The 58211-nt window shown below is 42.2% G+C and overlaps 2 protein-coding genes and 3 non-coding genes across 5 annotated transcripts; 1 reads left to right on the top strand and 4 right to left on the bottom strand.

Annotated features, from left to right (window-relative positions):
* Positions 1–9686: 9686 nt before the first annotated feature.
* On the bottom strand, positions 9687–24728 carry LOC132766725 (L-amino-acid oxidase-like). Its single transcript, XM_060761033.2, has 7 exons — positions 24715–24728; positions 22878–23101; positions 20209–20315; positions 18615–18816; positions 14404–14457; positions 11664–11800; positions 9687–10464 (listed from the first exon to the last, which is right to left on the bottom strand). Exons 1-7 carry the CDS (start codon positions 24725–24727, stop codon positions 9687–9689), a joined length of 1515 nt encoding a protein of 504 aa, XP_060617016.2. The 5' UTR covers position 24728.
* A 4192-nt stretch (positions 24729–28920) lies between these two features.
* LOC132765121 (L-amino-acid oxidase-like) lies at positions 28921–40982 on the bottom strand. Its single transcript, XM_060759309.2, has 7 exons — positions 40897–40982; positions 37517–37740; positions 35466–35572; positions 33075–33276; positions 32705–32758; positions 32417–32553; positions 28921–29952 (listed from the first exon to the last, which is right to left on the bottom strand). Exons 1-7 carry the CDS (start codon positions 40898–40900, stop codon positions 29172–29174), a joined length of 1509 nt encoding a protein of 502 aa, XP_060615292.2. The 5' UTR covers positions 40901–40982; the 3' UTR covers positions 28921–29171.
* An 11736-nt stretch (positions 40983–52718) lies between these two features.
* Positions 52719–52800, top strand: TRNAL-AAG (transfer RNA leucine (anticodon AAG)). Its single transcript has one exon. It is a non-coding gene; the product is annotated as a tRNA-Leu (tRNA).
* Positions 52801–57043: 4243 nt separating this feature from the next.
* Positions 57044–57116, bottom strand: TRNAV-AAC (transfer RNA valine (anticodon AAC)). The gene has a single exon. It is a non-coding gene; the product is annotated as a tRNA-Val (tRNA).
* Positions 57117–57598: 482 nt separating this feature from the next.
* On the bottom strand, positions 57599–57670 carry TRNAP-UGG (transfer RNA proline (anticodon UGG)). The gene has a single exon. It is a non-coding gene; the product is annotated as a tRNA-Pro (tRNA).
* Between the last annotated feature and the right edge of the window lie 541 nt (positions 57671–58211).

The raw sequence follows: 58211 nt of genomic DNA, 5'->3' as shown, positions 1-58211 counted from the left end.
TCACACCTACCCAGAAAAGGTCACAGGAAGCACAATGCCGCACAGTTGCACAAAGCAGGACAGGTTACAAAATACAATAGAAAAGGTAGTGTAATGGAAGCCATATATAATTTAAGCCTATATATTTTAGCACATATGTCGATTTGATTTGATTTGTGGGACTTGGGTGGTTTTGGTTATTTTGTTCTTCGTTGAGCACAGTGTTTCTCAACCTTCCTAATGCCACGACCCCTTTAATACAGTTCCTCGTGTTGTGGTGATCCCCAACCATAAAATTTTTTTTGTTGTTACTTCATAACTGTAATTTTGTTCCTGTTATGAATCGTCATGCAAATATCTGATAGACAGGATGTATTTTCCTTCACTGGACCATATTTGGCACAAATACCCTATACGCCCAAATTTGAATACTGGTGGGGTTGGGAGGGGGGGTTGGTTTTGTCATTTGGGAGTTATAGTTGCTGGGATTTATAGTTAACCTACAATCATAGAGCATTCTGGACTCCACCAACAATGGAATTGAACCAAACTTGGCACACAGAACTACTATGACCAACAGTAAATACTGTAAGGGTTTGTTGGGCACTGACCTTGAGTTTTGGAGTTATAGTTCACCTACATCCAGAGAGTGCTGTAGACTCAAACAACGATGGATCTGGACCAAACCTGGCATGAATACTCAACATCCCAAAATGTGAACAGTGGTGGTGTTGGGAGAAAATAGAACTTGACATTTGGGAGTTGAAATTGCTGGGATTTATAGTTCACCTACAATCAAAGAGCACGCTGAACCCAGCCAACAATGGATCTGTACCAAACTTGGCACAATATTATTATTATTATTATTATTATTATTATTATTATTATTATTAACTTTATTTGTACCCCGCTAGCATCTCCCGGAGGACTCGATGCGGCTTACACAGGCCGAAGCCTCAAACACAATACAATAGAGAATATAACATCACAACAACAAGGCAAATCAAACAATAAGCAAAATAACATAACACCGCAATACTAAGCAAATCAAACAATAAGCAAAATAACAACAATGGCAGTACATCAGGACATTATTAAAAATAACTACATGGCCAGCACTGAATACTGGTGGGGTTGGGGGGAGGGTAGCCTGCTTTTGAATTCTGGGAGTTGTAGTTCACCAACACCAAAAAGAAAGAGAAGGACAGGCAGAGAGCTCTTCAGTCTTCTCTGCCAAAAGGGTTCCTGAGACCATCAGAAATATGTGTATTCTGATGATATTTGGTGACCCCTCTGAAACCCCCCTCACAACCCCCACAGTAGTCCTGACCCTCAGGTTGAGAAACACTGCTCTTAAGTATTCCCAAAACTCAGGAGTAATCTACTTTTTATTAGGAAGCAGCACAGTTGATTACATACCATCATCATACATTCCCTGGGATCAAGAAGGAATCTGCCTTTTCCAGTGGGCATGGAAATGGCAGTATTTATCACTAGGCACCTGGAGTGATGATATCCAGAGCACAGAGGCAATTGGAGAAAGGTGGGAAACGAATGAGCTATTTTTCTTCTCCCCCTTCCCCTTCTCCTGTTGCTTTATTGCTCTGGATATCATGTTCTAGGCACTGAGCAGCAAACTTTGCTATTTTGTGCCTGCTGGGCACTGCAAATGGAAAGTCAATAGGGGCAAGGCAAGGGTTGTGAGTGAGAGGCACCAAACCAGTTCTACCTTAGTTGATTCACAACCAGAGGGTGCTTGTGAGATAAGTTAATGAGGTAAGTTTCAGGAAATGAAAATTGATTTCACCTCCTTCCTCTACCCCTTCAGGCAAGGCATCTTTGTACAGTTTAAGAGAAGTATTGTTGCAAAGCACTCATTGCCAGTCACTAAGCCTTGTGAAAGGCATCTCAGTCTTTCAGAATGGTGGAAAAAACCCTCGAAACCTGGGAAATTGCCACATGAAGGTGCAATGGGGAAGGAGTTATGGTCAAATTCAGCCTCAGGGATTGATGTTTCTCATCTTTGCTCCATGAGTTGAGCAACACTATTAATGCTGACATCACTTTGCATCAGGTGCATAGGTACAGTTGCAAATTCTCAGAAGACCAATTAGTCCCATTGCATCAGGCCACTCAATGGCTAAAGGCTTGGCTCAGAAGGAAAAAGGTGAACATTGCATTCTCTTGTTCCCCAACCATTTCCTGAATTGCTCAAAGTTTCTATGATTATCAGATTTTTGTGTGTTTCCTGAGCAACTGACTGAAATTCGCAGGGTCAAAATGAGTCCACATATGTATGCTTTAGTGTTATTGTCTCGGTAAAAAGGCAGTATATCTAGCGAATCAAAATGAATCCAAGTCTCCAGAATCATAGAATCAAAGAGTTGGAAGAGACTTCATGGGCCATCCAGTCCAACCCCATTCAGCCAAGAAGCAGGAATATTGCATTCAAAGCACCCCTGACAGATGGCCATCCAGCCTCTGTTTAAAAGCCTCCAAAGAAGGACCCTCCACCACACTCCGGGGCAGAGAGTTCCACTGCTGAACAGCTCTCACAGTCAGGAAGTTCTTCCTCATGTTCAGATGGAATCTCCTTTCTTGTAGTTTGAAGCCATTGTTCCGTGTCCTAGTCTCCAGGGAAGCAGAAAACAAGCTTGCTCCCTCATCCCTGTGACTTCCTCTCACATATTTATACATGGCTATCATGTCTCCTCTCAACCCTCTCTTCTTCAGGCTAAGCATGCCCAGCTCTTTAAGCCGCTACTCATAGGGCTTGTTCTCCAGACCCTTGATCATTTTAGTCGCCCTCCTCTGGACACATTCCAGTCCTTCTGAGAGATGGTGGTGGCGTACAAATAAAGTTATTATTGGGTTGTTGTAGGTTTTTTCAGGCTATATGGCATGTTCTAGAGGCATTCTCTCCTGACGTTTTGCCTGCATCTATGGCGAGCATCCTCAGAGGTAGTGAGGTCTGTTGGAACTAGGTGTGTATATCTGTGGAATGACCAGGGTGGGGCAAAGAACTTTTGTCTGTTGGAGCTAGGTGTGAATGTTTCAACTGGCAACCTTGATTAGCATTTAATGGCCTGGCAGTTTTTTGGTGTGGCATGTTAGTGCCTGGGGGAATCTTTTGTTGAGAGGTGATTAGCTGTCCCTGATTGTTTCCTCTCTGTTGTTACGCTGAGGTAATTTTAGAGTTTTTTAAATAGTGGTAGCCAGATTTTGTTCATTTTCGTGGTTTCCTCCTTTCTGTTGAAATTGTCCACATGCTTGTGGATTTCAATGGCTTCTCTGTGGAGTCTGACATGGTGGTTGTGAGAGTGGTCCAGCATTTCTGTGTTCTTAAACAATATGCTGTGTCCAGGTTGGTTCATCAGGTGCTCTGCTATGGTTGACTTCTCTGGTTGAAGTTGTCTGCAGTGCCTTTCATGTTCCTTGAATTGTGTTTGGGCCATGCTGCGTTTGGTGGTCCCTATGTAGACTTGTCCACAGCTGCATGCTATACCATAGACTCCTGCAGAGGTGAGAGGATCCCTCTTGTCCTTTGCTGAACGTAGCATTTGTTGGATTTTTTTGGTGGGTTTGTAGATTGTTTGTATGTTATGTTTCTTTTCAAGAGGTGAGAGGATCCCTCTTGTCCTTTGCTGAATGCAAAATTTGTTGGATTTCCTTGGCGGGTCTGTAGATAGTTTGTATGTTATGTTTCCTCATCAGGGTAGTATAAAGTGATGGTACTCACCTTTAAGGCCTTGCATGGTCTGGGGCCGATGTATCTGAGGGACCGCCTCACCCCCTACCAACCCCAGAGATCCCTCCGTTCTGAGGACCAAGATCTATTGGAAATTCCCAGTGTCAAGATCTTGCGTCTAACAGCAACCAGACGCAGAGCCTTTACAGCAGTGGCACCATCACCCTGGAATACTCTGCCACCTGAAGTCTGTGCCTTTCTGGACTTACCAGCTTTCCGCAGGGCATGTAAGACATACCTGTTTTGACAGGCTTTTAATGTTTGATATTGCCGTTTTTAAATTGTTTTAAATTGCTTTTAAATTTTTTTAGATTTTAGCCATTCTTGTAAGCTGCTCCGAGCCCCAGGGGAGTGGCAGCATATAAGTCCAAATAATAAATAAATAAATTAAATAACATAATACAAAAGAGGGTCGATTTTTTGATAACACTGGTTTTGTTGTAGTTTGGTGAGGCCCCAGAATTTTTCACCAGAGAACAATAAAAACTTTGTAAAATTGAAGTCCCGTGATCCCATAGCACTGAGTCAAAGCAGTTAAAGTGGCATCAAAGTCTAGTCAATGGAATAAAAAGATTGAAAATTAAACTCCAATATATCTGGAATAAAAAAAGACAACTACACCATACACAAAACACTGTGTTTGTGTTTTATGACAATAATGAAAAATCTAGTGATGTAAACATATACTGTATCTGTAGGCAAATCTTTTAAAATATAAAGCTGACATTTGGTATCTGCTGGGTTTTATTCCAGCTCCTCCTGTGGATACAAAAGTCCCATTCTTTATCATGGTGTAGTTAGTAAAATGGAGACTGTTATATAAAATGACAAAAAAAAAATCAAGGTTTGCCTATCAGGAGGCTCCTGCTGCCTTGATGCTCCAGCGAATCAAAAGGGAGGGAGGCAGGATGAAGGGAGACAATGCATTCTGGATTGGATTATGGCAAGATTGTCCCTGAGGTTTAGCGAGATCTGGGTGGGGGGTCTGCCAGCCAAGCCATTCTACTGTGTTCATGAGTGAAGGCAATAAACATATGTTAAAGAAATCCAGGTTTTCCTGTCACCATCAGATATGACACAAAGGGGAAGACTTGAGTGGAAGTTCTTTGTGCAGAAGTTTGAAAGAAAAACGGCTTGGAGGAAAAGAGGACTTTCCTAAGATCATATTCCCCCCATTGTTATATGATGAAAAAGTCTGCCAATCAGAAATCCTGATGGTGGCCCAACTCCCAAGACAAAAGGATTTCCTTTACTATTGTCCATGCAAAGAATGTCCAAAGATAAGGGTCTTTTCATGATCGCTGATTGCTTTTCCAGAGGCAGGGCAGTTTCCTTGTAGATTTCCCCCAAGGAGTGGGGAAGGGGGCAAAGGGTTCAGGGCAAGGTCAGAAAACATTAGGGGGAATATAGAAATACAGGAGAAAATATGAAAATATAGAAATCATAATACAGAGAGTAAACCCAACTACCTTACCCCAGTGTCCAGAATATCCTCATCAAAAGCTGGAATGTTAAATAGCCTCTGTGTGTCTGTCTATATATGTTGTGTGTCTATGGCATTGAATGTTTGCCATGTATACGTACATTGTAATCCATCCTGAGTCCCCTGCAGGGTGAGAAGGGTGGGAGATAAATACTGTAAGCAAATAAATAAATAAATAAATAAATAAATAAATAAAGTTACAGCATTGCCAGGAATGTTAAATATGTTTTCCTCTCTGTTCTTTTTTAGTTAAAAGGGCAAGCAGAAATCTTGAGTATAATCATTCCTGTATAAACATCTCTTTCCCATAATCTTTCTCAAAGCTTAGATAATAGCTCTCCAGATCCTGATTTTTTTCTCTGTTGCCATCCTTTGTTCCTTTCTGCTCCAATCTCTGGCTTTCAGTTTTCCTCCGTTTTTCCCCTTTTTCCTATAAGAAAACCCAGAGCGCTCTAGCGGGCAAAAGATAATGAAATACTTAAATGTGGGCATCCATTCTTCCCTTCTTCAATTGCACGCACCACACATAAGCTTAAAGAGCTACCGCAATAGACTTAGTGTTTCATCTCTATCATGCAATAGATCAGAGCTTTCTAAACATTTCATGTGACACACCTTTTTTAAGCACAGCATTTTCCTTTCCCCTCTCAAGCGCATCTGTAGTTGATTACAATCCTGAGATATAGGACCAGGTAAACATACAACCTCATTTTATGTTGGTGACACATTTTTTTTAGACATGCATCATATTATGGCACAATAGTTCAAGTTACTAGCAAACCAGAAGCTAAACCAGGCATGGGCAAACTTGGGCCCTCCAGGTGTTTTGGACTCCAACTCCCACAATTCCTAACAGCCTCAGGCCCCTTCTTTTCCCCCTTCAGCCGCTTAAGCAATTCCTATCAGCCTCAGGCCCTTTCCTTTTCCCCCTTAGCCTCTTAAGCGGCTGAGGGGGGAAAGGAAGGGGCCCGAGGCTGTTAGGAATTGTGGGAGTTGGAGTCCAAAACACCTGGAGGGCCAAAGTTGGCCCATGCCTAGGCTAAATCAAACCCTTATAAGCGATACAACACTATTCACTTTTCCACATAATCACTAGATAACTGGATACATTTCTGGCAATGATGAAGCTGTCACAGAAGAAGTTGACACTCTGTTTCCGCAACCTATCGTGCACATATCTTCGGATAGCCAAGCAATGCAATAATGTGACCCACACATTTTTGTGTAATGCCGATTATGCTTGAAATTTCTCTCTAAGCGATACGACGATCATCCTGAATCAATCTGTCAACCTTTTGCTTGTGAAACTCGGTGGTTGCTGTCACAGGATGTCCAACTCTTTGTTTCTCATGCAAGCCAGAAGTTCCCACCTCAACATCTTTAAACTTACTTGCCAAACGAAGCACAGCACTCACATCAACACAATCACCATAAACAGCTTGCATTCTCTGATGAATCTCCTTTGGGGCGACACTTTCTGCTGTCAAGAATTCAATGACTGCCCATTGCTTAAGTCGCATTGACAGACTGTCTGCATAGGGTTCCATATTTCGCACTTTAACAACACAACCATTAAATGCAAAGGTTTCCTTCCAAAATGGAACTGTAGAGGAGAGTCTAGTGAACAAGCCAGTAACTGCTGCATACCAGTATTTATTTATTATTATTTGCTTCATTTGTTAACCGCCGCTCTCAGCCCTAGGGCGACTCGTGGCGGTGTACAACACACAACAAACATATTATACAATAAACTACCATGACACTATCAACAACATTGATCCAGTACTGCCATCTGTTGAGGAGTTACGAAGGTGGAGGCATTACATTTCATTCAGCCCTCCTAAAACATCATAATAAAATGTACGGGGACACAAAATAGCTCATGAAAGTGTTTCATTTATATTTTAAATATATATATGTATATAATTTATTGCTTAATTCACATGGACTCAGAAGTTTCTCATTAGGTTCACAAGTCGCTCCCACAAACTGTAGCCAATATACTAACGAGTTGTGACACACAGTTTGGAAGACTATGTAATAGGTGCATAGGTTTCAATTTAGATAAAAGTGAGATATTAGTAGTAATAATAATAACAATGATAACAATAGGTGGAAGTATTGAAAGAGACCACAAAGGCTATCCAATCCAATCTCCTGCCAGCAGGAAAACAATCAAAGCATTGTAGAAAAGTTAAAGCTTGGGTACTCTGTGTGTGTGTGTGTATAACAGTAGACTCTTAGTTAACCAACACTCATGGGGAAGGGTAGATGGCAAATAATGTAGTTTCGGATTGCTTGATAGTTACTATTATAAACAGGCTGAATTAATACTATAACCTGAAACTATATAGCAGGCATGGGCAAACTTTGGCCCTCCAGGTGTTTTGGACTTCAACTCCCACAATTCCTGATCTCAGGCCCTTTCATCAGTAACAGCTGCAACAATGGTTCTCAACCTGCTGCCTTTGTGGTCTTCAATATGTGGCTTTTTCTTTCTTGTCATGAACTCAAAAATGTTCAGTAGCTTTGATGGGCGTTTAGGCATCTTCTGTGGTCATGGGGATGAAATGAAACACTAACAATGCTTTAAGTCTCAGAAGAGCAACTCAAGCTAGTAGACAATTGCACAGCAAGACTGTTGCAACTCACCTTGCTCCCAGACACCACCACACCAAAGCTGTAGGTTTTGTAGTTTATTGAGAAAAAAGCAAAATCAAAACAAAGTATAAGAAATGCAAAAGTTCCATAGGCAGAACAAAGGCTTAAATGTAAAGACAAAGTTCCCAAGATCCAAAGGCAAAAACATGAAGCATAATCCTTTAACAATGGTCAAACAAGAGTCCATGGAAAACAGTTGAAAACAAGACCCAAATCTCAGACTCAGGAAGCCAGAAGCGTGCTGCTAAAAGCCAAAGTTAATCCACAGAAGTTTGCATGGGAAGAGCTACATTGAACTGACAACCCCTGTTTGTCATCTAGAAGGCTAAATACCCTTTGCAGACATGAACGCATTGTGTTGAACTTTGGCACCCTTGGCTTCTCACTTGCTAGCCAAGCGAGTGCTTCTCCAGAGCCTTAATTGCAGACGATCTTGTCTGCTTATTAATTCATTATCTTCAAGGCTATGCAACCCCTTTTCTTGGTCCAACTGGACTGGATCACTGTGGGAAGGCAAAGACGTCTCCACCTGGCCGTGTGGGATTTCACTCTCGTTATCAGTCTCACTAACATTCCTTTCCCCTGGGAACTGACTTGCTGTTTCTCCTTCAGCAGCCCCACCATCAGCCCTGTCTGAAGAATGTACAGAAATCTGTAACCCATCCTCCTCCTCATCATCCTGTAGGAATTCTGTCTCAGGAGGCCCAAGGAACTCAGCTTCAGATTCAGAGTCAAGCTGAGTCACAACAAAGACAGCTGTGTTTGGAATTACCCGTATCTGCTTTCATGTCTTCCTTTTATACCTTAGTGGGAGGAGCAAGAAGGCAGACATAAGAGAAAGCTCTGAAGGGGGAAAGTGCGGTGATGTGACTACTTTCAGGTGCTTCTAAAATAATATTTCAAAAACTATTAAGGATAATTACATTGGGTACAAACAAAGAAAACTATATAATAAAAATGTAGAATTGTGTTCAAATTTCATGAAAAAATGTTGATTAGAAAGGAGCTGGAGGAGTTGAAGTACAAAACACCCTGAGCGCTGAAGTTTGCCCATGTCTGCTATATACCATAAATTCTGTAGACAAACCTTTTGTAATGCAACATGGTTTTTACTGTATTATGAAAACTGAGTTTATGGTATTATAAAAATTGATGTTATTTTAATTTGTATTTAAAGTATTATTTCTTTCATTTTTTGCCAGTTGCTTGAGAGTTCCAATGGTTAGTTCCAGTTAACTGGGAATCTATACACAGATATATATTCTATTAAATAATCAAACTAAAATAGCAGAACATTGCTAAAATGAACTGAAGGAATAATGGTCATGTGCACTTTTTTCATAATATTTATTTATTTATTTAATGAGTTTTTATACTGCTTTTTTCACCCTGGGAGGAATCAAAGTGGTTTACAACGTGCTAATGGCAAAATTCGATGCCAAACATACATGTAAAAAGTCATAATATCTAAACAATAACATATAAGTCAAAATCATTAAAACAATTAAACATAAGGCATAAGCAACATTTAAAAATTAAGACAGCATTAAAACATCCTAGCATAAACATCAAAACCACATGATCCAAAATGGTAAACCGTAGCCATTCCATTTGTTAATTGCGCATATTCCTTAATTAATGGGGAATATGTGCAATTGACAATATCTATCTTTTTGTGCTGAATACATAGGGAATATACCCATACTCTTTCATAACAACTTCCACAAATACCCAGTATTTTAAAAATGTGGGAAGTCTATCTATTCTGTCATTTATTTTATGGATCATTGTGACACAGGTTCATTTTTCCAGCTTCTACAAGGCAGGCTTAGCAGCCCTGAGATTAATGGCACTTGCTGCTCTTATTGCGGATTTCATGCCACTCTCGATCCAAGCATGCGGAAGAGCTAAATGTTCTCCTGCAAAGTAAACCCTCCCTTCATTCTGGACCAATGCCTTGAAAAACTGACTGGACTGGTAGGGAGCAGGAACAGTAATAGCCCCCATGGAGAATTGATCCAGGGTCCATTTATAAACCACATGTTTGCTGCAAACAGATCTGAGATAGTCTTTGGAGATATTGTGCAATTGTGATAGGTCATCCAGCACCACATCAACGCACTTTTCCTCACTGAGGGCAAGAAAGAAATTCGAATCCTCCCAGGTGGTATAAGCCAAGAGGACCCCAAGGCCGTTGGTGAAATTGTGGTTTGGATAGTAGATAGCTCGGGATGGCCGATCGGTCATTGACCTTCCACCTCGAATCCCGTCTCTCTCCCAAAATCTGTCTGTACAAGCCAAGGCAATTTTAGTGGCACTTGCATAATGGAAGGAACGAAGGCCATGAGCCTTTGCATTTGAAAGGGGAGGCTGGAATTCAATGAGTCGGGTGGCTTTGGGTGTAGCTGTGACAAGGACGTAGTCAGCGGTCAGCCAAGACAAGGCGCTTTTGCCCTTCTTGCGGAAAAACACAGTGGCTTTCCGTCCCGAGTGGACAATCTTCTCTACTTTGTTGTTGAGGCAAATTATTCCAGGCAGTGTTTGGAGGAAGGCGTTGGGGAACTTGTCAAACCCACCTGTGATTTCATCAAAACTGAAGGAGTCCAGAGGATATGAAGAAAGAAAAGATGAAAATAATGAATGGGCCAATTTATCAAGCGGTTATTTTTAAAAAACAAAATACAAACACATTGTTTATCTCTCTTTCTGAGCTATGCTAGGATGTTTGCAGATCAGTATAGTGGTCTCATTTCAGTTTTTAACTGTTAAGATCAAGATCAAGACAGGAACAGGAAAGAAATAAGGAAAACAGTGACTAGATTAGTTTACTGAGCAAAACTCAGCAAGCAACAAAAACAAAACACATTCTTTGGCACATTTCATAAACTATGTCAAGGATTAATGCAGATTGACACTACTTTAACTGCCATGCCTCACTGATATGGAATCATGGATCTTGTTTTCCAAGGTTTGTAGCCTTCTCTGCCAAAGAGTGCTGGCGTCTTCTTAAACTACAACTGCCATGGTTTCATAGCATTGAGCTATGGCACCTAAAGTGGAGTCAAACCACATTCATTATAGAATAGAACAGAACAGCTTTATTGTCATTGCACTATTGCCCTTGCTCCTTTGCTGCTAAGTATGCATGCCCAGTGTGGAATACATCACACCACGTTAAAACAGTGGATGTGGCTGTTAATGAGACATGCCACATTATCACAGGGTGTCTATGCCCCACAACACCAGAGAAATTATACTGTTTAGCTGGTATTGTACCACTTGATAGGCCAGAGAGCACTGTGGACCCAAACAATGATGGATCTGGACCAAACTTGGCACGAATACTCAGTATGCCAAAATGTGAACACTGGTGGAGTTTGGGGAAAATAGACCTTGACATTTGGGAGTTGTAGTTGCTGGGATTTATAGTTCACCTACAATCAAAGAGCATTCTGAATCCCACCAATGAGAGAATTGGGCCAAGCTTCCCTCACAGAACCCCCATGACCAACAGAAAATACTGTGTTTTCTGATGGTCTTTAGCGACCCCTCTGACATCCCCTCATGACCCCCCCAGGGGTCCCGACCTCCAGGTTGAGAAACGCTGCTTAAGACCATACTATGCTAATTTTCTTGGCACTATTACTGACATCCTTGCCTTACCTTCAGAGCTGTCTGTAGTTTTTCACATTTGGAGCTACTCAGTGTGAGACAGTAATAAAATGATGCTTTTAGTCCTAAGAAAAATATTTGTTCTTATCAGTCAAAAGAACACAAACTCTTTCCATTTACCTGTTATTGTCTGAAAAAATCACATGGCTGAATACAGAGATAAAAAATGAAAGATGGAATGCAGCCTCTTCATTCCCGAGCGCACCGATCATATCCACGGCTCCTCTGCTCAGATTTCCTTCTTTGATTAAGTATTCCTGATGGGAGAGGAATGTAAAATGGTGGAGAATGGCTGTTAAAGCACAAAATTATTACAGTAGGACTTCCTTTTCCAATTGAACTCAAAACAGGGTTGAATTCTGAAAAGATATGAGCCACATCACAAAAAAAGATATTTTGGATCAGGCTGTGATCAACCTTTGGAATGTGGCCTTTCGTATTAAATGTAAATCTACTGTCTTGATTTCATATGGTTTCATTTTGCCACCCATTTACACATCTTAATAATGTTCATCTTTTACATTGCTTAATTGTATTTTCCAACATGGCAGAGGTTGGACCCGATGGTGTAAGCTCACAGCAGCCGCTCCCAATAACGACACAAGACACCAATCCGTAATCAACCAGGAACTTTTACTGCTGGACATTCATACACGAAGAAAGCCAGGATTGACCGGCAGCCGCGGTTCAACCCTTATATACCCTCCCTCAAAATTGAATTCTCCTTTCCCGCCAACTGAGAGTCCCGCGCAATATTCCCCGCTAAATGCCAACTGCTTCCCCCCAAGGTCACCAGCTGCACATTCTTATCAGCATCACATGTCAGGATCCTGGTTTTTTGCACCAAGACTCAAGGCCTGGAAACCGGTTCCTGACACGATGGTCCTTGTGGTCTCTTACAACTCTATGTTTCTATTATTCGGTTTCATGTTGTGTTCCATACTGCAAGTCTGCATGCCAGCATGCCAACGTCTTAAATCAATAACTAGCTTCCTAAGATCTACAGAGATACTCACAGGAACAACTTAGCAAGCAAGAGTCCAAAAGTGGCAGACGAAAAACCTGGACCTCAATCAGTGGCTGATACCCGATGAGAAATTCCTCCCTGGGCACACAGGAGACTGGGCGACTTGGAAGGTACTGAGAAGATTGCGTTCTGGCACCATGAGATACAGAGCTATCCTTGAGAAATGGGGCTACAAAGTGGATACTGACATGCGAGTGTGGGGAAGAGCAAACTACAGACCACCAACTGCAATGCAGTCTGAGCCCTGCCACATGCACAATGGAGGACCTTCTTACAGCGACACCAGGGGCACTCCAAGTGGGTAGCCTCTGGTCAAAGGAAATTTAGTATAATGCCAAGTTTTTAATCTTTTTTGTGTTTTTTTATTTGACATTATAATTGCATTCTCAATTTGCTTCTGACAAGATAAATAAAGAAATAAAACTCTGTTTCATGTGAAAGATTCCTTCTTCTTTGCAGAAATGAGTATCTTGGTGATGCTCCATCAGTCCTTACTATCTTTGAGTAAAAGCAGTGAGAAGTCCATAAAGAAAGTGACTTTCATGCAAAGCATACTTGGAATAGGATAGGAGAGTAAACCCAATATCATCCCTAAACAAGGCCCTTTTGAAAGAAATGTTTTAGCCAGAACAACAACCATTGCAATCATTGACACTAGTATCTTATTTAAATGACTTTTACATGTTTTGAATTTAAGTAGCCAGAATACTACTCTATGATTAACATTATATTCACTTAGCCTTTGCCTGCTCTGCCTTTCTCATAACGTGCTGTCCTTATACTGAAAAAGCCTTTAGAAGTGTGCAAGAGAATAATGAAATGTATTTTCTATTGCTTAGTTTTGCTGTTGATTTTTTTTTTATTGTGTCAGAAGCAAATTGGAGTCGATTCTGGTGTGAGAGAATTGACCATCTGCAAGGACGTTGCCCAGGGGACACTCGGATGTGTTACCATCCAATGGGAGACTTCTCTCATGTCCCCGCATGGGAAGCTGGAGCTAACAGAAAGGAGCTCACCCCATCTCACAGATTCGAGCCGCTGACCTTCAAGTCTTCAGATCAGCACTTCAGCTGGCACAAGGTTTTAACCCATTGTGCCCCGTGGCTCCTTTGCTGTTGATGATTGCATATTATTTCAGTTAAACAAAGTTTGACCTACAATCCTTGCATAGAATCACAGAATCATAGAATCCTAGAGTTGGAAGAAACCTCATGGGCCATCCAGTCCAACCCCCTGCCAAGAAGCAGGGAAATTGCATCCAAAGCACCCCTGACAAATGGCCATCCAGCCTCTGTTTGAAAGCTTCCAAAGAAGAAGCCTCCACCACACTCCGGGGCAGAGAGTTCCACTGCTGAACGGCTCTCACAGTCAGGAAGTTCTTCCTAATGTTCAGATGGAATCTCCTTTCTTGTAGTTTGAAGCCATTGTTTCGCATCCTAGTCTCCAGGGAAGCAGAAAACAAGCTTGCTCCCTCCTCCCTTACAATTTGCTTTGTAATATAGAGCAAACATCTGAAAAATGCTGAAGTTTACTGATTTATTAAAATGTTTAGAATGGCAGCCTGAAAATAAATATCAAATTGGTGTAATGCCATTTCATAAATCTATATTCTAAAGCAACGTAGTTTTGATAAATATCTCAAAAACTTAATGGAGTGAATCCAAAATGTACTTGTAGTCTTTGCTTTGCTCCTATCAGATCACACAGCAAATAAGGTGACCCTTTGATGAAGTTTTGTCTATTTGTATAGCATAACAAATGGTGAATGAACACAATAACTGCAGCATAGATTAGAATATATTGTAAAGACAAGCACATAGCCATGTCTCTTACCTTGGTGGAGTAAGAATCATACTTTGCCTTCAAAAGCGTGCAGTTTTTTGTTACCTGGAGAGAACCATAAAAGTAACTGATAAGAAAAAGAAAATTCAGGATGTATTTTAAATCGTAAAGAAACTTATGGAAACCCTATAGATGCAACCTTCTTTATGTATTTATTCAGTTTCCAGGTTAAAAGAAACAGCAACAATCATAGATATCAGCGAGAATCTAATCATTCATAAGATTCTAGTATTAATGAAATCTATCTATTTGTTTATTTACTTTGCTTTATACCCCACCCTCTCTCCCTCATTCCGGAACTCAGAGTGGCTGATTGTTGAACTCACCATTCAACAATTTATGCAATGAGTGTAGTCTTTTTCTTGTGGCACGAGCGACTTGAGAAACTGCAAGACGCATCTGGTGTGAGAGAATTGGCCATCTGTAAGGATGTTGCCCAGGGGATGCCCAGATGTTTTACCATCCCATGGAAGACTTCTCTCACATCCCCACATGAGAAGCTGGAGCTGACAGATGGGAGCTCACTCCATCTCACAGATTCGAACCTCCAACCTTTCCATCAGCAATGGGTTAAACAAGGGGGCTCCTAGTGTAGTTTACTTGGGACTAACCAGTACGTTCATTTGTTATCCATGTCAGAACATATGGATAACTCAACAAATGTTTGCTCCAGGTACAGTCAGGCCATTGTATGCTAATCAAGGTGGTCAGTTGAAACATCTAGCTCCACCTAATTCCAGTAGAAAAGAGTCCTTTGTCTCACCCTGGTCATTCCACAGATATATAAACCCTTTTCCCTAGTTCTAACAGACCTCACTACCTCTGAGGATGCTTGCCATAGATGCAGGCGAAATGTCAGGAGAGAATGCCTCTAGACCATGGCCATACAGCCCAAAAAAACCTACAACAACCCAGTGATTCTGGCCATGAAAGCATTCGACAATATATATTAGCAATTATTGGCTTCACAACGGATCTTCATGGCAGATAAAAAAGAAGTATTTCTACATAGAGGACATAGTTTTAAATCATGGGATTTACTGCCAAAGGCCACCACCTTGGACAACTTTGAAAGGGATTAAACTAATTATTAATATGTAACAGGTTTTAAAGCACACAAAATTGAATAGATGAAGGTCAGATTTGGCCATAGATTAGTAATCAGAGTTTAGATGAAGGCAAACACTGCATGACACAAAAATGAGGAACGGTGTAGAAAATAAAAGAGAAACTGAGTCATGCGCCACAAATGAGGTGAAAAGTCCCAAATGAAAGAGGTTGTGTTTGACTCTACAAGTCAAAGGCAGGGCTTTGGTCAGTCCCAGATCAAACACAGGTACATGCGAATGAAAGCACAAACAAGGAAGAGAAATCGGTCCATTGCATTTTGTTGTTTCTTACCTTCCCAATCTAAAAGAACTAAGAGGCTGTCAGGATTTGGAAATTACCTGTCATTTTCTAATTGATTACAGAGTTAATACCTCTGGCCTTACCACCTGTAAAAGAGTTGGTTAGGGTGTGGTGGATATAATGCAATGGGAGTAGGGCAGTGGAATATAACACCCGCGATAAGTGAGGGAACACTGCATATAGGTTGTAGTTACACTGCGTAAGTTTGATGAGGGATGGATGGTGGTTTGGAGAGTTGCTGCTATGAGTAGTGAGGAAGAAGAAGCTGTAAAGTTTGTATATACTTTGTATCCTGCTGCAACAAAGGAGAAAGCAAAGCCTTCCTGTTTATTTGGGAAAGAACAAAAGTACCTGCATGTTTTATTGTTTGACTAGGAGACCACTACAGATGTGTAGTGCATCTTATTTTACAGTTACTCTATAGAATCATAGAGTTGGAAAAGACCTCGTGGGTCATCCAGTCCAACCCCTTGCTAAGAAGCAGGAAAATTGCTTTCAAATCACCCCTGACATCCAGCCTCTGTTTAAAAGCTTCCAAAGAAGGAGCCTCCACCACACTCTGGAGCAGAGAGTTCCACTGCTGAATGGCTCTCACAGTCAGGAAGTTCTTCCTAATGTTTAGATGGAAACTCCTTTCTTGTAGTTTGTAGTCCTAGTCTCCAAGGCAGCAGAAAACAAGCTTGCTGCCCCCTCCCTATGACTTCCTCTCACATATTTATACATGGCCCTCATCATGTCTCCTCTCAACCTTTTCTTTTTCAGGCTAAACATGCCCAGCTCTTTAAGCCGCTTATCATAGGGCTTGTTCTCCAGACCCTTGATCATTTTAGTCACCCTCCTCTGGACACATTCCAGCTTGTCAATATCTCTCTTCAATTGTGGTGCTCAGAATTTGACAGAATATTCCAGGTGTGGTCTAACCAAGGCAGAATAGAGGGGTAGCATGACTTCCCTGGATGTAGACACTATGCTCCTATTGATGCAGCCCAAAATCCCATTGGCGCCTTTTGCTGCCATATCACAGAACTAATTGTCACTTCCACAAGAAAAGGAGTTCTATTTAAAAGCTTTGGAAGCTTTTAAACAGAGGCTGGATGGCCATCTGTCAGGGGTGATTTGAATGCAATATTCCTGCTTCTTGGCAGGAGGTTGGACTGGATGGCCCATGAGGTCTCTTCCAACTCTTTGATTCTATGATTCTACTGCATAGAACCCCTGACAGAGGGCCGGGGAAAATAACCACAGGTGGGAGAGACCACTTTTCTTAGACAGACAAAACAAGCAAACCAATTATTGTGAGACTTTAGTCTGATTAAACTTCAAAGTCAGTCATGCTACCTCATCAGATGTGCTGATTTGCTCATCGTACACAGCTTTCCCTCCATTTTTGGCACGGAGCGTTTTACACGAGGTATAGGCACTTCTGGTCAGGTTCCATGTCCAAAAAAGGAGAGGAAGCAACGCCTGACGATGACAATGTGGTAACACAAGAGCCTTTCTGTGTTGCCTGCCCAGAAATGGGGGAACCTGGGCAGAAATGGGGGAAGCCATGCTTCACCCCATGGGTTGAGGGGCAAGGTAAGGCGGGTGATGCAAGGCATACAGCGGTAGCTTCTCCACATGCCCCACCAGGAGCCCATGGATTCGCCCTGATAATCAGGGAATCCATGGGTCTTTTTGATAAGGTTCCTAGTCTTTTGCCAAGTGAGAAATTTTGGAGAATGCAAGGAGTGTGTGTGTGTGTCAACTTGGCCACGGTGGTACACGCTTTGGTCACATCACGCCTCGACTACTGCAACGCTCTCTACGTGGGGCTGCCCTTGAAAACGGCCCGGAAGCTCCAGCTAGTCCAGCGCGCGGCAGCCATGTTGTTAACAGGAGCAGGGCGTAGGGAGCACACAACGCCCCTGCTGTCCCAGCTCCACTGGCTGCCGATTTGCTACCGGGCCCAATTTAAGGTGCTGGTACTATCCTACAAAGCCCTAAACGGTTCCGGCCCAAAATACCTTGCAGACCGCATCTTGGCCTACGAGCCCACGAGGACCTTGAGATCATCCGGGGAGGCCCTTCTCTCGATCCCGTCTGCCTCACAGGCACGCCTGGCGGGGACGAGAGAGCGGGCCTTCTCGGTGGTGGCCCCCCGGCTGTGGAACGCCCTCCCTGCTGAAGTTAGACAGGCGCCCTCCCTTATGGCCTTTCGTAAGAGCCTGAAAACATGGCTCTTCGAGTTGGCCTTTAACTGAGTGCTATATCTTGGCAATGATGACCGGAATGGACCACGACTATGAGACTGACTATGACCCATGATATGACGAAGCGGATTTTTAGTATAAGTATATGTCAAGTAGTAGTAGCATGTTATGTATTGTTCTGATTACTGTAAATTGTCTTTTCTATGTTGTTGTTCACCGCCACGAGTCGCCCCCTGGGCTGAGAGTGGCGGTAAATAAGTGCAAGTAATAAATAAATAAATAAATAAGATGCATGAAGCTGATTGGTCAGGCAATGCATGGGGTGATGGCTGAGCCTAGGACTTTTGGATACCATTGCATTTTTGTTCAGGCTTGAGCTATGCTGAAATGAAAAGAGAGAAGGAGAGAAAGATGGACTGATTTGCTTCTTGGCTGCTGAAGGAAGTTTCTCCACAAGGACAAAGAAAGACCATTTTAAATTTCACTAAAAGGACATTAAATTTCACTAAAAGGCACTTTTCTCGTTTCTTTCCTTTATTATCCTACTATAAAAAGCCTGGTGTAAAAAAAACCTTCCAGAGTTGTTCAGAAAGGACATACCTTATCCAATGTTCCCAAATAAAGTTGATCGGGTGACTTTCCTCTTTCTTTGGGATCCAGTTGATATCCGAAGAGGTTACTATTTGCTTTTATAGCTGCCACCTTTTCCCTTCTGTTTTTAAATAAATACCAGGCGTTGTCATTATTAGGAGCAAATGGGTTTAACGTGAGGTTGAATTTCTTCAGATATTCATAAACAATTCTGGAAAACAGAAAAAGAGGGAAACACTTCTGAAAACACAAGTGTAGATTATATTTTATATCCTCAAATGCTGGGATGCTGTAGGTCAATCAACAAGCCTGGAAAAATCAAATGGGCACATGATTTGGACAGGAATAAGGTCTACATGTTTCACTATTTATAATTCTATCTCAAAAACATATTTTCTCATTTTTCCTCACCTAATCAGCTGCTCATCCTCAATTCATACGCTTCTTGATGCATTGGAAATATTACTACTGTAGTTATTATTTGTTGGGTTTCATCACTGACTGCACAAGTCTCCAGCTCTCAATGAGTAGTTAGCCTAGATAGACCGAGGGATTCCCCCCCCCCCCAATTTCCTCTAGCTAGTTTGTTTTAAGAAGGGGTTAAGAAGGGGGTTGCTTTCTTCATCTTTGCATGCCACTGTCTCCTCCCCTTTGAATACCTAGGAATGTGATCTCTTCAGGGAAATGTAACTTCCTCTTTTAAAAGGTATGTTTATTGCCCTGGGCTGGACATGTTGCCCGTCTCCATTTTCTGGCCTCTTCTCCTTTGTCTTCTCCAGAGTGAGGAAGCATCTTGCCATTGTCTAAGGCAAGATGTAGTAGATATAGTTAGTTTTATTATTTTTTCCTTTTTTTCTTTTTCTTAGAAGATAGCTCAGTGAAGCTAGTCGGCTCCAAGAACATTTCCTATCTAGAATGGATTTCTTTTATCTTTAATAAACCATTATTTTTGATCCCATGGTGTTGTGGATCTGCAATCCTGTTCAATCCTGTTGAATGGAAACCAATCCTTGCTCACTACATGCAAGTTTCTGCTGCTTATGAACTGTACATTCTGCACTCTGCTATATTTTGGTGGAATCGCCCCCAGAGAGGGTTATTTTTGAGCCTTACAGCTCCTGATTCCCATCATCATCATCATCATTATCATTATTATTATTATTATTATTATTATTATTGTATTGTCGAAGGCTTTCATGGCTGGAATCACTGCGTTGTTGTAGGCTTTTTCGGGCTATATGGCCGTGGTCTAGAGGCATTCTCTCCTGATGTTTTACCTGCATCTATGGCAAGCATCCTCAGAGGTAGTGAGGTTCCTATCTCATTCGTGAGGTCACTATAAGCCAAAGTTGACTTGACAACAATTAACAACAGCAAACCATGATTCTGGACCTCTTTGTGGGTAGGGTTCAGCACCTTGGACAGCTCCTTTGAAGTTCAGGTTAGTTTGGAGTGGATTCATGTGGACTGCTACCAACTGTAATGGATTGCTGATGTTTCTGAAACATCAGAAACATCAGTGTCTACTTCCACTCTCACTTTGTAGCATCAAGTAGAAAAGTAGCCTTGTAGTATGGCTGGTGTCATGCCTCTTCTTGCTTACCTGTGGTGCTTGGGCACACGCATAGGTCCCAGATCCACATACCAATCCTTCTCGCGATAGGTTTTTATCCGACCACCCACATGGTCACTGGCTTCCAGAATATGAACCTAGGAATAAAAATATAATGCCATGCCATGTCCTTATTGTCCCTCTAGAACAGTGGTCTCCAACTTGTGGGTCCCCAGATATTGTGGCCTTCAACTCCCAGAAATCCTAACAACCAGTAAACTGACTGGGATTTCTCAGAGTTGTAGGTCAAAACATCTGAGGACTCACAGGTTGAGAACCACTGCTCTGGAAGTAAATAAAATGTAACTATGCATGATAAACATAAACAACAAAAGTTATAATACACCTGCTTTGTATGTGGAAGATCCCAGACTTGGTCCTTGTCATCCTGAATTATACAGATCAAGTAGCAGGGAAAGCAAAGTGTAGAAAGGAAATAACCATAAATCTTGTGATGCAAAAGTCTCGCTTGCTCCAGTGATAGCTTTATTATACACAAGAATTAAAGTTTTATCTCTTTTTTGAGAAATCGATACTTTTCTGTGCATTCTCTTATTTCAAAGTTTTGTATAGTGGCTTCAGTGTAGGACTACAACAGCAGAAATTAGGCGATATATATATATATCCTTTATATATAGCTTGCACAGCTGGTTGAGAGTCAGCTGCATTAAAATCACTACTGACCGAAAGGTCATGAGTTCGAAGCCAGCCCATGTCAGAGTAAGCTCTCGACCATTTGTCTAGCTTGCTGTCAACCTCTACAACCCGAAAGACAGTTGCATCTATCAAGTATGAAATTTAGATACTGCTTATGCTGGGAGGCTAATTCAACTAATTTATGACATCATAAAACTCTCCAGCAGCGTGCAAAAGAATGAGGAAGTACTCAATCGGTGTCACAAGTGGATGGTGACGAGACAACTCCCCTGGTGGCCGGAATTCAAAGCATACCCTCATGAAGCTGGAAAGTTAAATAGCCTTTGTGTGTCTGTCTACATATGTTGTGTGTCTATGGCATTGAATGTTTGCCATGTATATTTGAGTTGTGATCCATCCTAAGTCCCCTGTGGGGTGAGAAGGGTGGAATATAAATACTGAATGTATGTGTGTGTGTGTGTGCATGAAATAAATATGTTAAAAGCTTTGCAGAGCTCCTATCAATATTATGGAAATGGCTAATATTGTGTACTTAACATAAGATAATTTCATAGATTTAAAGTAAAGCAATAAGTGTCTTAGAGAACCAATGTAGTGTCGTTTGAGAGCTAGGACTCCATAAGTTTGAATCCCTGCTCAGTCACAGAAACTACCTTGGTGGTCTTGGGATAGTCTGCCCAAGAAGAAGGCAATAACTAGCCTCCTCTGCATATATCTTGCCAAGAAGACTCTCTTATTGGGTGATCTTAAATCAGAATTAATTTGAGGTTGCATAATAATAACAAGCCATTTTAGGTGTTGTCTGCACAGGCAAAAGAATTTTGTTTGAGCTCATATTCCCCTGGTTGAGAGTAACTCTTTAATGCCTCACACTCGAGACACATTTAGTTCAAATATTACAATGGAAAATGGAGAAAGGGAAAATTAATTGTGGGGTGCATATATAACAAACTAATAGATAATCAAGGTAATTAGAAACCCACCCTGTTAGAAGTATGGAAAGAGGAAATAAACTGAAATCAAAAGGACTTGGAACTGTGGCTAAATTCAATAAAAAAGTAAACATTTAAAGATCAAAGGAATTTTTTTGTTGTTTGTTCATTCCGTTGCTTCCAACTCTTCATGATCTCATGAACCAGCCCATGCCAGAACTCCCTGTTGGCCATGGCCATCCCCAGCTCCTTCAGAGTCAAGCCAGTCACTTTAAGGATAACATTCATCCGTGTTGCCCTTGATCAAACCCTCTTCCTTTTTCCTTCCATTTTCCCCAGCATCATTCTCTTCTCCAAGCTTTCCTGCCTTCAACAGAAAATGGTAAAGGACCCCACCCCCCACCCCCAGCAAATAGCCCATATTACAAAAAGAACATCTAAAAGCCATTGGCATGAATGTGGGGAAACCGGAACATTTACCCATATGTGGTGGGACTGTGCCAAAGTAAAAGAATTCTGGAGAAAAATAAAGGCAGAAATGGATTCAAGTAAAAATAGGGTGGAATAAAAAAAACACAGTTTTTTTACTCTAAAACTGGAAGGGGAAAGTGATAATAAAGATTAGGGTGAGATGACTAAATATATGTTAGCTGCGGCCCAAGCTACAGTTGCCCTGGGATTGAAAGAGTATAAAAATTGGGATATATAAAATGGTACAAATATTTAGCAGACTGTATGCTTCAAGATTACATCACAGATAGGAAAAATAAATATATGAATGGATACCCCAGGGGGAAATAGGAAGGGAAATGGGGAAAACTGATAGCCAAGACAAAAGGCAACAGAAAATATAAGAAATTGAACCAGACTATCCTTACGATCCAACAAACAGAATGAACGATAATCATGAGAGTTGTAGTTTTCCAAGGTCATTTGTTTCCTCTGTCAAAGGGTGCTTACCGCATCAAACTACAAATCCCAGGATTACATAGCATTGAGCTCTGGCAGTTCAAGTGATGTCAAACTGCATCAATGCTACAGTGTAGCTGCAGCCTTAGTAACAATAGTTACCTGATGTCCGGCATCTTTCAGTAATTTGGCAGCAGTAAGTCCACTGATTCCCGCACCAACAATCACAACCGTCTTTGGTTTGGAGGTCTTCTTGAGACCATTCCTGGCGATATTTAGCAGCTCCTCGTAGTCAGGATCACGAAAGCACTCCATCCACTCTTCTTGTTTCTCAGCATAATTGCTGGAAACCAGCGTTGCCAGAAGGAGCAAGAATGGAAAGACTGCTAGGCAAGAAAAATAATGGAATGACTTAGTAAGGCAACAAGAAAGCAACTCAACAAAGAATGCTAATAATGTTTTTTTTTTCTTGAGCTACACATATTGTTACATTTTTAATTTTCTGGTGATTCACATTCTATAAAATGCTTGTAAAATTTCCTTGTTAAATTTAATTAATCCCATTTTAAAAAGTCAAGGGTCTGGAGAACAAGCCCTATGAGAGTCGTTCAACAGTGGAACTCTCTGCCCCGGAGTGTGGTGGAAGCTCCTTCTTTGGAAGCTTTTAAACAGAGGCTGGATGGCCATCTGTCGGCGGTGCTTTGAATGCAATATTCCTGCTTCTTGGCAGTGGGTTGGACTGGATGGCCCATGAGGTCTCTTCCAACTCTTTGATTCTATGATTCTATGATTCTATATAGCAATGTAGAAGCAGCCTCAGAGGTTTCTCCTTATATTTGCATGACACACTTACACACTGCAGCTGACACACTAACAGAAAGGAGATGGAGCAAAGCAAAGCAAAGCAACCATAGCAATTATGGACTTTGTTCCATGTGACCTTATTTACATAGCTCCTACACCATCAACACCACTAGACTGGCTACGTTGTCCAAATGTCTGATGACCATCTCCCAAAGCAGTTACTGTAGTCCGAACACAAGAATGAGAAATGTAAAGTTGGTGGACAGAAAAAGAGTTTTAAAGGTTGACTTAAAGCCAACCTTAAGAACTGTGGTATACACACCAAGAACTGGGAAGCCCCGGCCCTTGAGCGCTCTAGCTGGAGGTCAGCTGTGACCAGCAGTGTTGCAGAATTCGAAGAGGCATGAATGTAGAGGCATGAAGGGAGAAACGTGCCAAGAGGGAGGTGTGTCAAGCCAACCCTGACCGGGACCATCTTCCACCTGGAAACCAATGTCCTCATTGCAGAAGAACATGCGTATCAAGAATAGGGCTTCATAGCCACCTACGGACCCACCGCAAGGACACTAGAATTGGAGAACAAGGGATCACCTAAGTAAGTAAGTAAGCTTGATTTTGCTCAGGATTTCTTTTTTAAAATGTTATTAACACAGCTCCTCATCCAGAAAAAGGTGGAACGCAATACTGGAGACCATCTGCATTATAGAATAATTGCATTCTGATTCCACCTTCATTACCATGGCTCCACCCTATGGAAATCATCCTATAGAATATCTTTAAGCATCTCCATATTTTTGTCCAGTATTTTGTCACCTCACTACCTCTGAGGATGCTTGCCATAGATGCAGGCGAAACGTCAGGAGAAAATGCCTCTAGAACATGGCCATATAGCCCGAAAAAACCTACAACAACCCAGTAATTCCGGCCATGGAAGCCTTCAACAATACTTTGTCCAGTATTGTCTTGCAAACTTGCATAGCAAGAACATTCAACAATACCCATAGCCAACTTAATCCATACATAATAGCAATAAGTGGTACTCATAATCATAACTCTATGCATCTATTACATTCAAAACAAAATGCTTAGAAAAATCATAGTTATAATTTCATATCCAGAATATCACAGTCAACATTCAGTGTTGGAAAAGATATGTCTCCTGAAATTATTTTTATAAGGAAATACATTCACTTACGGTGCTGGCCCATGTTCCAATGGTGAAGGTAAAGATGTCAGTGAGCTCCCTTGTTTTATAGCCAGAGTGCAATGCTCTCTAAGCCAGCAATTATTCAAGATTTGCCAAAACTGGCTTTCTCGTGTGAAACTTTTTTGGTGGCCACCCTGTTATGGGACACTGCCCATGTACACACCTACCCAGGAACGGTCATAGGAAGCTGCACATTTGCAGAAAGCAGGACAGGTAACAAAAAGGGTCACATAATGGAAGCCATTGGCATCCCCGGTGGTGCAGTGGGTTAAACTGCTGAGCTGCTGAACTTGCTGATCGAGAGATTGCAGGTTCGAATCCCGGGAGCGGTGTGAGCTCCCTCTGTTAGCCCCAGTTTCTGCCACCCTAGCAGTTTGAAAACAGGCAAATGTGAGTAGATCAATAGGTACCGCTCTGGCAGGAAGGTAATGATGCAGTCATGCCGCCACATTACATTGGAGGTGTCTACGGACAACATGGCTTTTCGGCTTAGTAATGGAGATGAGCGTGGTCAGACATGACTGGACTTAATGTCAGAGGGAAACCTTTACCTTTACCTAATAGAAGCCATTAAATTTAAACATAGCGTATATCTACTTCTTTTGGTATTAATTATACTTATAATTTCTCCCGAAGAATTATTCTGGTCTGGCAAGAATGGTAAATAGAGCTGTGTGGAAGCACATATGTATCAGAGCTATGGGTGTTTTGTAAAATCTTAGGGAAACTCTCTACGTTATGAAAGAAACTAGAATGTGTAAGAACAGAGAGAACATTAGAAGGAGACCGTATCAGCTGAAATACATCCAGCAGATGCCAAGTCTGGAAAATCACATCTCCATCTCTCTACCAACCCCACTTAGCCAGAACTATCATCTCCTGAGCATGAACTCAAGGTATTTAATTCACTTAACTTATTTTTGGGAAATGGAAAGAGTCTTTAGCCAATGCACAGCGGGTGCTTGATATTCACATATTTATTTATTTTATTTACAGTATTTATATTCTACCCTTCTCACCCCGAAGGGGACTCAGAGCGGATCAGAGAACACATAAATGGCAAACATTCAATGCCATTATACAATGACAAGACAGACAATGTTATATACATAGAGATAGATATAGGCTTTCCCATCTTTGGCGTCTTGGAGGCTGTGCTTGGTTCCGGCCATGGAGGGAGGGGTGTGTGCTGTTGCTCCACTTTCCCTGCTGAAGAACTTTGTTTGTAAACTTCCTCCTTGATCAAATCACTGGCATTTTTCTGGCATTTTCTCATGGGTGCCTTAAATATCTCCCCACTTAAGCAGTACTTATTTATCTACTCACATGTAGTTTCACATTGAAACTGTTAGGTAGGCAGAAACTAGTCTAAAGGCCAAGAGCTGACCTGAGCTTTGAACTGTCAACCTTTCGTTTGGCAAGATTTAATGCAGCTGGCGGTTAACCTGCTGTGCTAAAGACCGACCCACATACACCGATACAAAAATCTGTGGGTGCTCAAGTACCATTATATTCAGTATTATATATAGTAAAATGGCATAATGAAATATATTATATATAATAGCAAAATCAAGGTTTGATTTTGAAATTTTAAAAAATATAATTGAATTCATTGATACAGAATCTATGAATATGAAGGGCCAACTGTATTTAAATCTAGGCATCTCTGGAACTTAATGAACAATGATCCCACTGTTGCAATCTTTGGTTATTGCGTAAAGTATCGACACCAGGTAGTTCCTCTTGCTGGTCAAATGAAGAGCTGTTTCGGGTGGCGTTCCTGATGGAAGAGTGGCAGTTGTGGGAAGGTGACAGCAAAGTGATGAATTGCAGCACAAGAAAGCAGAAATTAACAAGGTGTGGTGGACGCGAAGGCCCGGCCTGTCACATGTGATGTTGCACTCCCTGGTGTAAGCCTGCCTGGCTGGAAGGCCAGCTAGCTGCAATCTGGCCATTCCCTTGAACCCCATACTGCTAACACAGATCTAGAACCCTTCTGATGGGACCACTTGTGGTCATAGGAGTGGCCACCCCACGCAGTCTAGACATGACAAGCATTACAGAGAAATCGATTCTCACAATGACTGAAGGCTCTGCCCCCTTTTCTCCCCGTAGCATTGTCTAATTAGTCAATTGCTCTCATTTTCTAGGTTGCCTCAAATCCAGGAGAGGTGGAGGAAGGCAGTGTGTCTGATGAAGAGAGAGACAGAGCAAAGGGAGACAATGCTCAGCTCTGTAGTCACTACCTTGCCCACTCTCCCATCTCATGAATCTCTGTTGTTGTTGTTGTTCATTCGTTCAGTCGTCTCCGACTCTTCGTGACCTCATGGACCAGCCCACGCCAGAGCTCCCTGTCGGCCGTCACCACCCCCAGCTCCTTCAAGGTCAGTCCAGTCACTTCAAGGATGCCATCCATCCATCTTGCCCTTGGTTGGCCCCTCTTCCTTTTGCCTTCCACTTTCCCCAGCATAATTGTCTTCTCTAGGCTTTGCTGTCTCCTCATGATGTGGCCAAAGTACTTCAACTTTGTCTCTAGTATCCTTCCCTCCAATGAGCAGTCGGGCTTTATTTCCCGGAGGATGGACTGGTTGGATCTTCTCGCAGTCCAAGGCACTCTCAGAACTTCTAGAACAACAGAAAACAACTTGTTTTCTGTTGCTCTAGAGCAGGGGTCCTCAAACTTTTTAAACAGAGGGCCAGATCACAGTCCCTCAAACTGTTGGAGGGCCAGATTATAATTTGAAAAAAAAAACATGAATCAATTCCTGTGCACACTGCACATATTTTGTTTGTAGTGCAAAAAGCACTTAAAAACAATACAACAATTAAAATGAAGAACAATTTTAACAAATATAAACTTAGTATTTCAATGGGAAGTGTGGGCCTGCTTTTGGCTGATGAGATAGGATTGTTGTTGTTGTTGTTGTGTGCTTTTGAGTCATTTCAGACCTTGAGCAAGGGCTGGGTAAATTATCTTGGAGGGCTGTATCAGGCCGCCGGGCCTTAGTTTGAGGCCCGGGGGCCTCTAGAGCCTAAGGGTGCGCCTACACTGTAGAATTAATTCAGTTTGACACCAGTTTAACTGAAATAGTTGAAGCTTGTAATTTTACAAGGTCTTTAGTTGTCTCTGTCAAATAGGGTTGGTACCTCACCAAACAATAAACTCCATGATTCCATAGCATTGAGTCATTGCAGTTAAAGTGGTGTCCAACTGCATTAAAACTACAAAACATTCCCATAGTGAGGACAACTGTGACAAGATGTCCTGGACATTTGCATTCTCTGCAATCCAGATGTTCATAGAATTGGAAGAGACCACAAGGGCCATCCAGTGGAACCTATGCAGGGATACATAATTAAAACATTCTCAGTAGATGGCCATCCCAACCCCCAGGTTGAGAAACGCTGTTCTAGGGTGATGCATTTTTCCTTGGGTGTCAGGTCATTCTTCGGGTACAGGGAGTGCACAACGCCCTTGTTACACCAGCTCCACTGGCTGCCTATTAGCTTCCAAGCACAATTCAAAGTGCTGGTTTTGACCTATAAATCCCTAAACGGCTCTGGCCCACTTTACATGTCCAAGCATGTCTCTCTCTATGAACCATCAAGGAACTTAATCATCTGGGGAGGCCCTGCTCTCGGTCCCGCCACCATCACAGTTGCGCTTGGTGGGGACGAGAGACAAGGCCTTCTCCGTGGTGACCCCTTGGCTGTAAAACTCCCTCCCTAAAGAGACTAGATCTGTCCCTCCCTCCTGACTTTTTGCAAGACACTTAAGACTTAGCTGTGGGAGCAAGCATTAGCAGAACAGACAGTTTTTATTGGCTTAGATGAGATTGTATGGACCACATTTTTTGGACTATTTGGAGCATGTTTTAAACTTGGCAAACTGTTTTTAAATGTATATTTATTATCATTTTATGTAATTATGTATTTTATTGGTGTTTTATCTTGTTGTTAGCCACCCTGAGTCCCTCTTCGGAGGTTGAGAATAGGACGGGATACAAATGTTCTAAATAAATAAATCATAAGACCATGACATAAAAAACTTTACTTTTAAAATATTTATTTATTACCTTTAAATACAAACAATCAGATTTGCAGTACATTTCCACTGATTATGAAGCACAGAGTTGTATCATCACCTGACCCACCCTTGTTGATGATTTCTTGACAGTGGCTGTATTGCTGCCACAAACACTTTGAAACTAAGCAGAGGGGCTGTAAATGTTCCCGACCATCATTAGTCATGTATGCAATCATAAAAGGAAGCTTTCAGTGCACTGTGGATATTCAACCTGAAACCTTCAAAAGATGGCATTTGATTAGTGTTTATCATTATTCCTAGAACAAACAGGAATGTTGTTTAAAAATATGGAAGGTTCACCAAGTATCCAACTCATCTCCTGAAGGGTAGATAGAACAAAAGCTTATTTTCCCAGCTTCTACAATGCCGGCTTACTAGTCCCAAGGTGAATGGCACTTGCTGCTCTGATGGCAGATTTCATGGTGCTGTCAATCCAAGCATGAGGATGAGCTGTATGTTCTCCGGCAAAATGAATCCTCCCTTCATTCTGAGACAAGCTCTTAAAAAGATGGCTGGTCTGGTAGGGAGTGGGAGAGGCAAAAGCCCCCATGGAAAATTTGTCTAGGGCCCATTTCTGAATCACGTGCCTGTTGCAGACAGATTTGAGATAATCTTTGGAGATATTGTGCACTTCTGACAGGTCATCCAACACCACATCTACACACTTTTCATCGCTGAGGGGAAGAAAGAAATTAGCATCTCCGTGCCAGGTGTAAGAAACCAGGAGGACCCCAATGCCACTGGCGAAATCGTGGTTCGGATAGTAGATCAATCGGGATGGATGGTCAGTGGTGGACTTCCCACCTCGAATCCCTTCTCTCTCCCAAAATCTGTCGGTGCACGCCAAGACAATCTTAGTTGAGCTTGCATAATGGAAGGAGCGCAAGGCATGGGCCTTTACATGAGAAAGGGGAGGGTGGAATTTGATGAGCCGGGTGGCTTTGGCCGTAGCTGTGACAAGGACGTAATCGGCAGTCAGCCATGTTAGGGCACTTTTGCCCGGTCTGCGGAAAAGCACCCTGACTTTTTTGCCCGACTGAACAATCTTCTCTACTCTGCTGTTGAGACGGACGGTTCCAGGCATTGCTCGGTAGAAGGCGTTAGGAAGCTGGTCAAATCCACCTGTGATTTCCTCAAAACTAAAGAAGCCAAGAGAAAAGAATAAAGGTAAGATCTCTCATAACACAATGAGTGGATCAACTCATGACAACATTTCTATGTGCAGCAAAACCAAAAAGTAATAGCAGAAGAACAGGAAAGGAGATTCTGTGACATAATGTAAAATAAATTATGTATAGTCAGAGGCGGCCCTAGGTAATTTCCAATGGTAAGCAAACAGTATTTTGGTGCGCCCCCCCCCCCCCCAATCATTGATATATATTTTCTGTTCGTCATGGGAGTTCTGTGTGCCATATTTGGTTCAATTCCATCATTAGTGGAGTTCAGAATGCTCTTTGATTTTAGGTGAACTATACATCCCAGTAACTACAACTCGCATATGTCAAGGTCTATTTTCCCTCAAGAGTGCCTCAAGAGCGCCCCTGGGCAAAATCAACTATACTGCAAATGCTTACTTTGCGTAATGGGTTGAGCCACCCCTGCGTATAGTTCACGTTTGATCTGCCTTGCCAGAGAAAGAAAATATGCCGCGCAGATGAACAGTTAAGAACTAGTAGTTTACTGTTCATAATTCAGAACAACATATATACAATTATGTGATCAGTTGCATCGACTCGCAATATGTCCTTTTATGAGAGATTTAAAATGGTATTTCTTTGACTATAAATTCCTTCTGCAGCGCATGAAGAAAGAGCACACTCCAAACTCTGTCTCTCTCTGCTTCAAACTTCTTCTCTCTCTAAGCACCTCCATAGCTCAAGCCTGAACAAAAATGTAACAATATCCAAAAAGTCCTAGGCTCAGCTATCCTCCTGGGTATTGCCCGACAAATCAGTTTCATGTATGTATTGTCGAAGGCTTTCATGGCCGGAATCACTGGGTTGTTATAGGTTTTTTTTATAGGCAGCCAGATTACTAATGGGTGCTGGGTACAGAGAGCACACCACTCCGCTGTTACACTAGCTCCACTGGCTGCCAATTAGCTTCCGAGCACAATTCAAAGTGCTGGTGTTAACCTATAAAGCCCTAAACGATTCCGGCCCGGTTTACCTCTCCGAACGTATTCTCCCCTATGAACCATCAAGATTACTAAGATCGTCTGGAGGGGCCCTGCTCTCGGTCCCACCGGCCTCACAAGCGCGGCTGGTGGGACCGAGGCACAGGGCCTTCTCGGTAGTGGCCCCGCGACTCTGGAACTCTCTCCTGCCAGAGGTTAGAACCGCCCCAACAATCCTGACATTCAGAAAACAGTTGAAGTCGTGGTTGTGGAGACAGTTTTTCGAAGAATGAGACAATGATCTGGATGAAAGACAGTGTTTATTCGATTTTAGTGTGACGACTGACCACTGTAGTTTTAAATATATGTGCTTTTTAAATGTTTTATTGTAATGTGTATTTTGATATTTTACCGATTGTATGTGTTTTTATGGTTGGAAACCGGGCTGAGTCCCTCTTATGAGGTGAGAAGCTTGGTATATAAAACTTTGAAATAAATAATAAATAAATAATTTTTTTCGGGCTATATGGCCATGGTCTAGAGCAGGGGTCCTCAAACTAAGGCCCAAGGGCCGGATACGCCCCTCCAAAGTCATTTACCTGGCCCTTGCTCAGGGTCAACCTAAGTCTGAAATGACTTGAAAACACACAATAACAACAATCCTATCTCATCAGCCAAAAGCAGGTCTGTTGGAACTAGGAAAAAGGGTTTATATATCTATGAAATGACCAGGGTGAGATAAAAGACAAAGGACACCTAGCTCCAGCAGACAAGAGTCCTTTGTCCCACAGTGGAACTCACTGCTTCAGAGTGTAGTGGAGGCTCTTCCTTTGGAAGCTTTCAAACAGAGTCATCTGTCTGGGGTGCTTTGGTTGTGGTTTTCTGCATGGCAGAGGGTTGGACTGGAGGGCCTTTGTGTTTTCTTCCAAATCTACGATTCTAGGTATGTCTCAATTCTAACCAGTCATCTCCACATGTTGTGCTAATCCTCCTTTCCCTACATTGTCATCCTGTCCAAGAAAATATCTTTCTCCTCTCCAAAACTGGTTGTGGTCTGGATCCTCATAAGTCAGTACATACAGTAAGCATACTATGAGGATCCTATTATGGGGCAAAAGTATGGATGTTGCTATGACCTGTGGATAAGTCTAGCATCATTCCAGGGAGACAGGAAAGACCAGAGGGCTAGTTGGTTGCAATCCTCTAGTGTTCTATTATAATGAATGTGTGCACTCAACTCCATCAGTTGCCACCCCCACCTTAGACTAGTATCTTAGTTGCTAATACATGCCAGTGTTAAGCAAAAAATATTGGAAATACAGTAGATTGCCACCAAGAGTCAGCTGGTTACCAACAGATGCATTGGACTTTTTGAGGTGAGTGCTAGACAGTCTGAGAGAGAAATAAAATAATGACCTTGCTATTAAAAAAAGAAACATTTCCCCCAATTCTTGTCAGTCAAGAGATTGTACATGCTTCCCATTTACCTGTCATCATCTGAAAAAATCACATATTCCATGACAGAGTTAAGGAATGAAATGTGGAATCCGGAATCTTCATTCAAAAGATCTCCAATCATATCCACTGCCCCTCGACTCAGATTTCCTTCTTTAATTAAGTATTCCTAATTGCAGGAAAACAAGATTTGGTGACCAAAGTTATATATATGCACAAAAAGTATAGACTTACTACAAAAGAGGCAAAACTTCCTGAGTATACTAAAGGTTACAGTATATTTTATTTTGATGGACAAGCAAATGCTCACTTTCCCTTACCTTTGTGGAATAAGAGTCATATTTCTCCTTCAAAACTGTGCAATTTTTGGTTACCTGTGCAAAAGGAAAGAAGGCAACTGATAAGGGAAGTGATATACTGTATATGCAATCCCCCCATGAATACATTGTTTAGATTTCAAAAAATATAAGTAAAACAGCATATTAAGACTAAGGAAGTGGTCTGCAAAGACTTAGAAATGAATGCAGTCATTGCTAATAGTCAACATGGATTTATGAAAAACAAATCATGCCAGACTAATCTCAAGTTGCTCCTGACACGAAAAAAAGTGCAGCTGGTACATTAGTTTCAGCCCTTAGTGTGCAAAGTGGAAGCTGAATTTTATCCAGGTATTTCTTTCCAAGGACGTACCTTATCCAGTGTTCTGGCATAGAGTTCATCAGGGCTCCTTCCCCTCTCACTGGGATCCAGCTGGTATCCAAAAAGGTTGCCATTTGAATGCACAGCTGCCACCTTTTGCCTTTGGTTTCTAACCAAATACCAGGCATCCTCATCCGTCTGGACAAATGGGTTCAACGAGAGGTTGAATTGCTTAAGGTATTCACGAATAATTCTGGGAGGAAAAACCAGAAGAGAGAGAAGGTTTTCTTAAAGCTCACGACAATGTCACAGGAGAGTTTGTGAAACTTCTGCATCCAGGGATGATGGCGACATACTGGAGATCAATAAACAATCAGTAAAATTATAAGGACAGATAACACAGGACAGAAATAAGACTCATGTCAGTACCTATTGCTCTGTCTCTAATGCAATGGGGGTTCTTTGCTCACTGTCCCCTATTTCAGATGCTTATCAATATACTACTTCTAAACACAAAAGGGTAGCGTAATAGCAGGTTATGAAGTACAGGTATTTATTGTGCCTGACCCTCTAGTCAACCCTACGTCAACAGAGGCAGCTGTCTTGATCCCTATCTAAAGAAGCATGTGGTCATTACATAAGTGCAGAGATAGAAAAGATACTCCAAAGGAAGTGATGTATTTGGTTAGTCATCAATAAACTAGAAAAAAATAATGTATTGTCAAAGGCTTTCACAGCTGGAATCACTGGGTTGTTGCAGGTTTTTCAGGCTATATGGCCATGTTCTAGAAGCATTCTCCCCTGATGTTTTGCCTGCATCTATGGCAAGCATCCTCAGAGGATGCTTGCCATAGATGCAGGCAAAACATCAGGTGAGAATGCTTCTAGAACATGGCCATATAGCCCGAAAAACCTACAACAATCTAGAAAAAAATAATTTAATTATGTTTACATTAGAAATGGAGAAGAACTATATTTGATCCTCCACATTTGAAGGCTTGACTTATGTGGATTTGATTAATCACAAGATTAATATGGTCAACAGAAAAAGAAACAGTTAAGGAATGTATGGTGAAGTGGGCGGCAAACATAGGACATAATATTGGAATGGATGATTGGGAGAAGATCTGGAACTGTAAACTGAAGTATACATACGCATATGAAATTGGCAAAAAATGATATACCAATGGTACATCAGCTCTGACAAAATCACAGTGCTAAAAAAACAGGAAAGCAAATTGTTGGAAATGCGAATCAGAAAATGCTACTTTCTTTCATATGTGGTGGAATTGAAAAAAAAAGCAAAAGGATATTGGAAAGAAATTCATGTAACTACCCAGAAAATCCTACAGGAAAAAATTCAGTTTAAACCAGAATACTTTCTATTGGGCATTATGGATGTAAAATTGGAAAGAAGCAAAGATATTCTCTTTAACTGGTTAACTGCGCGATATTGGAGAGTAAAGGAAATGCCTACAATGGCTGAGAAAAATGGTGTAATTCACGAGTATGGACAAACTAACACAACAATTAACACATTGATAAGGTAACCTTAAAAAGAAAATGGACTGGACTTTATTGAAAAAATATATGAAACAAGAAAAGATGAGAATTTTAATATAAATAACAATAAGGAATAATCTGAGGATCACCTCGGAAGGAATCCCACTGGAGCATTGCAGCACACCCAAATACCTGGGAGTCACTCTGGACCGTGCCCTGACCTACAAGAAGCACTGCCTGAACATCAAGCAAAAAGTGGGCGCTAGAAACAATATCATATGAAAGCTGACTGGCACAACCTGGGGATCACAACCAGACACAGTGAAGACATCTGCCCTTGCGCTATGCTACTCTGGTGCTGAGTACGCATGCCCAGTGTGGAACACATCTCACCATGCTAAAACAGTGGATGTGGCTCTTAATGAGACATGCCACATTATCACGGGGTGCCTGCGCCCTACACCACTGGAGAAATTACATTGTCTAGCCAGTATTGCACCACATGACATCCACCGGGAAGTGGCAGCCAATAGTGAAAGGACCAAGGCAGTGACATCTCCAGCTCATCCCTTGTTTGGGTATCAGCCAGCATGTCAACGTCATGTATTGAGCTTGGGAAAGAAAGACATTTTCAAAAACCCTATTTCATAGTCAACCCACTAAAACTCTTACTTTCCGTGTCTCTTGCCCCCATAAACTCATATCCTTAACCTTAACTTTAAAGCAGCTATACAAACGTCTGTATATACATTGGGATTGTGATCAGCACCATGGAAAGTTCCTTTGAAGTTTAGAATGAAACCGACAGCAAGTGCACTTCCCTGTTGATATGGACGCCACCAGTCAACACTCAATAAAATGGCTGTTCTTGTTTCTTTAAAAAATACCACCACCCCATTTCAGCTTAATGCATCCTGCACTGAGCTCTTTTTAGCTTACCGGTGCTGCTTGGGCAGGCGCATAGCGCCCAAATCCACATACCAGTCCTTCTCTCGGTAGGTCTTTATCCGGCCCCCAACACGGTCACTGGCTTCCAGAATATAAACCTAGGAACATTAAAAAAAACACCATGGATTGATTTCAAACCACTTTGCCAGATCGTTCTAGGTCGCTATTTCTGAAGAACACATAACTCTGGATTATACTGATGTACAGCAAACATGACCACGAACCACTAAGGAAAGGATTACAGTTCCAAAATCATAGTTCTTAAACAAAGCTGTTTTTCAGATTCTACTAAGAGAGGCCCCATCTACACAGTCAAATAAAATTCAGATTATCTGCTTTGAATTGGATTATATGGCATTGTAGACTCATATAATCCAGTTCAAAGCAGACAATCTGGATTATCTGCTTTGATAATCTGGATTATATGGCTGTGTAGATCCAACCTTAGGAAGATGCAACAGCAAAGTCTTTAGAACAGTGGTTCCAAACCTTTTTTTTTTTGTCCAGGGATCTCTTGTGTCCAATTCCGGGCACCACAATTGAAGAGAGATATTGACAAGCTGGAATGTGCCCAGAGGAGAGTGACTAAAATGATCAAGGGTCTGGAGAACAAGCCCTATGAGGAGCAGCTTAAGGAGCTGGGCATGTTTAGCCTGAAGAAGAGAAGGCTGAGAGGAGATATGATAGCCATGTATAAATATGTGAGAGGAAGTCACAGGGAGGAGGGAGCAAGCTTGTTTTCTGCTTCCATGGAGACTAGGACAAGGGACAATGGCTTCAAACTACAAGAAAGGAGATTCCATCTGAACACGAGGAAGAACTTCCTGACTGTGAGAGCCGTTCAGCAGTGGAACTCTCTGTACCGGAGTGTGGTGGAGGCTCCTTCTTTGGAAGCTTTTAAACAGAGGCTGGATGTCAGGGGTGATTTGAATGCAATATTCCTTCTTCTTGGCAGGGGGTTGGACTGGATGGCCCATGAGGTCTCTTTCAACTCTTTGATTCTATGATTCTTGACTTGCAGGGATGCATCTGGGCTCATTCTGATGGCCACTTAAAAGAAACTCCAAGAGAATAAATAATAGGTTGTTGTAGGTTTTTCAGACTATATGACCATGTTTTAGAAGCATTCTCTCCTGACACCTCTGAGGTGTCACACCTCTGAGGATGCTTGCCATAGATGCAGGTGAAATGTCAGGAGAGAATGCTTCCAGAACATTGCCATATAGCCCGAAAAATCTACAAAAACCCAGTGATTCAGTCCATGAAAGCTTTCAACAGTACATTGAATAAATAATAGCTTCTGTCCCCAGTGTACCCACAGTCCAAGGTTGTTCCTTCCTCCTTCCTTCCTATTTGAATATAATTTGAATGAGCCCAGGAGCACCTCACAACTACTCAAAGACCTAGCTGCCCCTAATTAAGCATCAAGGTGGGGCTTGCAAAGGAACATACAGGATACCTCCTTCCTCAAGGTCCAAAGAAAGAACATACATAGGCATAAATGCAAAGCCTGTGGCCTATAGCAATGGTTATAAACATTAGACATTTCTGTTGAATGAAACACAAATTTGAACACACAACATATAACACCTGCATGCTTAGTTATACTAGTTTTACAAAGGAGTACATTATTTCTGAATTATGGTTACTCTAAGATGAATTCATCATGGGGGTTTTTGGGGGGAAAGGCTTGTTTTGAGGGGGTTCACCATTGCTTTCCTATGAGTCACAGAGAGTGTAACTTGTACAAGGTCGCCCAGTGGGTTTCCATGGCCAAGTAGGGATTTGAACCCTGATTTCCAGAGTCCAACCCTCAAAACATTACACCATGCTGGCTCTCATAGTATATTCAACCACAGTTGAAACTTGTTTCTTATGAGGTCTTCATTAGGTGCCGGCATGAAGTGCCAATCTGCATGCCAATCTCTCCATGTCCTGATAATTATAGCATGCTAGGTACTATTCAAGGAAGGCTACTCCTTGCTGCTGGTACCAGTCCCCTGTCCATCCGCTACCGTGAAAAGACGATTGAGTTTAATTACCAGGTGGCCAGCGTCCTTCAGTAACTTGGCAGCAGTGAGTCCACTTATTCCAGCCCCAACAATCACAACAATCTTTGGATCTGAAGTCTTCTTTAGCCCATTTTTAGCAGTGTTTAGCAGCTCTTCATAGTCAGGGTCGCGGAGGCACCCCACCCATTCTTCTTCGTGGCTCGCATGGTTTCTGGAGATGAAGCTTGCCACAAGCAGCAACAAGGGAAGAAAAGCTGGAAGAGAGAAAATAAATGACCCTGTCAGGAAAAGAGAAAGGTAAAGTAAAAGTTTTCCCCTGACATTAAGTCCAGTCGTGCCCGACTCTGGGGATTGGTGCTGATCTCCATTTCTAAGCCGAAGAGCCGTCATTGTCCGTAGACCACCTCCAGGGTCATGTGGCCAGCATGACTACAAGGAGCACCGTTACACACCTCCAAGGTCATGTCGCCTTCGGGCTTGAGAGTGGCGGTTAACAAGTGCAAATAATAAATAAATAAATGACTGCATGGAGCGCCGTTACCTTCCCACTGGAGCGGTACCTATTGATCTACTCACATTTGCATGTTTTCGAACTGCTAGGTTGGTAGAAGCTGGGGCTAACAGCGGGAGCTCACGCAGCTCCCTGGATTTGAAACTGTGACCTTTCGGTCAGCAAGTTCAGCAGCTCAGTGGTTTAACCCACTGTGCCATTGGGGCTCCAGGAAAAGAGTATGCAAATCAGTAAAACAACTATTAGTAGAATGAGCTCTCTATCTTGGCACATTTGACTCTGCAGCATTTCTCTAGCATTTCACTGTGTTCTCTTTGGGTGATCACAAAATAGGTAATGTAATACAGTATAATACTAGTAATAATAAAAAAATATTATAATTATAATTATATATTTAAATTACATGTAATATTACTAATAATATTACAATATAATGGTTTAATGCAATATAGTAATATATAATACTGATATTGTACTATGCTAATAATATAATATATTGTACAAAAATATATATTGTAAGCCCCTCTGAGTCCCCTTCATGACAGTCTATTTACCAAATGGAACTGGATGTGTTGTCGGTATGACCACACAATGGCATCCCTTAAATCACTTGCATCCCTTGGATTCAGCTATTTACTTCACATGCACTTTGCGCCAACAATGCATGAGCACATAACTCATAAGACACCAATTTCCCCCACTTGTTTTGTTTTATGGCTCTCCTGTATCTGAAGCCAAAAACTGAACTTCCATGAAGAAAAAGATGAAGACTAGGGAGATAAAGTAAGGCAGATTCCCTTTGCCCTTCATAACATAATGTGGCCAACACACATTTTGGTGTCTCAAATGTTAGACCTGTTTCTGAGTGTATTTGACCTGCCAATTCCATAAATTGCACCACTTTCCCCCAGTCGGCTCTAGCTTTGGAGATACAGGTAGTCTCCAAGTTACAAACAAGATAGGTTGTGTAGGTTTGTTGTTAAGTTGAATGTGTATGTAAGACAGAAGAGGTACATTTTTGAAGTGTAGGTATGTATGTGGATGATATATTTTTGGATATCATAGGGAAGGGCTAACACTCCTGTGATATTTGTTAAGCTGTCTGTGCCCCTGTTCAGAAGGTTTCACCTCACTTTCGGTCCCTGTAATAATTGGATTTTGAAAAAATTGGCTTGTTGTGGAAGCAAGGATTGGTGATAAAGCTTCACTTCAGACACCTTTTTGCTATAATAATAATAATAATAATAATCCTTTATTTATACCCCGCTACCATCACCTGGAGGACTCGGTGCGGCTTACAAGAGGCTGAACCCAAATACATCAATAAAACAACACAGCAATACAAACAATAAATAAACTCATAAACAAAGCAATAAACAATAACAGTCACACCATGATGCATAATAACTCTTCCAGGAGTGAATTCCCTTTCCCAAGGCTAGATTTCTTCCTGTTGTTTCACCCCTGTTCTTAACCATTAGTAGTTTGTAAGTCAGATGTTTGTAACTCGAGGACTGCCTGTACAGAACATGTGCCATCTTCCAGTTGCCATCTGCTTTCTCATAGAGAACCATGATAACCTCATACATATCTAAGGGCCCTTCTACAATGCTAGATAACTCAGAATATGAAGGCAGAAAATTCCACAATATCTGCTTTGAACTGGGTTATCAGAGTCCACACTGCTATATATCCCAGTTCAAAGCAGAAAATGTGGGATTTTATTCAGCTGTGTGGAAGGGGCCTAAGGGCCTTCCATACACCCCTATATCCCTGAATATCAAGGCAGAAAATCCCACAATATCTGAGTGTGGACTCTTCCACACAGCTGAATAAAATCCCAGATTATCTGCTTTGAACTGGAATAAATGGTAGTGTGAATTCCGATAACCCAGTTCAAAGCAGATATTGTGGGATTTTCTGCCTTGATATCCTGGGTTATATGGCTGTGTGTGAGGGTCCTTAGATAACCCAGTTCAAAGAAGATAATGTGGGATTTTCTGCCTTGATATTTTGGGATATAGGGCTGTGTGAAAGGGCTCTAAGAAACAAGAGCTGAAGCTTCCACAAATCTGGATAATTAAGTTTTTGTGAGAAATATAGAGCTTTAAGCCTTTCCTTCCCGCAATCCCAATCAAGATCAAGGTGCCTTTTAAGACCTGGATAAATGCTCTTATCCACATTCATGGAAGTGAATTTCCCATGCAGGAGACATCACAATGCAGATTAGTATCTAGGAAAGACCACCTTCTTTCCTTCTCCCTTGAGGATTAGGGGTTCACATTAGCAATCTATGGAAGAAAAATCTTGCACTACAGGATCAGCCACATGGTTAATGTCATGTGCTGTTTGGGCCCGTAAAGAAACTGACAAAGAAGTATATCGTAATAATACAATGAAGGCACTGGATCTGTTGGATCCAGACTGGATGTCATCCAAGATCTACCTTCAATACTCCTAGAACAGAGGGGCCAGTGGTGCAATGGGTTAAACCCTTGTGCTGGCGGGACTGCTGACTGACAGGTCAGCAGTTTGAATGCGAGGCGAGCAGGTTGAGCTCCCTTTGTCAGCTCCAGCTCCCCATGTGGACACATGAGAGAAGCCTCTCACAAGGATGGTAAAATATCAAACATCCAGGCATTCCCTGGGCAATGTCCTTGCAGACAGCCAATTCTCTCACACCAGAAGCGACTTGCAGTTTCTCAAGTCATTCCTGGCATGGAAAAAAAAACCTAGAATAAGTCTGTATAGTGTTTTTGGATTAAAATATTCAGTCATATAGACAGTCAAAGAAATTAAAGGCATTTTTATAACAAAAGGCTGTAAGAAAGATCATAACCATCATTCAGTGCCCCCAAAGATACCCTCCTCCTAAGGCTGTTCCACTTATAGGACTTACCCATGTTTTGGTGGCCAATGTAAAGATATGAGAGAGCTCCCTTGCTTTATAGCTAGTGCCCAATTGACTCTGGGCCAATGGGGATTCATAACTGGCCAAACCTAGTTTTTTCTATTGGGACTTTTTCAGTGGCCGCCCTGTCATTGTATAGACATCACACTGAAAAGGTGACAGGAAGCACAATACAACACTGTTGCCCAAAGCAAGATAGGTTACAAAATAACATAAAACCAATACATAAGGAAGTACGTTACATTCCACACTTACCTTCTTTTTACCCATGAAGCAACTTTTAAATTGAACTCAGGGGGAAAGCCCTACCAAATCTGGAAATGGTCAGATCAAACTGATCCCAGGGAGGAAGGTGAAGATATTTCTGATCATCAAATAATCTACATGGCAAATACATATACTAAATATATTTGGAGAGTGTCATGGCACATAAGGATTTCTGTGTTAATAACAGAATCATTTGAGTCTAAATGTGAGAGTTTGTGTGTGTCATGTTTTGAGAGGAAACATAGATATTCATATATGGGCATTACCTACAGTACCGGGGAGCACTTTATTTATATACTGCTCTATCTTCCTGAGGGTACTTAGAGCGGTTTCCAAGTAACAACATCATTACATACAAGGCAAACAACATAAACATAAAATTAACAAGACAGTATAGGCATAAAAATCACAATAGCACATATATATTTAAAATAATCCTACTTGTTCAAGGCAATTTTAAAAGGTCGTGCCGAGGCTAGTGCAATTTTTAGAGGACCCGGGGAATTAAGTGCAATGTTATAAGCAGGCAACAATAATAATAGGTACAGTCTATGGCTGTTCATTTCCGAGGCCTAATAGGAGGAAGTAACCTGGGTAATTGGTAGAAAAAGATATGGCCATATTTAACAAGATCTGGGGCTGAGCTAGAACTCGTCATTCTCAAAGGCTTGTTTAAACCACCAGGTCTTCAAGCTCTTACAAAAGGAGGGGAGGGATGGGACCTGTCTAATTTTTTTTAGAAAGGGTGTTCCAGAGGCAGGGGGCCACCATCGAGAAGGCCTTCTCGCTCGTCCCCACTAACTGTGCTTGTGACGGTGGTGGGAGCAAAAGGAGGGCCTCCCTGGAAGATCTTAAAGTTCGCGCCAGTTCATAGAGGGAGATACGATGGTGAAGATAGGCAGGGCCCGAACCGTAGGGTCATAACCTGCACCTTGAATTTGGCTTGGCAACTTATTGTTCTGGATAGGAAAGTTGTTGGAGCTAACTATCTTTCTAAACCTCATATTCTCATATTCTAATGAAGGCAAAGGTAAAGATATCAGGAAAATATGCATTCAGCTACATCTTGCCTGGAGAATGGCAAAATGCATCTTCACAGGAGGAGACAAAAGGCAGAAGAGAGAAAAAATGGAGGCCGGCCATGTGGTCGAAGCCTACCAGTTGGGCTCATGGTACTCTCTGGATGTGAGTGAACTATTACTCCTGAAATTCAGGGTGAACTCCCACCCAAATCCTCCAGTCTTTTATATTGGTTATGGGGGTTTGTGTGCCAAGTTTGGTCCAGATCCATTGTCAGTGGAGATCACAGGACTCTCTGGAGGTGGGAGCCTATAGGAAATAATCCACAAACATACCACCCCCCACATCACTTTAATTATATAGAGAGATTTAATTGTTATATTTGCCTTTTTGATGTTTTTAAAAGCTAGAATTCCATGATTGATAGGCTAAAGCAGAGATGTAACAGCATTGACTCTGCAAGATCTGAGCAGAGCTCTGTAGGATAATGTGACTTGGAGGTCCCTCATTCATGGGATCACTAGAAGCTGAAGTCAAAGGCAGTTAACAACAACTACAAATTGGCTACCACATGAAAGAGAACTCAACTTTCCTACAGTTGAGATGAGCAATTTAATGGAGGTCTTTGAAATGCAGACCTAAATTTTGTGTTGTACCTGTAACTGGTTTAGTTATTTTTTGCAGTTACGATATATACACGGCCTCACTGTGTTAGCTATGCTTTGTACCATAGACCAGTCATTCACAGGATTCTCATTAACAGCAACAACTGAAAAGGAGCTATTTGAGTTATATTTGAACAACATGCTTGGAAGGAGTTGCTATAAACAATGAACCACTTTCATGAATCTTGGCTGACCGACCTCCGTCTCCCAAAGCAGTTGCTCTACTCCGAACTCGAGAACGGAAATCAGAATGTTGGTGGACAGGAAAAGAGATTTAAAGATGAACTCAAAGCCAAACTTAAAAACTCTGGCATAGGCACTGAGAACTGGGAAGCCCTGGCCCTTGAGAGCTCCAGCTGGAGGTCAGCTGTGACCAGCAGTGATGCATAATTTGAAGAGTCATGAATGGAGGGTGAAAGGGGGAAGTGTGCCAAGAGGAAGGCGCATCAAGCCAACCCCGACTGAGACTGCCTTCCACCTGGAAACCAATACCCTCACTGCAGAAGAAGATGCAGAGCAAGAATAGGGCTCCACAGCCACATATGGACCCACAAGAATATTGGAAGACAATCATCCTCAGAAAACGAGGGATCGCCTAAGTAGTAAGTAGTAGGTTAGGTGCCATTTGGCATTTGCATGAGATAGCAAAACATCTCAGGTTGGTAGTAGTGGCATAGGAGTAGGAAGAGACTGGTTAACTCTTCTGATGAATAATGGGGCTCCGGATGTTCTCCAATAAGTTTTAGCAATATTTGCATGTACAGTTACTGTAACTGAGGGAGCAGCTGGAGGAAAAACAGATTTCCAGTCACCTATTACTTCAGGGAAATAAAAAGGGGATTTCCCTGTAAAAGAATCACTTTTTGCCCAGAGAAAATGGGATCTGTCCAGCAAGTTCCACATTAGACAGGCTGATTTATACACGAGAATACAGTTGTTTTGTCATGTGCAAGGTCAGATTAAGATGGTTGAATCCCAGGAGCAGTGTCAATATGCACGTATGAACTATTCTAGAAATAAATATGAAATTTAGATTATTTACTTGTGAACACATGTGAACACATGAAACATAGAGTCACAGAGTTGAAAGAGACTACAAGGGCCCACATATGTATACTTTTGTGCTACTCTCTAGACCAGGGGTCCTCAAACTAAGGCCCAGGGGCCAGATGCGGCCCTCCAAGGTCATTTACCTGGCCCTCGCTCAGGGTCAACATGTCTGAAATGACTTGAAAGCACACAAAACAACAACAATCCTATCTCATCAGCCAAAAGCAGGTCCCCACTTCCTATTGAAATACTAATAAGTTTATATTTGTTAAAATTGTATTGTTTTTAAGTGTTTTTGGCACTACAAATATGATATGTACAGTGTGCATAGGAATTCATTCATTTTTTTTTCCAAATTATAATCCGGCCCTCCAACAGTTTGAGGGTCTGTGACCTGGTCCTCTGTTTGAAAAGTTTGAGGCCCCCTGCTCTAGACCAACAGGCAGTATCGGAATATCCAGCTAATCTAAATAAATTCAAGTCTCCACGGCCAGGTAAATTACATCCAGCCAAGTTAACCAAATCCCAATCCACTTAACAGTAGCATCGTCTGCCCACATTTTACTTGCTTCTTTGTGAGAATATCATGAGGGACCTTTCCAAAGGCCTTCCTGAAAGTGAGATATGCTACATCCACAGCATTCCCTTCATCTACCAAACTTGTAATTCTATCCAAAAAAAGATAAGGTTTATCTGGTATGGCATGTTTTTGAGAAACCTGTGTTCATTTTTTGTGATTATGATTTTGTTTCTAAGTGCTTACAGATTTCTCTTTAAAGCTCTGCTCTGGAATCTTTCCTTGTATCGATGTCAGGCTGTCTGGGTCAATCAATCAAAAATTTATTACGGTCCATAGACCCATCAGTGAAGAAACAATTGTTAAAAATTTTCTCATCTCATTGTCCAAAATTAGGATACATGGTTTCAAGTAATACCCCTATCCAAGGTTAGTTCCTTTCTCAGCCTGGTTGCCACTGCGAGGAATTTCGCCACTATGAGGGTCACCCTGTGGCACTTGTCCTCTAAAAGATATCTAACTATCATCTGCGGGGGACGGCTGGTCATACGGGGCAAAATTGGATATAAAAGTTGGCTATGTTGCACTGTGTAACAGCGGCACTTCAATAAAATGTGTTCTATTGTTTCTACTTCATTTCCTTCACAGGGATATAGTTTTTGGGCATAAAGAGTTCCAGACAATCTGCCTCTTAGTAGTTCTGATGGAAATACATTAGAGTCTGCAATATTTGACCACTGTAAGACTTTTTAGGTATTTGTATGTCTGTAATGGCTCTCTGTATGGTAAGTTGAAGACTTGGGGGAGGGGGCATGGTGAATTTGAGCAGGCGCTAAGCTTTCCCAGGGCAATGTCCCGCAACCACTTGCTCAGCTGGTTCGAGGTTTTGTTTGGGCTTGAGTGTTATCAGTACGCCGATGACACTCAGCTGATGCTGAAGATGGAAGGCCGACCAGACTCTGTACCCAATTGTTTCCATCAGTGCCTCGAAGCCGTTACTGGATGGCTGCGTGCCAGCAGGTTGAGGGTGAATCCAGCAAAGACGAAGATCCTATGGCTGGGTCGACCGGGCAGTGGGGATATCCAGCTGCCTACCCTGGATGGTGAGGCGCTACGCCCATCATCATTGGTAAAGAGTCTGGGAGTCCTTTTGGACCCTCTGCTGACGACGGAGGCCCAGGTCTCCGCCATTAGCAGAACCGCCTTCTTTCATCTGCGGCAGGCTAGACGGCTGGCCCCCTACCTGTCCAGGGACGACCTAGCTACAGTGATCCAGGCCACGGTAATCTCAAGACTGGACTACTGTAACACCCTCTACATTGGCCTTCCTCTGTCGGTGATCCGGAAGCTCAAGCTGGTACAAAACGCAGCTGCTCGGCTTCTTGTGGGAATTCCGATGAGATGCCATATAACACCCATCTTACTACAGCTGCATTGGTTACCAATTGAGCACCGGATCACTTTCAAAGTGATGGTACTCACCTTTAAGGCCTTGCATGGTCTGGGGCCGATGTATCTGAGGGACTGCCTCACCCCCTACCAACCCCAGAGATCCCTCCGTTCTGAAGACCAAGATCTATTGGAAATTCCCAGTGTCAAGACCTTGTGTCTAACAGCAACCAGACGGAGGGCCTTCACAGCAGTGGCACCATCACTCTGGAATACTCTGCCACCTGAAGTCAGTGCCTTGTGGGACTTACCAGCTTTCTGCAGGGCATGTAAGACATACCTGTTTCGACAGGCTTTTAATGTTTGATATTGCCGTTTTAAAATTGTTTTAAATTGCTTTTAAATTTTGTTAGATTTTAGCCATTCTTGTAAGCCACTCTGAGCCCCAGGGGAGTGGCGGCATATAAGTCCAAATAATAAATAAATAAATAAACCTTTGCTTCAGTGATTCTTGTGCCATTTTGAATCCCAAATGAAGCAAAAGGAATGTTGATAGTCCAATTGAGGCCACTTTCCTCGCCCAAAGGGATTCGCAGGCTTCATTTGGGAAGTGATGTAGTAAACCTGTTCCCAGTTTAAATACTATTGTTTTTAACCATAGGTCCTGGTAGTCAATTAGAAGATTTCTTATAAACCTTGCTTGCATTCTATCTAGGTTTACAGTCAAATTTTCACACCATATGGCCGCATCAAAGAAGAGTTTAGAGGCAATTTTGGTGCTAAAGATTTTTAACACCAATTTTATACTGTTTTATACTGTTATTATTATATTGCTGTTAAATTGTATATTTATGTTTTTGATGTGGGCGCCATAGGGTGCCTATTTGTTAGCCGTCCTGAGTCCCTCTGCGGAGGTTGAGATAGGACGGGATAGAAAAGCCTGAAATAAATAAATAAATAAATTAGTGTGTGTGTGGGGACGTCGGGACATATTGTCCTCCTTTGGTGTAATAAAACCTTGTTATAGCTGCTCGACAGGACTTTGCCTTTTGAATCACTGTTTCAGAATGTCCTCTCCAGGTGTGATGGAAGGTAAGGCCCAAATATTGGAAACTTCTGACCTGCTCTAGAGTGAATTTGTCAGTAGACCATTTATATTTTATACATTTACTTTCAAAAACCAGAACTTTTGATTTAATAAAATTTATATTTAGCTCATTTGTTATGACTTTGTTTCTATTTGTATTTGTGTTATTTTTACAATGTTTATATATTTTAATTATTCTGCCTCGAGCAATGAGGAAAGGTGAATAAAAAAATATAACAACAACAACAACAATAATTGTTATAAAAACCCTGGATGATTCAGGAAACGATTGGGGAACAAGAGAATGCAATGTATACCTTTTCCTTCTGAGCCAAGCATTTAGTCATTGAATGGCCTGATGTCATGGGATTAATTCAGTGTTTCTCAACTTTCCTAATGCCGTGACCCCTTAATACAGTTCCTCATGTTGTGGTGACCCCCAACCATAACATTATCTTTGTTGCTGTTTCACAACTGTTATTTTGCTACTGTTACAAATCGTCACGTAGATATTATATGCAGGATGTATTTTCAGTCACTGGACCAAATTAGGCACAAATACCCGATACATCCAAATTTGAATACTGGCAGGGTTGGGGGGAGGGGTTGATTTTGTGATTTGGGAGCTGTAGTTTTCTGGGATTTATAGTTCACCTACAATCAAAGAGAATTCTGAATTCCACCAACGATGGAATTGAACCAAACTTGGCACATAGAACTCTCATGGCCAACAGGAAATACTGGAAGGGTTTGATGGGCATTGACCTTGAGTTTGGGAGTTGTAGTTCACCTACAGCCAGAAAGCACTGTGGATTCAAACAATGATGGATCTGGAACAAACTTGGCACAAATACACAATATGCCCAAATGTGAACACTGGTGGAGTTTGGGGAAAATAGACGTTGTCATTTGGGAGTTGTAGTTGCTGAGATTTATAGTTCACCTACAATCAAAGAGCACTCTGAACGCTATCAACGATAGAATTGGGCCAAACTTCACACACAGAACCCCTATGACCAATGGAAAATACTGTGTTTTCTGCTGGTCTTTGGCGACCCCTCTGACATCCCCTTGCACCCCCAGAGGTCCCGACCCCCAGGCTGAGAACCGGTGGACTAATTGGTCTTCCAGTAAGTTGGAACCGTACCTATGTACCTGATGCAAAGTGATGTCAGCATTAATAGCATTGTTGAAATTGTGGAACAAATATGTGAAACATCAAGCCCTGAGGCTGAATCTGACCTTGACTGCGTCCCCATTGCACCTTCATGTGGCAATTTCCCAGGTTTCGAGGTTTTCTCCACCATTCTAAAAGGCTGAGAAGCCTTTCGCAAGGCTTAGTGATTGGCAATGAGAGCTTTATGATCATATTTCTCTTAAACTGTACAAAGACCTTGGATGGAAAGATGCCTTGCTCCTTGCCTGAAGGGGCAGAGGAAAGAGGTGAATTCAAGTTTCATTTCCTGAAACTTAGCACATAGCCTTATCTCACAAGCACCCTCTGGTTGTGAACCAACAAAGGTATATAGCCCAACCGTAGTACAAACAGGCACAGTTACCATTAATGCTCTAACTAAGTACTGCTATGTATTTTCAATATAGGCAAAGGAGAAATATCAAAACATCCAGGCCTCTCCTGGGCAGCATTCTTGCAAACGGCTAATTCTCTCACACCAGAAGCGACTTGCCGTTTCTCAAGTCACTCCTGACACGAAAAAAATTAGCATGGATATGGCCTGAAATAATAAGATAGCTGTTAATTCACATGAATATTTGGAAATATGATCGTAAAACTTCCCCCTTATGACACTCACTGTGTTTTGGAGCAGCTTTTGGTGCACTTGCCTCCAAACACCTTGCAACTGACCTATGACTGATGCCACATAAAAGTGGTTCATGAGAGAGGTGAACCAGGGGCAAAGTTGAAGATTTTCACAGCACACATGATGCAAAAAGGACAGGGTTGCCCTTTCTTATCAGGGGAATGCAAGCTATGGGATGAGGAACCTGTAACTAAAGAGAAAGCAAGAGAAAACTGGATATTTATTACATGGCAAGGTATCTTGGCAAACATCCATAACTTTCTAAAAAAGGATAATCAGCCGCAGATCTTCAGTACAACCAATAAAGTACTGCCCTGGTTTTGCAAGCCAGGAAAAATGCCATGCAAGTGCATATCTGGGAAACTGTGGGAAAGGTGGACTAAAAATTAAATAAGTAAATAAATAATGATAGCATTTGGTAAAAAACACATATGCCAGCATCCTTTCATAAAAGCATAGTCATACTACTAAACCCATATTTCCTTCATGTTAGGGATAGGGATTTCTGGGCAGGTTGTGAGCGATTCAGAGGAGTGTCAGCAGATAGTGGAGTATTAACCATCCCCCTGCCTCAAATCTATTAATTGTTGTGGCTGGGAGTAGGGGATTTGTCTCCCTTATTGAGGATGGAAAGATGGCGCCAAGCTAGGAGAATTCTGGTTACTTGGGTTTCTTACTATTGCTGGTCTATAGCACCTATCCGAACTCCTTCTGGGAACCCTCAGTTGTATGTAAATGTACCCTAAACACTGGGTTGTTGTAGGTTTTTCGAGCTGTATGACCATGTTCCAGAAGCATTCTCTCCTGATGTTTTGCCTGTGTCTGTGGCTGGCATCTTCAGAAGTTCTGTGGCAGTAAAGCAAGTGGAGTGTATATATGTTGTTGTTCATTCATTCAGTCACTTCCGACTCTTTGTGACTTCATGGACCAGTCCACGCCAGAGCTCCCTGTCGGCCGTCACCATCCCCAGCTCCTTCAAGGTCGAGTCAGTCACTTCAAGGATACCATCCATCCATCTTGCCCTTGGTTGGCCCCTCTTCCTTTTTCCTTCCATTTTCCCCAGCATCATTGTCTTCTCTAAGCTTTCCTGTCTTCTCATTATGTGGCCAAAGTACTTCATCTTTGCCTCTGATATCCTTCCCTCCAATGAGCATGTGGGCTTTATTTCCTGAAGTATGGACTGGTTGGATCTTCTCATGGTCCAAGGCACCCTCAAAACTTTCTTCCAGCACCACAATTAAAAAGCATCTATCTTCCTTCGCTTAACCTTCCCTATGGTCCAGCTCTCACATCCATAGGTGACTACAGGGAATACCATTGCTTTTACTATGCAGATCTTCGTTGCCAATGTGATGTCTCTACTCTTCACTATTTTATCGAGATTGGTCATTGCTCTCCTCCCAAGAAGTAAGCATCTTCTGATTTCCTAGCTGCAATCTGCGTCTGCAGTAATCTTTGCACCTAGAAATATAAAGTCTGTTACGGCCTCCACGTTTTCTCCCTCTATTTGCCAGTTATCAATCATTCTTGTTGCCATAATCTTGGTTTTTTGATGTTTAACTGCAACCCAGCTTTTGCACTTTCTTCTTTCACCTTGATTAGAAGGCTCCTCAGTTCCTCCTCGCTTTCGGCCATCAAAGTGGTATCATCTGCATATCTAAGGTTGTTAATGTTTCTTCCAGCAATTTTTACCCCAGCCTTGCATTCATCAAGCCGGAGTGTGTATATATACCTGTGGAATGTCTATGGTAGGAGGAAAAACCTTTGTTCTATGTATTGTCAAAGGCTTTCATAGCCAGAATCACTGGGTTTTTGTAGGTTTTTCGGGTTGTATGGCCATATTCTAGAAGCATTCTCTCCTGATTTGTTTTACTTCTGAAGATGCCCGCCATAGACGCAGGCGAAACATCAGGAGATAATGCTTCTAGAACATGGCCATACAGCCCAAAAAGTCCACAACAACCTAGTGATTCTGGCCATGAAAGCCTTCAACAATACATGTCCCTCAAACACTTTTTGTCCATTGGCCTGCACCGTCTTTGTCTAGCTGGCATTGGACCATCAGGACCCATTAACCACTAATTAAACCGCATTCTACCCAGACGCACCCAGTTTCTGGGAAGGACTCACAATGGACACAAGACTTCAAATGGTAGTTTATTAAATGTTCCAGCTCGCCTCTGATTGGCTCAGAGACAGGCGCAGACTCACACCTCTTCCAATGAGGCTGCGCATCCTAGCCAGCACCTTCCAGGACCAAAGGGAAACCAGCATGGGAATTTTCAGTTGTTCTGTACTGGTTCTTCTTTCTGTCAAGTGCACTATAAATAACCTTGAGTGTTCACAGTAGAGGTTTGTCAGTCTTTGGGAGCGGAGGCACCACTGACAACCTTTCTGTCCAGGAAGAACAAGAACCTCTGCTTTTGCCTTCTAACCTGTCTGTTTCCTGATTTGACCTGCTGGATTAGCTAGACGAGTGTTTCTCAACCTGGGGATCAGGACCCCGGGGGGAGGGGAGGGTGTTGCAAGGAGGTGTCAGAGGGGTTGCCAAAGTCCATCAGAAAACACAGTATTTTCTGCTGGTCATGGGAGTTCTGTGTGGGACGTTTGGCCCAATTCTCTCATTGGTGGGATTCAGAATGCTCTGTGATTGTAGGTGAACTATAAATCCCAGCAACTACAACTCCCAAATGTCAATGCCTATTTCCCCCAATCTCCACCAGTGTTCACATTTGGGCATATTGAGTATCCGTGCCAAGTTTGGTCCAGATCCATCACAGTCTTTTCTGCTGGTCATGGGGTTCTGTGTGGGACGTTTGGCCCAAATCTATCATTAGTGGGGATCAGAATGCTCTTTGATTGTAGGTGAACTATAAATCCCAGAAACTACAACTCTCAAATGTCAAGGTCTATTTCCCCCCAAACTCCACATTTGGGCATATTGAGTATCCATGGCAACTTTGGTCCAGATGTATCATTGTTTGAGTCCTCAGTGCTTTCTGTATGGTAAGTTAACTACAACTCTCAAACTCAAGGTCAATGTCCACCAAACCCTTCCAGTATTTTCTGCTGGTCATGGAAGTTCTGTGTGCCAAGTTTGGTTCAATTCCATTGTTGGTGGAGTTCAAATGCTCTTTGATTATAGGTGAACTATAAATCCCAGCAACTACAACTCCTGAATGACAAAATCCCCACCCTAACCCCACCAATATTCAAATTTGGGCGTAGTGGGTATTGGTTCAGTGAATGAAAACACATCCTGCATATCAGATATTTGCATTACGATTCATAACAGTAATTATAACTCCCAGGTATGAAGTAGTAATGAAAATAATGTTATGGTTGGGGGTCACCACACCATGAGGAACTGTGTCAAGGGGTTGCGGCATTAGGAAGGTAGACGCTCGAGGCTCCCTGAACCCATGATTTTAGCAGAATTGAAGTCATGTAACACTAGGAAGAGAATCCACTCATTGGACATGACAACACTTAGGGATGGAAGGTGGCTCTAAGGCCATAGAATCATAGAATCCTAGAGTTGGAAGAGACCTCATGGGCCATCCAGTCCAACCCCATTCTGCCAAGAAGCAGGAATATTGCATTCAAATCACCCCTGACAGATGGCCATCCAGCCTCTGTTTAAAAGCTTCCAAAGAAGGATCCTCCACCAAACTCCGGGGCAGTGAGTACCACTGCTGAACGGCTCTCACAGTCAGGAAGTTCTTCCTCATGTTCAGATGGAATCTCCTTTCTTGTAGTTCAACCACCATAAAGTCCCACCACCTGTTCAATGCAGGATCTCCAGTTAAAGCATTTCAGAAGGCAACCTCCCAAAAGCATTGCTCTCAGTATTGTTCCAATCCAAGCTATTGAAGGGTGGACATAAGTCTAAATCTATTCTATGTCTAGTTCTAACAGTGCAAAACCACAGAGCTGCTGAAAAGGCACAACTGCACAACATGAGCAGTGCCGGTAAGCAAATAAGGGTATACGGTAGCGTGGCCGAGCGGTCTAAGGCGCTGGATTAAGGCTCCAGTCTCTTCGGGGGCGTGGGTTCGAATCCCACCGCTGCCAGTAGATTTTTAAAATATATTTTATTTCACCTTTCTGCTTGAAAATGCTACTTGGATAGTATCTGGATTTTTGTGCTAAATTACAGGCTTTGACATTAGTAATTTGTGTGCCATCAGCATTTATCGTGTCAGGCAACCAGTCGATTATATTACATTTCTAACAGAACTAAGCAAACAAACAGAGAAAATACAAAATGTGTGAGTTTGGTAGTTGATTAAATGTCCTTTGACCAGTATCTGGCCACTTGGAGTGCTTCTGGTGTTGCCGCAAGAAGGTCCTCCATTGTGCATGTGGCAGGGCTCAGGTTGCATTGCAGCAGGTGGTCAGTGGTTTGCTCTTCTCCACACTCGCATGTCAAGGATTCCACTTTGTGGCCCCATTTCTGAAGGTTGGCTCTGCATCTCGTGGTGCCAGAGCGCAGTCTGTTCAGCGCCTTCCAAGTTGCCCAGTCCTCTGTGTGCCCAGGAGGGAGTCTCTCATCTGGTATCAGCCATCGGTTGAGGTTCTGAGTTTGAGCCTGCCACTTTTGGACTCTCGCTTGCTGAGGTGTTCCGGCGAGTGTCTCTGTAGATCTTAGAAAACTATGTCTGGATTTCAGTCGTTGATGTGCTGGCTGATACCGAAACAGGGGATGAGCTGGAGATATCTCTGCCTTGGTCCTTTCACTATTGGCTGCCACTTCCCGGCGGATGTCAGGTGGTGCGATACCGGCTAGACAGTGTAATTTCTCCAGTGGTGTAGGGCGCAGACACCCCGTGATAATGCGGCATGTCTCATTAAGAACCACATCCACTGTTTTAGTGTGGTGAGAAGTGTTCCACACGGGGCATGCGTACTCAGCAGCAGAGTAGCACAGCGCAAGGGCAGATGTCTTCACTGTATCTGGTTGTGATCCCCAGGTTGTGCCAGTCAGCTTTCGTATGATATTGTTTCTAGCACCCACTTTTTGCTTGATGTTCCGGCAGTGCTTCTTGTAGGTCAGAGCACGGTCCAGGGTGACTCCCAGGTATTTGGGTGTGTTGCAATGCTCCAGTGGGATTCCTTCCCAGGTGATCTTCAGAGCTCGGGATTCTTCTCTGTTCTTGAGATGAAAGGCACATGTCTGTGTTTTAGATGGGTTAAGGGTTTTAGCACAACACCACAACTTTTAGCACAACACCACAAATATGATAACATAGGGATCACTGAAACCTGGTGGGATGACTCCTATCGTTGGAATGTAGATATCGAGGGGTATAACCTCTTTCACAGAAACCGAACAAAGGGGAGAGGAGGCGGAGTAGCCTTATATGTCAAAAACTCTTATGCTGCAGAAGAGATTCAAGACAGCAATCTGGGAAACCAGCTTGAAATCATCTGGATAAGAATCAAGGGAACTGGGACTCAAAAAGATGTCGTTGTAGGCGTCTACTACAGACCCCCAAGCCAGGAGGAAGAACTTGATGAAGTCTTCTGCCAACAGTTGACCAAACAGGCACAGAAAAGAGATGTAGTAGTCATGGGCGATTTCAACTATCCCGATATTTGCTGGAAAACAAACTCGGCCAAGAGTACAAGGTCCAACAAATTCCTCGCTTGCCTTGCAGACAATTTCATGGTCCAGAAGGTAGAAGAGGCAACAAGGGGATTGGCTACTCTTGATCTCATCCTAACAAATGCGGAGGACCTGATCGATGCGGTCGAAGTGGTAGGATCCTTAGGGGCAAGTGACCATGTGCTCCTGCAATTTGAGGTACAAAGGAAGGCCGAAACTAAGACAAGTCAAACCCGCATTTTGGACTTTAGGAGAGCTGATTTCCAAAAAATGAAGGAAACGCTGAGCAGCATTCCGTGGACACAGATACTAAAAGACAAGGGAGTTACGGATGGATGGGAATTTCTCAAGAGTGAAATACTCAAGGCGCAATTGCAAACCGTGCCAACAAAGAGAAAAAATAGGACAAGTGCAAAGAAGCCAGAATGGATGTCCAAAGAACTTCTAACTGTGCTAAGACACAAAAGAGACATGCACAAGAAGTGGAAAAAGGGAGAAATCACCAAAGAAGAATTCAAACAAATAGCCAACACCTGTAGGGAAAAGGTCCGCAAGGCTAAAGCACAAAACGAGCTCAGGCTTGCCAGGGACATTAAAAACAATAAAAAGGGCTTCTATTCTTATGTCAGTAGAAAAAGGAAAATTAAGGAGGCGATAGGGCCTCTTCGAGGAGAAGATGGGGCAATGCTGACAGGGGATAGGGAAAAGGCAGAACTACTTAATGCCTTTTTTGCCTCGGTCTTCTCACAAAAAGAGAGTCTTCAACCTCAGCAAGATGGAGTGGATGAGGGATTGGAGGACATCCAACCCCAAATTGGGAAAGAAGTCGTCCAGGAATACCTGGCCGCTCTTAATGAGTTCAAGTCCCCAGGGCCAGATCAACTACACCCCAGAGTATTGAAGGAACTAGCGGAAGTCATTTCGGAATCATTGGCAACCATCTTTGAGAGTTCTTGGAGAACGGGAGAAGTTCCAGCAGATTGGAGGAGGGCCAATGTGGTCCCAATCTTCAAGAAGGGAAAAAAGGACGACCCAAACAACTACCGTCCGGTCAGCCTCACGTCGATACCGGGCAAGATTCTGGAAAAGATTGTTAAGGAAGTGGTCTGCAAACACTTAGAAACAAATGCAGTCATCGCTAATAGTCAACATGGATTTATCAAAAACAAGTCATGCCAGACTAATCTGATCTCTTTCTTCGATAGAGTTACAAGCTGGGTAGATGCGGGGAATGCCGTGGATGTAGCGTACCTGGATTTCAGTAAGGCCTTCGACAAGGTCCCCCATGACCTTCTGGCAAGGAAACTGGTCCAATGTGGGCTAGGCAAAACTACGGTGAGGTGGATCTGTAATTGGTTAAGTGGACGAACACAGAGAGTGCTCACTAATGCTTCCTCCTCATCTTGGAAAGGAGTGACAAGTGGAGTGCCGCAGGGTTCCGTCCTGGGCCCGGTCCTGTTCAACATCTTTATTAATGACTTAGATGAAGGGCTAGAAGGCATGATCATCAAGTTTGCAGACGACACCAAATTGGGAGGGATAGCCAATAGTCCAGAGGACAGGAGCAGAATTCAAAACGATCTTGACAGATTAGAGAGATGGGCCAAAACTAACAAAATGAAGTTCAACAGTGACAAATGCAAGATACTCCACTTTGGCAGAAAAAATGAAATGCAAAGATACAGAATGGGGGACGCCTGGCTCGAGAGCAGTACGTGTGAAAAAGATCTTGGAGTCCTCGTGGACAACAAGTTAAACATGAGCCAACAATGTGATGTGGCGGCAAAAAAAGCCAATGGGATTTTGGCCTGCATCAATAGGAGCATAGTGTCTAGATCTAAGGAAGTAATGCTACCCCTCTATTCTGCTTTGGTTAGACCACATCTGGAATATTGTGTCCAATTCTGGGCACCACAATTCAAGAGAGATATTGACAAGCTGGAATGTGTCCAGAGGAGGGCGACTAAAATGATCAAGGGTCTGGAGAACAAGCCCTATGAGGAACGGCTTAGGGAACTGGGCATGTTTAGCCTGAAGAAGAGAAGGCTGAGAGGAGACATGATAGCCATGTATAAATATGTGAGAGGAAGCCACAGGGAGGAGGGAGCAAGCTTGTTTTCTGCTTCCTTGGAGACTAGGACGCGGAACAATGGCTTCAAACTACAAGAGAGGAGATTCCATCTGAACATTAGGAAGAACTTCCTGACTGTGAGAGCCGTTCAGCAGTGGAACTCTCTGCCCCGGAGTGTGGTGGAGGCTCCTTCTTTGGAAGCTTTTAAGCAGAGGCTGGATGTCCATCTGTCAGGGGTGATTTGAATGCAATATTCCTGCTTCTTGGCAGGGGGTTGGACTGGATGGCCCATGAGGTCTCTTCCAACTCTTTGATTCTATGATTCTATGATTCTATGATTCTATGATTCTATGATTCTAAGGATCAGCTGGTTTTCCCTGTAGTAGGCAGTGAGAGCACCTAGAGCTTCGGAAAGCTTCGGAAAGCTTCAAAGCTCCCTGCTTGAGCGGTGATGGCACAATCATCAGCATAGATGGTTTCAATAGGGCTTATGAATAAACATGCAAATAAATTAAGTGTATATGTGATTTCTTTAATATGTATATATTAGTTGGAAATGGCCCCTTTCAGTCTTTGACACACAAAAAAAAGGAATATAATTTTTTAATAATGCTGATTTTTTTTTTTAAAAAAAATGATGTTTCTGCCCGGTTTCGAACCGGGGACCTTTCGCGTGTTAGGCGAACGTGATAACCACTACACTACAGAAACGAACACGCCCACTCCTGCTCCTGAATGGTACTAATGTCTAATCAAATTGTCTTCTTAGTATTGCAATGAATTGTATATGCTTTTCCTCCCCTTACAGTACACTGGAGATCCATTGCTCTCTATATAAACATGTCCTTGAGGAAGGGGAAACCCTTTAGCTATATATATATATATATATATATATATATATATATATATTGCATTCTCCCTGTATTCCAATTTGGAGCAAAATGGAAAGAGGATTACTTCTAGAAGGCTTTGCATCAGAAGTATTGGCATTTTACTGAAATGCATCCATTACAAGATATAATATGCTTTAAATGGTACATACATATTGCAAAATGGATAGAGTAAAACAGGCATTACATGCCTGTTTTACTCTATCCATTTTGCAATATGTATTTTTGGGTTTTTGTTTGTTTTTGTTTGTTTTTAAAGATAAATTTGCAAAGTATCTTTGGTGCAAATAAGAAAAAAAAATAGGGCTCGTCCGGGATTTGAACCCGGGACCTCTCGCACCCAAAGCGAGAATCATACCCCTAGACCAACGAGCCACTTGTAATAAAAGCGTTCTGTAATTTCCTAGTTGATGTTCCCACGCTATTACAGTCTCTATGGAATCTGCTTAATTTTTTTACATTTTAATTTTATTTTTTTCCAACTTTGTAACTTCCACTTTCCTATTCACAGCCTGAAATTTATTGGTAGATTTCCAACCAAGTAATAACTTCCAACATTGCTACAATGGAGGGAACAGCTGGAGAATCTGTCCCTTTTGCAGTTAGTTAATACTTTTGCAGTTAGTTAAAACTTGTTAATTAACAGGGACATTTTTCTCCACCTGAAATCAAGTCTTCTTGGCAGGGGGTTGGACTGGATGGCCCATGAGGTCTCTTCCAACTCTTTGATTCTATGATTCTATGAACTGCCATTCCTCCTTAATTAAATGCAATAGCATCCTTGGCAGAAAGGCAAAACACACAAAACTCCTATATGTATACAGGTTGAGTATCCTTTATCCAAAATACTTAGCACAAGAAGTGTTTTTGGGACATATATAGGGGTTTTTTTATGGAATACTTGCATTTGCATATA

Source organism: Anolis sagrei, chromosome 2, assembly GCF_037176765.1.
Source record: "Anolis sagrei isolate rAnoSag1 chromosome 2, rAnoSag1.mat, whole genome shotgun sequence".
Lineage (NCBI taxonomy): Eukaryota > Metazoa > Chordata > Lepidosauria > Squamata > Dactyloidae > Anolis > Anolis sagrei.
The sequence above is the reverse complement of the archived record's forward strand: the minus strand, read 5'-3'. Positions and strand labels throughout refer to the sequence as shown.

Excerpts from the sequence above, each read along its gene's own strand:
- LOC132766725 (XM_060761033.2), bottom strand. Across the intron at positions 20,316-22,877 it reads TGAAAGATGCCGGACATCAG|GTTCATATTCTGGAAGCCAG; the intron begins GTAACTATTGTT and ends TTTTATTCCTAG. Across the intron at positions 18,817-20,208 it reads CGTGTGCCCAAGCACCACAG|AATTGTTTATGAATATCTGA; the intron begins GTAAGCAAGAAG and ends TCTGTTTTCCAG.
- LOC132765121 (XM_060759309.2), bottom strand. Across the intron at positions 35,573-37,516 it reads TGAAGGACGCTGGCCACCTG|GTTTATATTCTGGAAGCCAG; the intron begins GTAATTAAACTC and ends TAATGTTCCTAG. Across the intron at positions 33,277-35,465 it reads CGCCTGCCCAAGCAGCACCG|AATTATTCGTGAATACCTTA; the intron begins GTAAGCTAAAAA and ends TTTTCCTCCCAG.